Raw genomic sequence first — 72089 nt, 5'->3', positions numbered from 1 at the left:
TTACATTTATCGTTTGCAAGCCCTTGTCGCGTGCTGCGGTATGCAGACAAAGTACAAGCAGACCACTAGAACACAGAATAAGAATCTACGTTGATGCAATCGGCCAGTATGAAGAGCTACATTTCAACTTTTAGTTATCGATTAATAAATTATTGGCCGGTTTGGTGCCTTGGACATGACCGAGGACCTTAAGATTTTGCATGAATCGAGGACTGGCAGCCACGTAACACGAGAAATTGTGTAAAGTGTTAATATGTAGTAAAAACCTAAGAAAATCTCCCATTTCCGTCATTTGCTATCGAATCGACATAACGCCAGATCGTCACATTGGTCGCTTTTCTCTCCGAAACGTTTACATTTATCGTCTGCAAGCCCTTGTCGCGTGCTGTGGTATGCGGAGACAGTACAAGCAGCACACTAGAACACAGAATAAGAATCTACGATGATGCAATCGGCCAGTAAGAAGAGCTACATTTCAAGTTTTAGTTATCGATTAATAAATTATTGGCCGGTTTGGTGCCTTCGACATGACCGAGGACCTTAAGATTTTGCATGAATCGAGGACTGGCAGCCACGTAACACGAGAAAATGTGAAAAGTGTTAATACGTAGTAAATACCTAAGAAAATCTCCCGTTTCCGTCATTTACTATCGAATCGACATAACGCCAGATCGTCACATTGGTCGCTTTTCTCTCTGAAACGGTTACATTTATCGTCTGCAAGCCCTTGTCGCGTGCTGCGGTATGCAGAGTCACTACAAGCGGCACAGTAGAACACTGAAGAAGCATCTAAGTTTATGCAATCGCTCAGTAAGTAGAGCTGCAGTTCAAGTTTTAGTTATCGATTAATGACTTATTGGTCGGTTTGGTGCCTTGGACATGATCGAGGACCTTAAGATTTTGCATAAATCGAGAAATGGCAGCCACGAAACACGAGAAAATGTGAAAGGTGTTAATATGTAGTAAAAACCTGAGAAAATCTCCCGTTTCCGTCATTTACTATCGAATCGACATCACGCCAGATTGTCACATTGGTCGCTTTTCTCTCTGAAACGGTTACATTTATCGTCTGCAAGCCCTTGTCGCGTGCTGCGGTATGCAGACACAGTACAAGCAGCACACTAGAACACAGAATAAGAATCTACGTTGAAGCAATCGGCCAGTAAGAAGAGCTACATTTCAACTTTTAGTTATCGATTAATAAATTATTGGCCGGTTTGGTGCCTTGGACATGACCGAGGACCTTAAGATTTTGCATGAATCGAGGACTGGCAGCCACGTAACACGAGAAATTGTGTAAAGTGTTAATATGTAGTAAAAACCTAAGAAAATCTCCCGTTTCCGTCATTTACTATCGAATCGACATAACGCCCGATCGTCACATTGGTCGCTTTTCTCCCTGAAACGGTTACATTTATCGTCTGCAAGCCCTTGTCGCGTGCTGCGGTATGCAGACACAGTATAAGCAGCACACTAGAACACAGAATAAGAATCTACGTTGATGCAATCGGCCAGTAAGAAGAGCTACATTTCAACTTTTAGTCATCGATTAATAAATTATTGGCCGGTTTGGTGTCTTGGACCAGACCGAGGACCTTAAGATTTTGCATGAATCTACGACTGGCAGCCACGTAACACGAAAAATTGTGTAAAGTGTTAATATGTAGTAAAAACCTAACTAAATCTCCCGTTTCCGTAATTTACTATCGAATCGACATAACGCCAGATCGTCACATTGGTCGCATTTCTCTCTGAAACGGTTACATTTATCGTCTGGAAGCCCTTGTCGCGTGCTGCGGTATGCAGACACAGTACAAGCAGCACACTAGAACACAGAATAAGAATCTACGATGATGCAATCGGCCAGTAAGAAGAGCTACATTTCTACTTTGAGTTATCGATTAATAAATTATTGGCCGGTTTGGTGCCTTGGACATGACCGAGGACCTTAGGATTTTTTATGAATCGAGAACTGGCAGCCACGTAACACGAGAAATTGTGTAAAGTGTTAATATGTAGTAAAAACCTAAGAAAATCTCCCGTTTCCGTCATTTACTATCGAATCGACATAACGCCAGATCGTCACATTAGTCGCTCTTCTCTCTGACACGGTTACATTTATCGTTTGCAAGCCCTTGTCGCGTGCTGCGGTATGCAGTCAAAGTACAAGCAGACCACTAGAACACAGAATAAGAATCTACGTTGATGCAATCGGCCAGTATGAAGAGCTACATTTCAACTTTTAGTTATCGATTAATAAATTATTGGCCGGTTTGGTGCCTTGGACATGACCGAGGACCTTAAGATTTTGCATGAATCGAGGACTGGCAGCCACATAACACGAAAAATTGTGTAGAGTGTTAATATGAAGTAAAAACATAACAAAATCTCCCGTTTCCGTCATTTACTATCGAATCGACATAACGCCAGATCGTCACATTGGTCGCTTTTCTCTCTGACACGGTTACATTTATCGTTTGCAAGCCCTTGTCGCGTGCTGCGGTATGCAGACACAGTACAAGCAGCACACTAGAACACAGAATAAGAATCTACGATGATGCAATCGGCCAGTAAGAAGAGCTACATTTCAACTTTGAGTTATCGATTAATAAATTATTGGCCGGTTTGGTGCCTTGGACATGACCGAGGACCTTAAGATTTTGCATGAATCGAGGACTGGCAGCCACGTAACACGAGAAATTGTGTAAAGTGTTAATATGTAGTAAAAACCTAAGAAAATCTCCCATTTCCGTCATTTGCTATCGAATCGACATAACGCCAGATCGTCACATTGGTCGCTTTTCTCTCCGAAACGTTTACATTTATCGTCTGCAAGCCCTTGTCGCGTGCTGTGGTATGCGGAGACAGTACAAGCAGCACACTAGAACACAGAATAAGAATCTACGATGATGCAATCGGCCAGTAAGAAGAGCTACATTTCAAGTTTTAGTTATCGATTAATAAATTATTGGCCGGTTTGGTGCCTTCGACATGACCGAGGACCTTAAGATTTTGCATGAATCGAGGACTGGCAGCCACGTAACACGAGAAAATGTGAAAAGTGTTAATACGTAGTAAATACCTAAGAAAATCTCCCGTTTCCGTCATTTACTATCGAATCGACATAACGCCAGATCGTCACATTGGTCGCTTTTCTCTCTGAAACGGTTACATTTATCGTCTGCAAGCCCTTGTCGCGTGCTGCGGTATGCAGAGTCACTACAAGCGGCACAGTAGAACACTGAAGAAGCATCTAAGTTTATGCAATCGCTCAGTAAGTAGAGCTGCAGTTCAAGTTTTAGTTATCGATTAATGACTTATTGGTCGGTTTGGTGCCTTGGACATGATCGAGGACCTTAAGATTTTGCATAAATCGAGAAATGGCAGCCACGAAACACGAGAAAATGTGAAAGGTGTTAATATGTAGTAAAAACCTGAGAAAATCTCCCGTTTCCGTCATTTACTATCGAATCGACATCACGCCAGATTGTCACATTGGTCGCTTTTCTCTCTGAAACGGTTACATTTATCGTCTGCAAGCCCTTGTCGCGTGCTGCGGTATGCAGACACAGTACAAGCAGCACACTAGAACACAGAATAAGAATCTACGTTGAAGCAATCGGCCAGTAAGAAGAGCTACATTTCAACTTTTAGTTATCGATTAATAAATTATTGGCCGGTTTGGTGCCTTGGACATGACCGAGGACCTTAAGATTTTGCATGAATCGAGGACTGGCAGCCACGTAACACGAGAAATTGTGTAAAGTGTTAATATGTAGTAAAAACCTAAGAAAATCTCCCGTTTCCGTCATTTACTATCGAATCGACATAACGCCCGATCGTCACATTGGTCGCTTTTCTCCCTGAAACGGTTACATTTATCGTCTGCAAGCCCTTGTCGCGTGCTGCGGTATGCAGACACAGTATAAGCAGCACACTAGAACACAGAATAAGAATCTACGTTGATGCAATCGGCCAGTAAGAAGAGCTACATTTCAACTTTTAGTCATCGATTAATAAATTATTGGCCGGTTTGGTGTCTTGGACCAGACCGAGGACCTTAAGATTTTGCATGAATCTACGACTGGCAGCCACGTAACACGAAAAATTGTGTAAAGTGTTAATATGTAGTAAAAACCTAACTAAATCTCCCGTTTCCGTAATTTACTATCGAATCGACAGAACGCCAGATCGTCACATTGGTCGCTTTTCTCTCTGAAACGGTTACATTTATCGTCTGGAAGCCCTTGTCGCGTGCTGCGGTATGCAGACACAGTACAAGCAGCACACTAGAACACAGAATAAGAATCTACGATGATGCAATCGGCCAGTAAGAAGAGCTACATTTCTACTTTGAGTTATCGATTAATAAATTATTGGTCGGTTTGGTGCCTTGGACATGACCGAGGACCTTAAGATTTTGCATGAATCGAGGACTGGCAGCCACGTAACACGAAATATTGTGTAAAGTGTTATTATGTAGTAAAAACCTAAGAAAATCTCCCGTTTCCGTTATTTACTATCGAATCGACATAACGCCAGATCGTCACATTGGTCGCTTTTCTCTCTGAAACGGTTACATTTATCGTCTGCAAGCCCTTGTCGCGTGCTGCGGTATGCAGACACAGTACACGCAGCACACTAGAACACAGAATAAGAATCTACGATGATGCAATCGGCCAGTAAGAAGAGCTACATTTCAAGTTTTAATCATCGATTAATAAATTATTGGCCGGTTTGGTGCCTTGGACCAGACCGGGGACCTTAAGATTTTGCATGAATCGAGGACTGGCAGCCACGTAACACGAGAAATTGTGTAAAGTGTTAATATGTAGTAAAAACCTAACTAAATCTCCCGTTTCCGTCATTTACTATCGAATCGACATAACGCCAGAACGTCACATTGGTCGCTTTTCTCTCTGAAACGGTCACATTTATCGTCTGCAAGCCCTTGTCGCGTGCTGCCGTATGCAGACACAGTACAAGCAGCACACTAGAACACAGAATAAGATTCTACGTTGATGCAATCGGCCAGTAAGAAGAGCTACATTTCAACTTTTTGTTATCGAATAATAAATTATTGGCCGGATTGGTGCCTTGGACATTACCGAGGACCTTAAGATTTTGCATGAACCGAGGTCTGGCAGCCACGTAACACGAGAAATTGTGTAAAGTGTTAATATGTAGTAAAAACGTAAGAAAATCTCCCGTTTCCGTCATTTACAATCGAATCGACATAACGCCAGATTGTCACATTGGTCGCTTTTCTCTCTGAAACGGTTACATTTATCGTCTGCAAGCCCTTGTCGCGTGCTGCGGTATGCAGACACAGTACAAGCAGCACACTAGAACACAGAATAAGAATCTACGTTGATGCAATCGGCCAGTATGAAGAGCTACATTTCAACATTTAGTTATCGATTAATAAATTATTGGCCGGTTTGGTGCCTTGGACATGACCGAGGACCTTAAGATTTTGCATGAATCGAGGACTGGCAGCCACGTAACACGAAATATTGTGTAAAGTGTTAATGTGTAGTAAAAACCTAAGAAAATCTCCCGTTTCCGTCATTTACTATCGAATCGACATAACGCCAGATCGTCACATTGGTCGCTTTTCTCTCTGAAACGGTTACATTTATCGTCTGCAAGCCCTTGTCGCGTGCTGCGGTATGCAGAGTCACTACAAGTGGCACAGTAGAACACTGAAGAAGCATCTAAGTTTATGCAATCGCCCAGTAAGTAGAGCTGCAGTTCAAGTTTTAGTTATCTATTAATGACTTATTGGTCGGTTTGGTGCCTTGGACATGATCGAGGACCTTAAGATTTTGCATAAATCGAGAAATGGCAGCCACGAAACACGAGAAAATGTGAAAGGTGTTAATATGTAGTAAAAACGAAAGAAAATCTCCCCTTTCCGTCATTTACTATCGAATCGACATAACGCCAGACCGTCACATTGGTCGCTTTTTCCTCTGAAACGGTTACATTTATCGTCTGCAAGCCCTTGTCGCGTGCTGCGGTATGCAGACACAGTACAAGCAGCACACTAGAACACAGAATGAGAATCTACGTTGATGCAATCGGCCAGTAAGTAGAGCTACATTTCAACTTTTAGTTATCGATTAATGAATTATTGGCCGGTTTGGTGCCTTGGACCAGACCGAGGACCTTAAGATTTTGCATGAATCGAGGACTGGCAGCCACGTAACACGAGAAATTGTGTAAAGTGTTAATATGTAGTAAAAAGCTAACTAAATCTCCCGTTTCCGTCATTTACTATCGAATCGACATAACGCCAGATCGTCACATTGGTCGCTTTTCTCTCTGAAACGGTTACATTTATAGTCTGCAAGCCCTTGTCGCGTGCTGCGGTATGCAGACACAGTACAAGCAGCACACTAGAACACAGAATAAGAATCTACGTTGATGCAATCGGCCAGTAAGAAGAGCTACATTTCAACTTTTACTTATCGATTAATAAATTATTGGCTGGTTTGGTGTCTTGGACATGACCGAGGACCTTAAGATTTTGCATGAATCGAGGACTGGCTGCCACGTAACACGAGAATTTGTGTAAAGTGTTAATATGTAGTAAAAACCTAAGAAAATCTCCCGTTTCCGTCATTTACTATCGAATCGACATAACGCCAGATCGTCACATTGGTCGCTTTTCTCTCCGAAACGTTTACATTTAACGTCTGCAAGCCCTTGTCGCGTGCTGCGGTATGCAGAGTCACTACAAGCGGCACAATAGAACACTGAAGAAGCATCTAAGTTTATGCAATCGCCCAGTAAGTAGAGCTGCAGTTCAAGTTTTAGTTATCGATTAATGACTTATTGGTCGGTTAGGTGCCTTGGACATGAACGAGGACCTTAAGATTTTGCATAAATCGAGAAATGGCAGCCACGAAACACGAGAAAATGTGAAAGGTGTTAATATGTAGTAGAAACCTGAGAAAATCTCCCGTTTCCGTCATTTACTACCGAATCGACATAACGCCAGATCGTCACATTGGTCGCTTTTCTCTCTGAAACGGTTACATTTATCGTCTGCAAGCCCTTGTCGCGTGCTGCGGTATGCAGACACAGTACAAGCAGCACACTAGAACACAGAATAAGAATCTACGTTGATGCAATCGGCCAGTAAGATGAGCTACATTTCAACTTTTAGTTATCGAATAAAAAATTATTGGCCGGATTGGTGCCTTGGACATTACCGAAGACCTTAAGATTTTGCGTGAACCGAGGTCTGGCAGCCACGTAACACGAGAAATTGTGTAAAATGTTAATATGTAGTAAAAACGTAAGAAAATCTCCCGTTTCCGTCATTTACTATCGAATCGACATAACGCCAGATTGTCACATTGGTCGCTTTTCTCTCTGAAACGGTTACATTTATCGTCTGCAAGCCCTTGTCACGTGCTGCGGTATGCAGACACAGTACAAGCAGCACACTAGAACACAGAATAAGAATCTACGTTGATGCAATTGGCCAGTAAGAAGAGCTACATTTCAACTTTTAGTTATCGATTAATAAATTATTGGCCGGTTTGGTGCCTTCGACATGACCGAGGACCTTAAGATTTTGCATGAATCGAGGACTTGCTGCCACGTAACACGAGAAATTGTGTAAAGTGTTAATATGTAGTAAAAACCGAAATAAATCTCCCGTTTCCGTCATTTACTATCGAATCGACATAACGCCAGATCGTCACATTGGTCGCTTTTCTCTCCGAAACGTTTACATTTATCGTCTGCAAGCCCTTGTCGCGTGCTGCGGTATGCAGAGTCACTACAAGCGGCACAGTAGAACACTGAAGAAGCATCTAAGTTTATGCAATCGCCCAGTAAGTAGAGCTGCAGTTCAAGTTTTAGTTATCGATTAATGACTTATTGGTCGGTTTGGTGCCTTGGACATGAACGAGGACCTTAAGATTTTGCATAAATCGAGAAATGGCAGCCACGAAACACGAGAAAATGTGAAAAGTGTTAATATGTAGTAAAAACCTGAGAAAATCTCCCGTTTCCGTCATTTACTATCGAATCGACATAACGCCAGATCGTCACATTGGTCGCTTTTCTCTCCGAAACGTTTACATTTATCGTCTGCAAGCCCTTGTCGCGTGCTGCGGTATGCAGAGTCACTACAAGCGGCACAGTAGAACACTGAAGAAGCATCTAAGTTTATGCAATCGCCCAGTAAGTAGAGCTGCAGTTCAAGTTTTAGTTATCGATTAATGACTTATTGGGCGGTTTGGTGCCTTGGACATGAACGAGGACCTTAAGATTTTGCATAAATCGAGAAATGGCAGCCACGAAACACGAGAAAATGTGAAAGGTGTTAATATGTAGTAAAAACCTGAGAAAATCTCCCGTTTCCGTCATTTACTATCGAATCGACATAACGCCAGATCGTCACATTGGTCGCTTTTCTCTCTGAAACGGTTACATTTATCGTCTGCAAGCCCTTGTCGCGTGCTGCGGTATGCAGACACAGTACAAGCAGCACACTAGAACACAGAATAAGAATCTACGTTGATGCAATCGGCCAGTAAGAAGAGCTACATTTCACCTTTTAGTCATCGATTAATAAATTATTGGCCGGTTTGGTGCCTTGGACCAGACCGAGGACCTTAAGATTTTGCATGAATCGAGGACTGGCAGCCACGTAACACGAGAAATTGTGTAAAGTGTTAATATGCAGTAAAAACCTATCTAAATCTCCCGTTTCCGTCATTTACTATCGTATCGACATAACGCCAGAACGTCACATTGGTCGCTTTTCTCTCTGAAACGGTTACATTTGTCGTCTGCAAGCCCTTGTCGCGTGCTGCGGTATGGAGACACAGTACAAGCAGCACACTAGAACACAGAATAAGAATCTACGTTGATGCAATCGGCCAGTAGGGAGAGCTACATTTCAACTTTTAGTCATCGATTAATAAATTATTGGCCGGTTTGGTGCCTTGGAACAGACCGAAGACCTTAAGATTTTGCATGAATCGAGGACTGGCAGCCACGTAACACGAGAAATTGTGTAAAGTGTTAATATGTAGTAAAAACCTAACTAAATCTCCCGTTTCCGTCATTTACTATCGAATCGACATAACGCCAGATCGTCACATTGGTCGCTTTTCTCTCTGAAACGGTTACATTTATCGTCTGCAAGCCCTTGTCGCGTGCTGCGGTATGCAGACACAGTACAAGCAGCACACTAGAACACAGAATAAGAATCCACGTTGATGCAATCGGCCAGTAAGATGAGCTACATTTCAACTTTTAGTTATCGAATAAAAAATTATTGGACGGATTGGTGCCTTGGACATTACCGAAGACCTTATGATTTTGCGTGAACCGAGGTCTGGCAGCCACGTAACACGAGAAATTGTGTAAAGTGTTAATATGTAGTAAAAACGTAAGAAAATCTCCCGTTTCCGTCATTTACTATCGAATCGACATAACGCCAGATTGTCACATTGGTCGCTTTTCTCTCTGAACGGTTACATTTATCGTCTGCAAGCCCTTGTCTCGTGCTGCGGTATGCAGACACAGTACAAGCAGCACACTAGAACACAGAATAAGAATCTACGTTGATGCAATCGGCCAGTAAGAAGAGCTACATTTCAACTTTTAGTCATCGATTTATAAATTATTGGCCGGTTTGGTGCCATGGAACAGACCGAGGACCTTAAGATTTTGCATGAATCGAGGACTGGCAGCCACGTAACACGAAAAATTGTGTAAAGTGTTAATATGTAGTAAAAACATAAGAAAATCTCCCGTTTCCGTCATTTACTATCGAATCGACATAACGCCAGATCGTCACATTGGTCGCTTTTCTCCCTGAAACGGTTACATTTATCGTCTGCAAGCCCTTGTCGCGTGCTGCGGTATGCAGACACAGTACAAGCAGCACACTAGAACACAGAATAAGAATCTACGTTGATGCAATCGGCCAGTAAGAAGAGCTACATTTCAACTTTTAGTCATCGATTAATAAATTATTGGCCGGTTTGGTGCCTTGGAACAGACCGAGGACCTTGAGATTTTGCATGAATCGAGGACTGGCAGCCACGTAACACGAGAAATTGTGTAAAGTGTTAATATGTAGTAAAATCCTAACTAAATCTCCCGTTTCCGTCATTTACTATCGAATCGACATAACGCCAGATCGTCACATTGGTCGCTTTTCTCTCTGAAACGGTTACATTTATCGTCTGCAAGCCCTTGTCGCGTGCTGCGGTATGCAGACACAGTACAAGCAGCACACTAGAACACAGAATAAGAATCTACGTTGATGCAATCGGCCAGTAAGAAGAGCTACATTTCAACTTTTAGTTAACGATTAATAAATTATTGGCCGGTTTGGTGCCTTGGACATGACCGAGGACCTTAAGATTTTGCATGAATCGAGGACTGGCAGCCACGTAACACGAGAAATTGTGTAAAGTGTTAATATGTAGTAAAAACGAAAGAAAATCTCCCGTTTCCGTCATTTACTATCGAATCGACATCACGCCAGATTGTCACATTGGTCGCTTTTCTCTCTGAAACGGTTACATTTATCGTCTGCAAGCCCTTGTCGCGTGCTGCGGTATGCAGACACAGTACAAGCAGCACACTAGAACTCAGAATAAGAATCTACGTTGATGCAATCGGCCAGTAAGAAGAGCTACATTTCAACTTTTAGGTATCGATTAATAAATTATTGGGCGGTTTGGTGCCTTGGACATGACCGAGGACCTTAAGATTTTGCATGAATCGAGGACTGGCAGCCACGTAACACGAGAAATTGTTTAAAGTGTTAATATGTAGTAAAAACCTAAGAAAATCTCCCGTTTCCGTCATTTACTATCGAATCGACATAACGCCAGATCGTCACATTGGTGGCTTTTCTCTCCGAAACGTTTACATTTATCGTCTGCAAGCCCTTGTCGCGTGCTGTGGTATGCGGAGACAGTACAAGCAGCACACTAGAACACAGACGAAGCATCTACGTTGATGCATGCGCAAAGTAAGAACAGCTACATTTCAAGTTTTAGTTATCGATTAATAAATTATTGGCCGGTTTGGTGCCTTGGACATGACCGAGGACCTTAAGATTTTGCATAAATCGAGAAATGGCATCCACGAAACACGAGAAAATGTGAAAGGTGTTAATATGTAGTAAAAACCTGAGAAAATCTCCTCATTCCGTCATTTACTATCGAATCGACATAACGCCAGATCGTCACATTGGTCGCTTTTCTCTCTGAAACGGTTACATTTATCGTCTGCAAGCCCTTGTCGCGTGCTGCGGTATGCAGACACAGTACAAGCAGCACACTAGAACACAGAATAAGAATCTACGATCATGCAATCGGCCAGTAAGAAGAGCTACATTTCTACTTTGAATTATCGATTAATAAATTATTGGCCGGTTTGGTGCCTTGGACAACACCGAGGACCTTAAGATTTTTCATGAATCGAGGACTGGCAGCCACGTAACACGAAATATTGTGTAAAGTGTTAATATGTAGTAAAAACCTAAGAAAATCTCCCGTTTCCGTCATTAACTATCGAATCGACATAACGCCAGATCGACACATTGGTCGCTTTTCTCCCTGAAACGGTTACATTTATCGTCTGCAAGCCCTTGTCGCGTGCTGCGGTATGCAGACACAGTACAAGCAGCACACTAGAACACAGAATAAGAATCTACGTTGATACAATCGGCCAGTAAGAAGAGCTACATTTCAAGTTTTAGTCATCGATTAATAAAGTATTGGCCGGTTTGGTGCCTTGGACCAGACCGAGGACCTTAAGATTTTGCATGAATCGAGGACTGGCAGCCACGTAACACGAGAAATTGTGTAAAGTGTTAATATGTAGTAAAAAGCTAACTAAATCTCCCGTTTCCGTCATTTACTATCGAATCGACATTAACGCCAGAACGTCACATTGGTCGCTTTTCTCTCTGAAACGGTTACATTTATCGTCTGCAAGCCCTTGTCGCGTGCTGCGGTATGCAGACACAGTACAAGCAGCACACTAGAACACAGAATAAGAATCTACGTTGATGCAATCGGCCAGTAAGAAGAGCTACATTTCAACTTTTTGTTATCGAATAATAAATTATTGGCCGGATTGGTGCCTTGGACATTACCGAGGACCTTAAGATTTTGCATGAACCGAGGTCTGGCAGCCACGTAACACGAGAAATTGTGTAAAGTGTTAATATGTAGTAAAAACGTAAGAAAATCTCCCGTTTCCGTCATTTACTATCGAATCGACATAACGCCAGATCGTCACATTGGTCGCTTTTCTCCCTGAAACGGTTACATTTATCGTCTGCAAGCCCTTGTCGCGTGCTGCGGTATGCAGACACAGTACAAGCAGCACACTAGAACACAGAATAAGAATCTACGTTGATGCAATCGGCCAGTAAGAAGAGCTACATTTCAACTTTTAGTCATCGATTAATAAATTATTGGCCGGTTTGGTGCCTTGGAACAGACCGAGGACCTTGAGATTTTGCATGAATCGAGGACTGGCAGCCACGTAACACGAGAAATTGTGTAAAGTGTAAATATGTAGTAAAAACCTGAGAAAATCTCCCGTTTCCGTCATTTACTATCGAATCGACATAACGCCAGATCGTCACATTGGTCGCTTTTCTCTCTGAAACGGTTACATTTATCGTCTGCAAGCCCTTGTCGCGTGCTGCGGTATGCAGACACAGTACAAGCAGCACACTAGAACACAGAATAAGAATCTACGTTGATGCAATCGGCCAGTAAGATAAGCTACATTTCAACTTTTAGTTATCGAATAATAAATTATTGGCCGGATTGGTGCCTTGGACATGACCGAGGACCTTAAGATTTTGCATGAACCGAGGTCTGGCAGCCACGTAACTCGAGAAATTGTGTAAAGTGTTAATATGTAGTAAAAACCTAAGAAAATCTCCCGTTTCCGTCATTTACTATCGAATCGACATAACGCCAGATTGTCACATTGGTCGCTTTTCTCTCTGAAACGGCTACATTTATCGTCTGCAAGCCCTTGTCGCGTGCTGCGGTATGCAGACACAGTACAAGCAGCACACTAGAACACAGAATAAGAATCTACGATGATGCAATCGGCCAGTAAGAAGAGCTACATTTCTACTTTGAGTTATCGATTAATAAATTATTGGCCGGTTTGGTGCCTTGGACATGACCGAGGACCTTAAGATTTTGCATGAATCGAGGACTGGCAGCCACGTAACACGAAATATTGTGTAAAGTGTTAATATGTAGTAAAAACCTAAGAAAATCTCCCGTTTCCCTCATTAACTATCGAATCGACATAACGCCAGATCGACACATTGGTCGCTTTTCTCCCTGAAACTGTTACATTTATCGTCTGCAAGCCCTTGTCGCGTGCTGCGGTATGCAGACACAGTACAAGCAGCACACTAGAACACAGAATAAGAATCTACGTCGATACAATCGGCCAGTAAGAAGAGCTACATTTCAAGTTTTAGTCATCGATTAATAAAGTATTGGCCGGTTTGGTGCCTTGTACCAGACCGAGGACCTTAAGATTTTGCATGAATCGAGGACTGGCAGCCACGTAACACGAGAAATTGTGTAAAGTGTTAATATGTAGTAAAAACCTAACTAAACCTCCCGTTTCTGTCATTTACTATCGAATCGACATAACGCCAGAACGTCACATTGGTCGCTTTTCTCTCTGAAACGGTTACATTTATCGTCTGCAAGCCCTTGTCGCGTGCTGCGGTATGCAGACACAGTACAAGCAGCACACTAGAACACAGAATAAGAATCTACGTTGATGCAATCGGCCAGTAAGAAGAGCTACATTTCAACTTTTTGTTATCGAATAATAAATTATTGGCCGGATTGGTGCCTTGGACATTACCGAGGACCTTAAGATTTTGCATGAACCGAGGTCTGGCAGCCACGTAACACGAGAAATTGTGTAAAGTGTTAATATGTAGTAAAAACGTAAGAAAATCTCCCGTTTCCGTCTTTTACAATGGAATCGACATATCGCCAGATTGTTTCATTGGTCGCTTTTATCTCTGAAACGGTTACATTTGGTTACATTTATCGTCTGCAAGCCCTTGTCGCGTGCTGCGGTATGCAGACACAGTACAAGCAGCACACTAGAACACAGAATAAGAATCTACGTTGATGCAATCGGCCAGTATGAAGAGCTACATTTCAACTTTTAGTTATCGATTAATAAATTATTGGCCGGTTTGGTGCCTTGGACATGACCGAGGACCTTAAGATTTTGCATGAATCGAGGACTGGCAGCCACGTAACACGAAAAATTGTGTAAAGTGTTAACATGTAGTAAAAACATAAGAAAATCTCCCGTTTCCGTCATTTACTATCGAATCGACATAACGCCAGATCGTCACATTGGTCGCTTTTCTCCCTGAAACGGTTACATTTATCGTCTGCAAGCCCTTGTCGCGTGCTGCGGTATGCAGACACAGTACAAGCAGCACACTAGAACACAGAATAAGAATCCACGTTGATGCAATCGGCCAGTAAGAAGAGCTACATTTCAACTTTTAGTCATCGATTAATAACTAATTGGCCGGTTTGGTGTCTTGGAACAGACCGAAGACCTTGAGATTTTGCATGAATCGAGGACTGGCAGCCACGTAACACGAGAAATTGTGTAAAGTGTTAATATGTAGTAAAAACCTGAGAAAATCTCCCGTTTCCGTCATTTACTATCGAATCGACATAACGCCAGATCGTCACATTGGTCGCTTTTCTCTCTGAAACGGTTACATTTATCGTCTGCAAGCCCTTGTCGCGTGCTGCGGTATGCAGACACAGTACAAGCAGCACACTAGAACACAGAATAAGAATCTACGTTGATGCAATCGGCCAGTAAGATGAGCTACATTTCAACTTTTAGTTATCGAATAATAAAGTATTGGCCGGATTGGTGCCTTGGACATTACCGAGGACCTTAAGATTTTGCATGAACCGAGGTCTGGCAGCCACGTAACTCGAGAAATTGTGTAAAGTGTTAATATGTAGTAAAAACCTAAGAAAATCTCCCGTTTCCGTCATTTACTATCGAATCGACATAACGCCAGATCGTCACATTGGTCGCTTTTCTCTCTGAAACGGTTACATTTATCGTCTGCAAGCCCTTGTCGCGTGCTGCGGTATGCAGAGTCACTACAAGCGGCACAGTAGAACACTGAAGAAGCATCTAAGTTTATGCAATCGCCCAGTAAGTAGAGCTGCAGTTCAAGTTTTAGTTATCGATTAATGACTTATTGGTCGGTTTGGTGCCTTGGACATGATCGAGGACCTTAAGATTTTGCATAAATCGAGAAATGGCAGCCACGAAACACGAGAAAATGTGAAAGGTGTTAATATGTAGTAAAAACCTGAGAAAATCTCCCCTTTCCGTCATTTACTATCGAATCGACATAACGCCAGATCGTCACATTGGTCGCTTTTCTCTCTGAAACGGTTACATTTATCGTCTGCAAGCCCTTGTCGCGTGCTGCGGTATGCAGACACAGTACAAGCAGCACACTAGAACACAGAATAAGAATCTACGATGATGCAATCGGCCAGTAAGAAGAGCTACATTTCTACTTTGAGTTATCGATTAATAAATTATTGGCCGGTTTGGTGCCTTGGCCATGACCGAGGACCTTACGATTTTGCATGAATCGAGGACTGGCAGCCACGTAACACGAAATATTGTGTAAAGTGTTAATATGTAGTAAAAACCTAAGAAAATCTCCCGTTTCCGTCATATACTATCGAATCGACATAACGCCAGATCGACACGTTGGTCGCTTTTCTCCCTGAAACGGTTACATTAATCGTCTGCAAGCCCTTGTCGCGTGCTGCGGTATGCAGACACAGTACAAGCAGCACACTAGAACACAGAATAAGAATCTACGTTGATACAATCGGCCAGTAAGAATAGCTACATTTCAAGTTTTAGTCATCGATTAATAAATTATTGGCCGGTTTGGTGCCTTGGACCAGACCGAGGACCTTAAGATTTTGCATGAATCGAGGACTGGCAGCCACGTAACACGAGAAATTGTGTAAAGTGTTAATATGTAGTAAAAACCTAACTAAATCTCCCGTTTCCGTCATTTACTATCGAATCGACATAACGCCAGAACGTCACATTGGTCGCTTTTCTCTCTGAAACGGATACATTTATCGTCTGCAAGCCCTTTTCGCGTGCTGCGGTATGCAGACACAGTACAAGCAGCACACTAGAACACAGAATAAGATTCTACGTTGATGCAATCGGCCAGTAAGAAGAGCTACATTTCAACTTTTTGTTATCGAATAATAAATTATTGGCCTGATTGGTGCCTTGGACATTACCGAGGACCTTAAGAATTTGCATGAACCGAGGTCTGGCAGCCACGTAACACGAGAAATTGTGTAAAGTGTTAATATGTAGTAAAAACGTAAGAAAATCTCCCGTTTCCGTCATTTACAATCGAATCGACATAACGCCAGATTGTCACATTGGTCGCTTTTCTCTCTGAAACGGTTACATTTATCGTCTGCAAGCCCTTGTCGCGTGCTGCGGTATGCAGACACAGTACAAGCAGCACACTAGAACACAGAATAAGAATCTACGTTGATGCAATCGGCCAGTATGAAGAGCTACATTTCAACTTTTAGTTATCGATTAATAAATTATTGGCCGGTTTGGTGCGTTGGACATGACCGAGGACCTTAAGATTTTGCATGAATCGAGGACTGGCAGCCACGTAACACGAAAAATTGTGTAAAGTGTTAATATGTAGTAAAAACATAAGAAAATCTCCCGTTTCCGTCATTTACTATCGAATCGACATAACGCCAGATCGTCACATTGATCGCTTTTCTCCCTGAAACGGTTACAATTATCGTCTGCATGCTTTTGTCGCGTGCTGCGGTATGCAGACACAGTACAAGCAGCACACTAGAACACAGAATAAGAATCTACGTTGATGCAATCGGCCAGTAAGAAGAGCTACATTTCAACTTTTTGTTATCGATTAATAAATTATTGGCCGGTTTGCTGCTTTGGACATGACCGAGGACCTTAAGATTTTGCATGAATCGAGGACTGGCTGCCACGTAACACGAGAAATTGTGTAAAGTGTTAATATGTAGTAAAAACCTAAGAAAATCTCCCGTTTCCGTCATTTACTATCGAATCGACATAACGCCAGATCGTCACATTGGTCGCTTTTCTCTCCGGAACGTTTATATTTATCGTCTGCAAGCCCTTGTCGCGTGCTGCGGTATGCAGAGTCACTACAAGCGGCACAGTAGAACACTGAAGAAGCATCTAAGTTTATGCAATCGCCCAGTAAGTAGAGCTGCAGTTCAAGTTTTAGTTATCGATTAATGACTTATTGGTCGGCTTGGTGCCTTGGACATGAACGAGGACCTTAAGATTTTGCATAAATCGAGAAATGGCAGCCACGAAACACGAGAAAATGTGAAAGGTGTTAATATGTAGTAAAAACCTGAGAAAATCTCCCGTTTCCGTCATTTACTATCGAATCGACATAACGCCAGATCGTCACATTGGTCGCTTTTCTCTCTGAAACGGTTACATTTATCGTCTGCAAGCCCTTGTCGCGTGCTGCGGTATGCAGACACAGTACAAGCAGCACACTAGAACACAGAATAAGAATCTACGATGATGCAATCGGCCAGTAAGAAGAGCTACATTTCTACTTTGAGTTATCGATTAATAAATTATTGGCCGGTTTGGTGCCTTGGACATGACCGAGGACCTTAAGATTTTGCATGAATCGAGGACTGGCAGCCACGTAACACGAAATATTGTGTAAAGTGTTAATATGTAGTAAAAACCTAAGAAAATCTCCCGTTTCCCTCATTAACTATCGAATCGACATAACGCCAGATCGACACATTGGTCGCTTTTCTCCCTGAAACGGTTACATTTATCGTCTGCAAGCCCTTGTCGCGTGCTGCGGTATGCAGACACAGCACAAGCAGCACACTAGAACACAGAATAAGAATCTACGTTGATGCAATCGGCCAGTAAGATGAGCTACATTTCAACTTTTAGTTATCGAATAAAAAATTATTGGCCGGATTGGTGCCTTGGACATTACCGAAGACCTTAAGATTTTGCATGAACCGAGGTCTGGCAGCCACGTAACACGGGAAATTGTGTAAAGTGTTAATATGTAGTAAAAACGTAAAAAAATCTCCCGTTTCCGTCATTTACTAACGAATCGACATAACGCCAGATTGTCACATTGGTCGCTTTTCTCTCTGAAACGGTTACATTTATCGTCTGCAAGCCCTTGTCGCGTGCTGCGGTATGCAGACACAGTACAAGCAGCACACTAGAACACAGAATAAGAATCTACGTTGATGCAATCGGCCAGTAAGAAGAGCTACATTTCAAGTTTTAGTCATCGATTAATAAATTATTGGCCGGTTTGGTGCCTTGGACATGATCGAGGACCTTAAGATTTTGCATGAATCGAGGACTGGCTGCCACGTAACACGAGAAATTGTGTAAAGTGTTAATAAGTAGTAAAAACCTAAGAAAATCTCCCGTTTCCGTCATTTACTATCTAATCGACATAACGCCAGATCGTCACATTGGTCGCTTTTCTCTCCGAAACGTTTACATTTATCGTCTGCAAGCCCTTGTCGCGTGCTGCGGTATGCAGACACAGTACAAGCAGCACACTAGAACACAGAATAAGAATCTACGATGATGCAATCGGCCAGTAAGAAAAGCTACATTTCTACTTTGAGTTATCGATTAATAAATTATTGGCCGGTTTGGAGCCTTGGACATGACCGAGGACCTTAAGATTTTGCATGAATCGAGGACTGGCAGCCACGTAACACGAGAAATTGTGTAAAGTGTTAATATGTAGTAAAAACCTAAGAAAATCTCCCGTTTCCCTCATTAACTATCGAATCGACATAACGCCAGATCGACACATTGGTCGCTTTTCTCCCTGAAACGGTTACATTTATCGTCTGCAAGCCCTTGTCGCGTGCTGCGGTATGCAGACACAGTACAAGCAGCACACTAGAACACAGAATAAGAATCTACGTTGATACAATCGGCCAGTAAGAAGAGCTACATTTCAAGTTTTAGTCATCGATTAATAAAGTATTGGCCGGTTTGGTGCCTTGGACCAGACCGAGGACCTTAAGATTTTGCATGAATCGAGGACTGGCAGCCACGTAACACGAGAAATTGTGTAAAGTGTTAATATGTAGTAAAAACCTAAGAAAATCTCCCGTTTCCGTCATTTACTATCGAATCGACATAACGCCAGATCGTCACATTGGTCGCTTTTCTCCCTGAAACGGTTACATTTATCGTCTGCAAGCCCTTGTCGCGTGCTGCGGTATGCAGACACAGTACAAGCAGCACACTAGAACACAGAATAAGAATCTACGTTGATGCAATCGGCCAGTAAGAAGAGCTACATTTCAACTTTTTGTTATCGAATAATAAATTATTGGCCGGATTGGTGCCTTGGACATTACCGAGGACGTAAGATTTTGCATGAACCGAGGTCTGGCAGCCACGTAACACGAGAAATTGTGTAAAGTGTTAATATGTAGTAAAAACGTAAGAAAATCTCCCGTTTCCGTATTTACTATCGAATCGACATAACGCCAGATCGTCACATTGGTCGCTTTTCTCTCCGAAACGTTTACATTTATCGTCTGCAAGCCCTTGTCGCGTGCTGCGGTATGCAGAGTCACTACAAGCGGCACAGTAGAATACTGAAGAAGCATCTAAGTTTATGCAATCGCCTAGTAAGTAGAGCTGCAGTTCAAGTTTTAGTTATCGATTAATGACTTATTGGTCGGTTTGGTGCCTTGGACATGATCGAGGACCTTAAGATTTTGCATAAATCGAGAAATGGCAGCCACGAAACACGAGAAAATGTGAAAGGTGTTAATATGTAGTAAAAACCTGAGAAAATCTCTCGTTTCCGTCATTTACAATCGAATCGACATAACGCCAGATTGTCACATTGGTCGCTTTTCTCCCTGAAACGGTTACACTTATCGTCTGCAAGCCCTTGTCGCGTGCTGCGGTATGCAGACACAGTACAAGCAGCACACTAGAACACAGAATAAGATTCTACGTTGATGCAATCGGCCAGTAAGAAGAGCTACATTTCAACTTTTTGTTATCGAATAATAAATTATTGGCCTGATTGGTGCCTTGGACATTACCGAGGACCTTAAGAATTTGCATGAACCGAGGTCTGGCAGCCACGTAACACGAGAAATTGTGTAAAGTGTTAATATGTAGTAAAAACGTAAGAAAATCTCCCGTTTCCGTCATTTACAATCGAATCGACATAACGCCAGATTGTCACATTGGTCGCTTTTCTCTCTGAAACGGTTACATTTATCGTCTGCAAGCCCTTGTCGCGTGCTGCGGTATGCAGACACAGTACAAGCAGCACACTAGAACACAGAATAAGAATCTACGATGATGCAATCGGCCAGTAAGAATAGCTACATTTCTACTTTGAGTTATCGATTAATAAATTATTGGCCGGTTTGGTGCCTTGGACATGACCGAGGACCTTAAGATTGTGCATGAATCGAGGACTGGCAGCCACGTAACACGAAATATTGTGTAAAGTGTTAATATGTAGTAAAAACCTAAGAAAATCTCCCATTTCCGTCATTTACTATCGAATCGACATAACGCCAGATCGTCACATTGGTCGCTTTTCTCTCTGAAACGGTTACATTTATCGTCTGCAAGCCCTTGTCGCGTGCTGCGGTATGCAGACACAGTACAAGCAGCACACTAGAACACAGAATAAGAATCTACGTTGATGCAATCGGCCAGTAAGAAGAGCTACATTTCAACTTTTAGTTATCGATTAATAAATTATTGGCCGGTTGGTGCTTTGGACATGACCGAGGACCTTAAGATTTTGCATGAATCGAGGACTGGCTGCCACGTAACACGAGAAATTGTGTAAAGTGTTAATATGTAGTAAAAACCTAAGAAAATCTCCCGTTTCCGTCATTTACTATGGAATCGACATAACGCCAGATCGCACATTGGTCGCTTTTCTCTCCGGAACGTTTACATTTATCGTCTGCAAGCCCTTGTCGCGTGCTGCGGTATGCAGAGTCACTACAAGCGGCACAGTAGAACACTGAAGAAGCATCTAAGTTTATGCAATCGCCCAGTAAGTAGAGCTGCAGTTCAAGTTTTAGTTATCGATTAATGACTTATTGGTCGGTTTGGTGCCTTGGACATGAACGAGGACCTTAAGATTTTGCATAAAGCGAGAAATGGCAGCCACGAAACACGAGAAAATGTGAAAGGTGTTAATATGTAGTAAAAACCTGAGAAAATCTCCCGTTTCCGTCATTTACTATCGAATCGACATAACGCCAGATCGTCACATTGGTCGCTTTTCTCTCTGAAACGGTTACATTTATCGTCTGCAAGCCCTTGTCGCGTGCTGCGGTATGCAGACACAGTACAAGCAGCACACTAGAACACAGAATAAGAATCTACGTTGATGCAATCGGCCAGTAAGATGAGCTACATTTCAACTTTTAGTTAACGAATAAAAAATTATTGGCCGGATTGGTGCCTTGGACATTACCGAAGACCTTAAGATTTTGCATGAACCGAGGTCTGGCAGCCACGTAACACGGGAAATTGTGTAAAGTGTTAATATGTAGTAAAAACGTAAAAAAATCTCCCGTTTCCGTCATTTACTATCGAATCGACATAACGCCAGATTGTCACATTGGTCGCTTTTCTCTCTGAAACGGTTACATTTATCGTCTGCAAGCCCTTGTCGCGTGCTGCGGTATGCAGACACAGTACAAGCAGCACACTAGAACACAGAATAAGAATCTACGTTGATGCAATCGGCCAGTAAGAAGAGCTACATTTCAAGTTTTAGTTATCGATTAATAAATTATTGGCCGGTTTGGTGCCTTGGACATGATCGAGGACCTTAAGATTTTGCATGAATCGAGGACTGGCTGCCACGTAACACGAGAAATTGTGTAAAGTGTTAATAAGTAGTAAAAACCTAAGAAAATCTCCCGTTTCCGTCATTTACTATCTAATCGACATAACGCCAGATCGTCACATTGGTCGCTTTTCTCTCCGAAACGTTTACATTTATCGTCTGCAAGCCCTTGTCGCGTGCTGCGGTATGCAGACACAGTACAAGCAGCACACTAGAGCACAGAATAAGAATCTACGATGATGCAATCGGCCAGTAAGAAGAGCTACATTTCTACTTTGAGTTATCGATTAATAAATTATTGGCCGGTTTGGTGCCTTGGACATGACCGAGGACCTTAAGATTTTGCATGAATCGAGGACTGGCAGCCACGTAACACGAAATATTGTGTAAAGTGTTAATATGTAGTAAAAACCTAAGAAAATCTCCCGTTTCCCTCATTAACTATCGAATCGACATAACGCCAGATCGACACATTGGTCGCTTTTCTCCCTGAAACGGTTACATTTATCGTCTGCAAGCCCTTGTCGCGTGCTGCGGTATGCAGACACAGTACAAGCAGCACACTAGAACACAGAATAAGAATCTACGTTGATACAATCGGCCAGTAAGAAGAGCTACATTTCAAGTTTTAGTCATCGATTAATAAAGTATTGGCCGGTTTGGTGCCTTGGACCAGACCGAGGACCTTAAGATTTTGCAAGAATCGAGGACTGGCAGCCACGTAACACGAGAAATTGTGTAAAGTGTTAATATGTAGTAAAAACCTAAGAAAATCTCCCGTTTCCGTCATTTACTATCGAATCGACATAACGCCAGATCGTCACATTGGTCGCTTTTCTCCCTGAAACGGTTACATTTATCGTCTGCAAGCCCTTGTCGCGTGCTGCGGTATGCAGACACAGTACAAGCAGCACACTAGAGCACAGAATAAGAATCTACGTTGATGCAATCGGCCAGTAAGAAGAGCTACATTTCAACTTTTAGTCATCGATTTATAAATTATTGGCCGGTTTGGTGCCTTGGAACAGACCGAGGACCTTAAGATTTTGCATGAACCGAGGTCTGGCAGCCACGTAACACGAGAAATTGTGTATAGTGTTAATATGTAGTATAAACGTAAGAAAATCTCCCGTTTCCGTCATTTACTATCGAATCGACATAACGCCAGATTGTCACATTGGTCGCTTTTCTCTCTGAAACGGTTACATTTATCGTCTGCAAGCCCTTGTCGCGTGCTGCGGTATGCAGACATAGTACAAGCAGCACACTAGAACACAGAATAAGAATCTACGTTGATGCAATCGGCCAGTATGAGGAGCTACATTTCAACTTTTAGTTATCGATTAATAAATTATTGGCCGGTTTGGTGCCTTGGACATTACCGAGGACGTAAGATTTTGCATGAACCGAGGTCTGGCAGCCACGTAACACGAGAAATTGTGTAAAGTGTTAATATGTAGTAAAAACGTAAGAAAATCTCCCGTTTCCGTATTTACTATCGAATCGACATAACGCCAGATCGTCACATTGGTCGCTTTTCTCTCCGAAACGTTTACATTTATCGTCTGCAAGCCCTTGTCGCGTGCTGCGGTATGCAGAGTCACTACAAGCGGCACAGTAGAATACTGAAGAAGCATCTAAGTTTATGCAATCGCCTAGTAAGTAGAGCTGCAGTTCAAGTTTTAGTTATCGATTAATGACTTATTGGTCGGTTTGGTGCCTTGGACATGATCGAGGACCTTAAGATTTTGCATAAATCGAGAAATGGCAGCCACGAAACACGAGAAAATGTGAAAGGTGTTAATATGTAGTAAAAACCTGAGAAAATCTCTCGTTTCCGTCATTTACAATCGAATCGACATAACGCCAGATTGTCACATTGGTCGCTTTTCTCCCTGCAACGGTTACACTTATCGTCTGCAAGCCCTTGTCGCGTGCTGCGGTATGCAGACACAGTACAAGCAGCACACTAGAGCACAGAATAAGAATCTACGTTGATGCAATCGGCCAGTAAGAAGAGCTACATTTCAACTTTTTGTTATCGAATAATAAATTATTGGCCGGATTGGTGCCTTGGACATTACCGAGGACCTTAAGATTTTGCATGAATCGAGGACTGGCAGCCACGTAACACGAGAAATTGTGTAAAGTGTTAATATGTAGTAAAAACCTAAGAAAATCTCCCGTTTCCGTCATTTACTATCGAATCGACATAACGCCAGATCGTCACATTGGTCGCTTTTCTCTCCGAAACGTTTACATTTATCGTCTGCAAGCCCTTGTCGCGTGCTGCGGTATGCAGAGTCACTACAAGCGGCACAGTAGAATACTGAAGAAGCATCTAAGTTTATGCAATCGCCTAGTAAGTAGAGCTGCAGTTCAAGTTTTAGTTATCGATTAATGACTTATTGGTCGGTTTGGTGCCTTGGACATGATCAAGGACCTTAAGATTTTGCATGAATCGAGGACTGGCAGCCACGTAACACGAGAAATTGTGTAAAGTGTTAATATGTAGTAAAAACCTAAGAAAATCTCCCGTTTCCGTCATTTACTATCGAATCGACATAACGCCAGATCGTCACAGTGGTCGCTTTTCTCCCTGAAACGGTTACATTTATCGTCTGCAAGCCCTTGTCGCGTGCTGCGGTATGCAGACACAGTACAAGCAGCACACTAGAACACAGAATAAGAATCTACGTTGATGCAATCGGCCAGTAAGAAGAGCTACATTTCAACTGTTTGTTATCGAATAATAAATTATTGGCCGGATTGGTGCCTTGGACATTACCGAGGACCTTAAGATTTTGCATGAATCGAGGACTGGCAGCCACGTAACACGAGAAATTGTGTAAAGTGTTTATATGTAGTAAAAACCTAAGAAAATCTCCCGTTTCCGTCATTTACTATCGAATCGACATAACGCCAGATCGTCACATTGGTCGCTTTTCTCCCTGAAACGGTTACATTTATCGTCTGCAAGCCCTTGTCGCGTGCTGCGGTATGCAGACACAGTACAAGCAGCACACTAGAGCACAGAATAAGAATCTACGTTGATGCAATCAGCCAGTAAGAAGAGCTACATTTCAACTTTTAGTCATCGATTAATAAATTATTGGCCGGTTTGGTGCCTTGGAACAGACCGAGGACCTTAAGATTTTGCATGAACCGAGGTCTGGCAGCCACGTAACACGAGAAATTGTTTATAGTGTTAATATGTAGTAAGAACGTAAGAAAATCTCCCGTTTCCGTCATTTACTATCGAATCGACATAACGCCAGATTGTCACATTGGTCGCTTTTCTCTCTGAAACGGTTACATTTATCGTCTGCAAGCCCTTGTCGTGTGCTGCGGTATGCAGACACAGTACAAGCAGCACACTAGAACACAGAATAAGAATCTACGTTGATGCAATCGGCCAGTATGAAGAGCTACATTTCAACTTTTAGTTATCGATTAATAAATTATTGGCCGGTTTGGTGCCTTGGACATTACCGAGGACGTAAGATTTTGCATGAACCGAGGTCTGGCAGCCACGTAACACGAGAAATTGTGTAAAGTGTTAATATGTAGTAAAAACGTAAGAAAATCTCCCGTTTCCGTATTTACTATCGAATCGACATAACGCCAGATCGTCACATTGGTCGCTTTTCTCTCCGAAACGTTTACATTTATCGTCTGCAAGCCCTTGTCGCGTGCTGCGGTATGCAGAGTCACTACAAGCGGCACAGTAGAATACTGAAGAAGCATCTAAGTTTATGCAATCGCCTAGTAAGTAGAGCTGCAGTTCAAGTTTTAGTTATCGATTAATGACTTATTGGTCGGTTTGCTGCCTTGGACATGATCGAGGACCTTAAGATTTTGCATAAATCGAGAAATGGCAGCCACGAAACACGAGAAAATGTGAAAGGTGTTAATATGTAGTAAAAACCTGAGAAAATCTCTCGTTTCCGTCATTTACAATCGAATCGACATAACGCCAGATTGTCACATTGGTCGCTTTTCTCCCTGAAACGGTTACATTTATCGTCTGCAAGCCCTTGTCGCGTGCTGCGGTATGCAGACACAGTACAAGCAGCACACTAGAACACAGAATAAGAATCTACGTTGATGCAATCGGCCAGTAAGAAGAGCTATATTTCAACTTTTTGTTATCGAATAATAAATTATTGGCCGGATTGGTGCCTTGGACATTACCGAGGACCTTAAGATTTTGCATGAATCGAGGACTGGCAGCCACGTAACACGAGAAATTGTGTAAAGTGTTAATATGTAGTAAAAACCTAAAAAAATCTCCCGTTTCCGTCATTTACTATCGAATCGACATAACGCCAGATCGTCACATTGGTCGCTTTTCTCTCCGAAACGTTTACATTTATCGTCTGCAAGCCCTTGTCGCGTGCTGCGGTATGCAGAGTCACTACAAGCGGCACAGTAGAATACTGAAGAAGCATCTAAGTTTATGCAATCGCCTAGTAAGTAGAGCTGCAGTTCAAGTTTTAGTTATCGATTAATGACTTATTGGTCGGTTTGGTACCTTGGACATGATCGAGGACCTTAAGATTTTGCATAAATCGAGAAATGGCAGCCACGAAACACGAGAAAATGTGAAAGGTGTTAATATGTAGTAAAAACCTGAGAAAATCTCTCGTTTCCGTCATTTACAATCGAATCGACATAACGCCAGATTGTCACATTGGTCGCTTTTCTCCCTGAAACGGTTACATTTATCGTCTGCAAGCCCTTGTCGCGTGCTGCGGTATGCAGACACAGTACAAGCAGCACACTAGAGCACAGAATAAGAATCTACGTTGATGCAATCGGCCAGTAAGAAGAGCTACATTTCAACTTTTTGTTATCGAATAATAAATTATTGGCCGGATTGGTGCCTTGGACATTACCGAGGACCTTAAGATTTTGCATGAATCGAGGACTGGCAGCCACGTAACACGAGAAATTGTGTAAAGTGTTAATATGTAGTAAAAACCTAAGAAAATCTCCCGTTTCCGTCATTTACTATCGAATCGACATAACGCCAGATCGTCACATTGGTCGCTTTTCTCCCTGAAACGGTTACATTTATCGTCTGCAAGCCCTTGTCGCGTGCTGCGGTATGCAGACACAGTACAAGCAGCACACTAGAACACAGAATAAGAATCTACGTTGATGCAATCGGCCAGTAAGAAGAGCTACATTTCAACTTTTTGTTATCGAATAATAAATTATTGGCCGGATTGGTGCCTTGGACATTACCGAGGACCTTAAGATTTTGCATGAATCGAGGACTGGCAGCCAGGTAACACGAGAAATTGTGTAAAGTGTTAATATGTAGTAAAAACCTAAGAAAATCTCCCGTTTCCGTCATTTACTATCGAATCGACATAACGCCAGATCGTCACATTGGTCGCTTTTCTCCCTGAAACGGTTACATTTATCGTCTGCAAGCCCTTGTCGCGTGCTGCGGTATGCAGACACAGTACAAGCAGCACACTAGAGCACAGAATAAGAATCTACGTTGATGCAATCGGCCAGTAAGAAGAGCTACATTTCAACTTTTAGTCATCGATTAATAAATTATTGGCCGGTTTGGTGCCTTGGAACAGACCGAGGACCTTAAGATTTTGCATGAACCGAGGTCTGGCAGCCACGTAACACGAGAAATTGTTTATAGTGTTAATATGTAGTAAAAACGTAAGAAAATCTCCCGTTTCCGTCATTTACTATCGAATCGACATAACGCCAGATTGTCACATTGGTCGCTTTTCTCTCTGAAACGGTTACATTTATCGTCTGCAAGCCCTTGTCGCGTGCTGCGGTATGCAGACACAGTACAAGCAGCACACTAGAACACAGAATAAGAATCTACGTTGATGCAATCGGCCAGTATGAAGAGCTACATTTCAACTTTTAGTTATCGATTAATAAATTATTGGCCGGTTTGGTGCCTTGGACATTACCGAGGACGTAAGATTTTGCATGAACCGAGGTCTGGCAGCCACGTATCACGAGAAATTGTGTAAAGTGTTAATATGTAGTAAAAACGTAAGAAAATCTCCCGTTTCCGTATTTACTATCGAATCGACATAACGCCAGATCGTCACATTGGTCGCTTTTCTCTCCGAAACGTTTACATTTATCGTCTGCAAGCCCTTGTCGCGTGCTGCGGTATGCAGAGTCGCTACAAGCGGCACAGTAGAATACTGAAGAAGCATCTAAGTTTATGCAATCGCCTAGTAAGTAGAGCTGCAGTTCAAGTTTTAGTTATCGATTAATGACTTATTGGTCGGTTTGGTGCCTTGGAGATGATCGAGGACCTTAAGATTTTGCATAAATCGAGAAATGGCAGCCACGAAACACGAGAAAATGTGAAAGGTGTTAATATGTAGTAAAAACCTGAGAAAATCTCTCGTTTCCGTCATTTACAATCGAATCGACATAACGCCAGATTGTCACATTGGTCGCTTTTCTCCCTGAAACGGTTACATTTATCGTCTGCAAGCCCTTGTCGCGTGCTGCGGTATGCAGACACAGTACAAGCAGCACACTAGAACACAGAATAAGAATCTACGTTGATGCAATCGGCCAGTAAGAAGAGCTACATTTCAACTTTTTGTTATCGAATAATAAATTATTGGCCGGATTGGTGCCTTGGACATTACCGAGGACCTTAAGATTTTGCATGAATCGAGGACTGGCAGCCACGTAACACGAGAAATTGTGTAAAGTGTTAATATGTAGTAAAAACCTAAGAAAATCTCCCGTTTCCGTCATTTACTATCGAATCGACATAACGCCAGATCGTCACATTGGTCGCTTTTCTCCCTGAAACGGTTACATTTATCGTCTGCAAGCCCTTGTCGCGTGCTGCGGTATGCAGACACAGTACAAGCAGCACACTAGAGCACAGAATAAGAATCTACGTTGATGCAATCGGCCAGTAAGAAGAGCTACATTTCAACTTTTAGTCATCGATTAATAAATTATTGGCCGGTTTGGTGCCTTGGAACAGACCGAGGACCTTAAGATTTTGCATGAACCGAGGTCTGGCAGCCACGTAACACGAGAAATTGTGTATAGAGTTAATATGTAGTAAAAACGTAAGAAAATCTCCCGTTTCCGTCATTTACTATCGAATCGACATAACGCCAGATTGTCACATTGGTCGCTTTTCTCTCTGAAACGGTTACATTTATCGTCTGCAAGCCCTTGTCGCGTGCTGCGGTATGCAGACACAGTACAAGCAGCACACTAGAACACAGAATAAGAATCTACGTTGATGCAATCGGCCAGTATGAGGAGCTACATTTCAACTTTTAGTTATCGATTAATAAATTATTGGCCGGTTTGGTGCCTTGGACATTACCGAGGACGTAAGATTTTGCATGAACCGAGGTCTGGCAGCCACGTAACACGAGAAATTGTGTAAAGTGTTAATATGTAGTAAAAACGTAAGAAAATCTCCCGTTTCCGTATTTACTATCGAATCGACATAACGCCAGATCGTCACATTGGTCGGTTTTCTCTCCGAAACGTTTACATTTATCGTCTGCAAGCCCTTGTCGCGTGCTGCGGTATGCAGAGTCACTACAAGCGGCACAGTAGAATACTGAAGAAGCATCTAAGTTTATGCAATCGCCTAGTAAGTAGAGCTGCAGTTCAAGTTTTAGTTATCGATTAATGACTTATTGGTCGGTTTGGTGCCTTGGAGATGATCGAGGACCTTAAGATTTTGCATAAATCGAGAAATGGCAGCCACGAAACACGAGAAAATGTGAAAGGTGTTAATATGTAGTAAAAACCTGAGAAAATCTCTCGTTTCCGTCATTTACAATCGAATCGACATAACGCCAGATTGTCACATTGGTCGCTTTTCTCCCTGAAACGGTTACATTTATCGTCTGCAAGCCCTTGTCGCGTGCTGCGGTATGCAGACACAGTACAAGCAGCACACTAGAACACAGAATAAGAATCTACGTTGATGCAATCGGCCAGTAAGAAGAGCTACATTTCAACTTTTTGTTATCGAATAATAAATTATTGGCCGGATTGGTGCCTTGGACATTACCGAGGACCTTAAGATTTTGCATGAATCGAGGACTGGCAGCCACGTAACACGAGAAATTGTGTAAAGTGTTAATATGTAGTAAAAACCTAAGAAAATCTCCCGTTTCCGTCATTTACTATCGAATCGACATAACGCCAGATCGTCACATTGGTCGCTTTTCTCCCTGAAACGGTTACATTTATCGTCTGCAAGCCCTTGTCGCGTGCTGCGGTATGCAGACACAGTACAAGCAGCACACTAGAGCACAGAATAAGAATCTACGTTGATGCAATCGGCCAGTAAGAAGAGCTACATTTCAACTTTTAGTCATCGATTAATAAATTATTGGCCGGTTTGGTGCCTTGGAACAGACCGAGGACCTTAAGATTTTGCATGAACCGAGGTCTGGCAGCCACGTAACACGAGAAATTGTGTATAGTGTTAATATGTAGTAAAAACGTAAGAAAATCTCCCGTTTCCGTCATTTACTATCGAATCGACATAACGCCAGATTGTCACATTGGTCGCTTTTCTCTCTGAAACGGTTACATTTATCGTCTGCAAGCCCTTGTCGCGTGCTGCGGTATGCAGACACAGTACAAGCAGCACACTAGAACACAGAATAAGAATCTACGTTGATGCAATCGGCCAGTATGAGGAGCTACATTTCAACTTTTAGTTATCGATTAATAAATTATTGGCCGGTTTGGTGCCTTGGACATTACCGAGGACGTAAGATTTTGCATGAACCGAGGTCTGGCAGCCACGTAACACGAGAAATTGTGTAAAGTGTTAATATGTAGTAAAAACGTAAGAAAATCTCCTGTTTCCGTATTTACTATCGAATCGACATAACGCCAGATCGTCACATTGGTCGGTTTTCTCTCCGAAACGTTTACATTTATCGTCTGCAAGCCCTTGTCGCGTGCTGCGGTATGCAGAGTCACTACAAGCGGCACAGTAGAATACTGAAGAAGCATCTAAGTTTATGCAATCGCCTAGTAAGTAGAGCTGCAGTTCAAGTTTTAGTTATCGATTAATGACTTATTGGTCGGTTTGGTGCCTTGGACATGATCGAGGACCTTAAGATTTTGCATAAATCGAGAAATGGCAGCCACGAAACACGAAATATTGTGTAAAGTGTTAATATGTATTAAAAACCTAAGAAAATCTCCCGTTTCCCTCATTAACTATCGAATCGACATAACGCCAGATCGACACATTGGTCGCTTTTCTCCCTGAAACGGTTACATTTATCGTCTGCAAGCCCTTGTCGCGTGCTGCGGTATGCAGACACAGTACAAGCAGCACACTAGAACACAGAATAAGAATCTACGTTGATGCAATCGGCCAGTATGAAGAGCTACATTTCAACATTTAGTTATCGATTAATAAATTATTGGCCGGTTTGGTGCCTTGGACATTACCGAGGACGTAAGATTTTGCATGAACCGAGGTCTGGCAGCCACGTAACACGAGAAATTGTGTAAAGTGTTAATATGTAGTAAAAACGTAAGAAAATCTCCCGTTTCCGTATTTACTATCGAATCGACATAACGCCAGATCGTCACATTGGTCGCTTTTCTCTCCGAAACGTTTACATTTATCGTCTGCAAGCCCTTGTCGCGTGCTGCGGTATGCAGAGTCACTACAAGCGGCACAGTAGAATACTGAAGAAGCATCTAAGTTTATGCAATCGCCTAGTAAGTAGAGCTGCAGTTCAAGTTTTAGTTATCGATTAATGACTTATTGGTCGGTTTGGTGCCTTGGACATGATCGAGGACCTTAAGATTTTGCATAAATCGAGAAATGGCAGCCACGAAACACGAAATATTGTGTAAAGTGTTAATATGTAGTAAAAACCTAAGAAAATCTCCCGTTTCCCTCATTAACTGTCGAGTCGACATAACGCCAGATCGACACATTGGTCGCTTTTCTCCCTGAAACGGTTACATTTATCGTCTGCAAGCCCTTGTCGCGTGCTGCGGTATGCAGACACAGTACAAGCAGCACACTAGAACACAGAATAAGAATCTACGTTGATGCAATCGGCCAGTATGAAGAGCTACATTTCAACATTTAGTTATCGATTAATAAATTATTGGCCGGTTTGGTGCCTTGGACATTACCGAGGACGTAAGATTTTGCATGAACCGAGGTCTGGCAGCCACGTAACACGAGAAATTGTGTAAAGTGTTAATATGTAGTAAAAACGTAAGAAAATCTCCCGTTACCGTATTTACTATCGAATCGACATAACGCCAGATCGACACATTGGTCGCTTTTCTCCCTGAAACGGTTACATTTATCGTCTGCAAGCCCTTGTCGCGTGCTGCGGTATGCAGACACAGTACAAGCAGCACACTAGAGCACAGAATAAGAATCTACGTTGATGCAATCGGCCAGTAAGAAGAGCTACATTTCAACTTTTTGTTATCGAATAATAAATTATTGGCCGGATTGGTGCCTTGGACATTACCGAGGACCTTAAGATTTTGCATGAATCGAGGACTGGCAGCCACGTAACACGAGAAATTGTGTAAAGTGTTAATATGTAGTAAAAACCTAAGAAAATCTCCCGTTTCCGTCATTTACTATCGAATCGACATAACGCCAGATCGTCACATTGGTCGCTTTTCTCAATGAAACGGTTATATTTATCGTCTGCAAGCCCTTGTCGCGTGCTGCGGTATGCAGACACAGTACAAGCAGCACACTAGAACACAGAATAAGAATCTACGTTGATGCAATCGGCCAGTAAGAAGAGCTACATTTCAACTGTTTGTTATCGAATAATAAATTATTGGCCGGATTGGTGCCTTGGACATTACCGAGGACCTTAAGATTTTGCATGAATCGAGGACTGGCAGCCACGTAACACGAGAAATTGTGTAAAGTGTTAATATGTAGTAAAAACCTAAGAAAATCTCCCGTTTCCGTCATTTACTATCGAATCGACATAACGCCAGATCGTCACATTGGTCGCTTTTCTCCCTGAAACGGTTACATTTATCGTCTGCAAGCCCTTGTCGCGTGCTGCGGTATGCAGACACAGTACAAGCAGCACACTAGAGCACAGAATAAGAATCTACGTTGATGCAATCGGCCAGTAAGAAGAGCTACATTTCAACTTTTAGTCATCGATTAATAAATTATTGGCCGGTTTGGTGCCTTGGAACAGACCGAGGACCTTAAGATTTTGCATGAACCGAGGTCTGGCAGCCACGTAACACGAGAAATTGTTTATAGTGTTAATATGTAGTAAAAACGTAAGAAAATCTCCCGTTTCCGTCATTTACTATCGAATCGACATAACGCCAGATTGTCACATTGGTCGCTTTTCTCTCTGAAACGGTTACATTTATCGTCTGCAAGCCCTTGTCGCGTGCTGCGGTATGCAGACACAGTACAAGCAGCACACTAGAACACAGAATAAGAATCTACGTTGATGCAATCGGCCAGTATGAAGAGCTACATTTCAACTTTTAGTTATCGATTAATAAATTATTGGCCGGTTTGGTGCCTTGGACATTACCGAGGACGTAAGATTTTGCATGAACCGAGGTCTGGCAGCCACGTAACACGAGAAATTGTGTAAAGTGTTAATATGTAGTAAAAACGTAAGAAAATCTCCCGTTTCCGTATTTACTATCGAATCGACATAACGCCAGATCGTCACATTGGTCGGTTTTCTCTCCGAAACGTTTACATTTATCGTCTGCAAGCCCTTGTCGCGTGCTGCGGTATGCAGAGTCACTACAAGCGGCACAGTAGAATACTGAAGAAGCATCTAAGTTTATGCAATCACCTAGTAAGTAGAGCTGCAGTTCAAGTTTTAGTTATCGATTAATGACTTATTGGTCGGTTTGGTGCCTTGGACATGATCGAGGACCTTAAGATTTTGCATAAATCGAGAAATGGCAGCCACGAAACACGAAATATTGTGTATGGTGTTAATATGTAGTAAAAACCTAAGAAAATCTCCCGTTTCCCTCATTAACTATCGAATCGACATAACGCCTGATCGACACATTGGTCGCTTTTCCCCCTGAAACGGTTACATTTATCGTCTGCAAGCCCTTGTCGCGTGCTGCGGTATGCAGACACAGTACAAGCAGCACACTAGAACACAGAATAAGAATCTACGTTGATGCAATCGGCCAGTATGAAGAGCTACATTTCAACATTTAGTTATCGATTAATAAATTATTGGCCGGTTTGGTGCCTTGGACATTACCGAGGACGTAAGATTTTGCATGAACCGAGGTCTGGCAGCCACGTAACACGAGAAATTGTGTAAAGTGTTAATATGTAGTAAAAACGTAAGAAAATCTCCCGTTTCCGTATTTACTATCGAATCGACATAACGCCAGATCGTCACATTGGTCGCTTTTCTCTCCGAAACGTTTACATTTATCGTCTGCAAGCCCTTGTCGCGTGCTGCGGTATGCAGAGTCACTACAAGCGGCACAGTAGAATACTGAAGAAGCATCTAAGTTTATGCAATCGCCTAGTAAGTAGAGCTGCAGTTCAATTTTAGTTATCGATTAATGACTTATTGGTCGGTTTGGTGCCTTGGACATGATCGAGGACCTTAAGATTTTGCATAAATCGAGAAATGGCAGCCACGAAACACGAAATATTGTGTAAAGTGTTAATATGTAGTAAAAACCTAAGAAAATCTCCCGTTTCCCTCATTAACTATCGAGTCGACATAACGCCAGATCGACACATTGGTCGCTTTTCTCCCTGAAACGGTTACATTTATCGTCTGCAAGCCCTTGTCGCGTGCTGCGGTATGCAGACACAGTACAAGCAGCACACTAGAACACAGAATAAGAATCTACGTTGATGCAATCGGCCAGTATGAAGAGCTACATTTCAACATTTAGTTATCGATTAATAAATTATTGGCCGGTTTGGTGCCTTGGACATTACCGAGGACGTAAGATTTTGCATGAACCGAGGTCTGGCAGCCACGTAACACGAGAAATTGTGTAAAGTGTTAATATGTAGTAAAAACGTAAGAAAATCTCCCGTTTCCGTATTTACTATCGAATCGACATAACGCCAGATCGACACATTGGTCGCTTTTCTCCCTGAAACGGTTACATTTATCGTCTGCAAGCCCTTGTCGCGTGCTGCGGTATGCAGACACAGTACAAGCAGCACACTAGAGCACAGAATAAGAATCTACGTTGATGCAATCGGCCAGTAAGAAGAGCTACATTTCAACTTTTTGTTATCGAATAATAAATTATTGGCCGGATTGGTGCCTTGGACATTACCGAGGACCTTAAGATTTTGCATGAATCGAGGACTGGCAGCCACGTAACACGAGAAATTGTGTAAAGTGTTAATATGTAGTAAAAACCTAAGAAAATCTCCCGTTTCCGTCATTTACTATCGAATCGACATAACGCCAGATCGTCACATTGGTCGCTTTTCTCAATGAAACGGTTACATTTATCGTCTGCAAGCCCTTGTCGCGTGCTGCGGTATGCAGACACAGTACAAGCAGCACACTAGAACACAGAATAAGAATCTACGTTGATGCAATCGGCCAGTAAGAAGAGCTACATTTCAACTGTTTGTTATCGAATAATAAATTATTGGCCGGATTGGTGCCTTGGACATTACCGAGGACCTTAAGATTTTGCATGAATCGAGGACTGGCAGCCACGTAACACGAGAAATTGTGTAAAGTGTTAATATGTAGTAAAAACCTAAGAAAATCTCCCGTTTCCGTCATTTACTATCGAATCGACATAACGCCAGATCGTCACATTGGTCGCTTTTCTCCCTGAAACGGTTACATTTATCGTCTGCAAGCCCTTGTCGCGTGCTGCGGTATGCAGACACAGTACAAGCAGCACACTAGAGCACAGAATAAGAATCTACGTTGATGCAATCGGCCAGTAAGAAGAGCTACATTTCAACTTTTAGTCATCGATTAATAAATTATTGGCCGGTTTGGTGCCTTGGAACAGACCGAGGACCTTAAGATTTTGCATGAACCGAGGTCTGGCAGCCACGTAACACGAGAAATTGTTTATAGTGTTAATATGTAGTAAAAACGTAAGAAAATATCCCGTTTCCGTCATTTATTATCGAATCGACATAACGCCAGATTGTCACATTGGTCGCTTTTCTCTCTGAAACGGTTACATTTATCGTCTGCAAGCCCTTGTCGCGTGCTGCGGTATGCAGACACAGTACAAGCAGCACACTAGAACACAGAATAAGAATCTACGTTGATGCAATCGGCCAGTATGAAGAGCTACATTTCAACTTTTAGTTATCGATTAATAAATTATTGGCCGGTTTGGTGCCTTGGACATTACCGAGGACGTAAGATTTTGCATGAACCGAGGTCTGGCAGCCACGTAACACGAGAAATTGTGTAAAGTGTTAATATGTAGTAAAAACGTAAGAAAATCTCCCGTTTCCGTATTTACTATCGAATCGACATAACGCCAGATCGTCACATTGGTCGCTTTTCTCTCCGAAACGTTTACATTTATCGTCTGCAAGCCCTTGTCGCGTGCTGCGGTATGCAGAGTCACTACAAGCGGCACAGTAGAATACTGAAGAAGCATCTAAGTTTATGCAATCGCCTAGTAAGTAGAGCTGCAGTTCAAGTTTTAGTTATCGATTAATGACTTATTGGTCGGTTTGGTGCCTTGGACATGATCGAGGACCTTAAGATTTTGCATAAATCGAGAAATGGCAGCCACGAAACACGAGAAAATGTGAAAGGTGTTAATATGTAGTAAAAACCTGAGAAAATCTCTCGTTTCCGTCATTTACAATCGAATCGACATAACGCCAGATTGTCACATTCGTCGCTTTTCTCCCTGAAACGGTTACACTTATCGTCTGCAAGCCCTTGTCGCGTGCTGCGGTATGCAGACACAGTACAAGCAGCACACTAGAGCACAGAATAAGAATCTACGTTGATGCAATCGGCCAGTAAGAAGAGCTACATTTCAACTTTTTGTTATCGAATAATAAATTATTGGCCGGATTGGTGCCTTGGACATTACCGAGGACCTTAAGATTTTGCATGAATCGAGGACTGGCAGCCACGTAACACGAGAAATTGTGTAAAGTGTTAATATGTAGTAAAAACCTAAGAAAATCTCCCGTTTCCGTCATTTACTATCGAATCGACATAACGCCAGATCGTCACATTGGTCGCTTTTCTCTCCGAAACGTTTACATTTATCGTCTGCAAGCCCTTGTCGCGTGCTGCGGTATGCAGAGTCACTACAAGCGGCACAGTAGAATACTGAAGAAGCATCTAAGTTTATGCAATCGCCTAGTAAGTAGAGCTGCAGTTCAAGTTTTAGTTATCGATTAATGACTTATTGGTCGGTTTGGTGCCTTGGACATGATCGAGGACCTTAAGATTTTGCATAAATCGAGAAATGGCAGCCACGAAACACGAGAAAATGTGAAAGGTGTTAATATGTAGTAAAAACCTGAGAAAATCTCTCGTTTCCGTCATTTACAATCGAATCGACATAACGCCAGATTGTCACATTGGTCGCTTTTCTCCCTGAAACGGTTACATTTATCGTCTGCAAGCCCTTGTCGCGTGCTGCGGTATGCAGACACAGTACAAGCAGCACACTAGAGCACAGAATAAGAATCTACGTTGATGCAATCGGCCAGTAAGAAGAGCTACATTTCAACTTTTTGTTATCGAATAATAAATTATTGGCCGGTTTGGTGCCTTGGAACAGACCGAGGACCTTAAGATTTTGCATGAACCGAGGTCTGGCAGCCACGTAACACGAGAAATTGTTTATAGTGTTAATATGTAGTAAAAACGTAAGAAAATCTCCCGTTTCCGTCATTTACTATCGAATCGACATAACGCCAGATTGTCACATTGGTCGCTTTTCTCTCTGAAACGGTTACATTTATCGTCTGCAAGCCCTTGTCGCGTGCTGCGGTATGCAGACACAGTACAAGCAGCACACTAGAACACAGAATAAGAATCTACGTTGATGCAATCGGCCAGTATGAAGAGCTACATTTCAACTTTTAGTTATCGATTAATAAATTATTGGCCGGTTTGGTGCCTTGGACATTACCGAGGACGTAAGATTTTGCATGAACCGAGGTCTGGCAGCCACGTAACACGAGAAATTGTGTAAAGTGTTAATATGTAGTAAAAACGTAAGAAAATCTCCCGTTTCCGTATTTACTATCGAATCGACATAACGCCAGATCGTCACATTGGTCGCTTTTCTCTCCGAAACGTTTACATTTATCGTCTGCAAGCCCTTGTCGCGTGCTGCGGTATGCAGAGTCACTACAAGCGGCACAGTAGAATACTGCAGAAGCATCTAAGTTTATGCAATCGCCTAGTAAGTAGAGCTGCAGTTCAAGTTTTAGTTATCGATTAATGACTTATTGGTCGGTTTGGTGCCTTGGACATGATCGAGGACCTTAAGATTTTGCATAAATCGAGAAATGGCAGCCACGAAACACGAGAAAATGTGAAAGGTGTTAATATGTAGTAAAAACCTGAGAAAATCTCTCGTTTCCGTCATTTACAATCGAATCGACATAACGCCAGATTGTCACATTCGTCGCTTTTCTCCCTGAAACGGTTACACTTATCGTCTGCAAGCCCTTGTCGCGTGCTGCGGTATGCAGACACAGTACAAGCAGCACACTAGAGCACAGAATAAGAATCTACGTTGATGCAATCGGCCAGTAAGAAGAGCTACATTTCAACTTTTTGTTATCGAATAATAAATTATTGGCCGGATTGGTGCCTTGGACATTACCGAGGACCTTAAGATTTTGCATGAATCGAGGACTGGCAGCCACGTAACACGAGAAATTGTGTAAAGTGTTAATATGTAGTAAAAACCTAAGAAAATCTCCCGTTTCCTTCATTTACTATCGAATCGACATAACGCCAGATCGTCACATTGGTCGCTTTTCTCTCCGAAACGTTTACATTTATCGTCTGCAAGCCCTTGTCGCGTGCTGCGGTATGCAGAGTCACTACAAGCGGCACAGTAGAATACTGAAGAAGCATCTAAGTTTATGCAATCGCCTAGTAAGTAGAGCTGCAGTTCAAGTTTTAGTTATCGATTAATGACTTATTGGTCGGTTTGGTGCCTTGGACATGATCGAGGACCTTAAGATTTTGCATAAATCGAGAAATGGCAGCCACGAAACACGAGAAAATGTGAAAGGTGTTAATATGTAGTAAAAACCTGAGAAAATCTCTCGTTTCCGTCATTTACAATCGAATCGACATAACGCCAGATTGTCACATTGGTCGCTTTTCTCCCTGAAACGGTTACATTTATCGTCTGCAAGCCCTTGTCGCGTGCTGCGGTATGCAGACACAGTACAAGCAGCACACTAGAGCACAGAATAAGAATCTACGTTGATGCAATCGGCCAGTAAGAAGAGCTACATTTCAACTTTTTGTTATCGAATAATAAATTATTGGCCGGATTGGTGCCTTGGACATTACCGAGGACCTTAAGATTTTGCATGAATCGAGGACTGGCAGCCACGTAACACGAGAAATTGTGTAAAGTGTTAGTATGTAGTAAAAACCTAAGAAAATCTCCCGTTTCCGTCATTTACTATCGAATCGACATAACGCCAGATCGTCACATTGGTCGCTTTTCTCCCTGAAACGGTTACATTTATCGTCTGCAAGCCCTTGTCGCGTGCTGCGGTATGCAGACACAGTACAAGCAGCACACTAGAACACAGAATAAGAATCTACGTTGATGCAATCGGCCAGTAAGAAGAGCTACATTTCAACTTTTTGTTATCGAATAATAAATTATTGGCCGGATTGGTGCCTTGGACATTACCGAGGACCTTAAGATTTTGCATGAATCGAGGACTGGCAGCCACGTAACACGAGAAATTGTGTAAAGTGTTAATATGTAGTAAAAACCTAAGAAAATCTCCCGTTTCCGTCATTTACTATCGAATCGACATAACGCCAGATCGTCACATTGGTCGCCTTTCTCCCTGAAACGGTTACATTTATCGTCTGCAAGCCCTTGTCGCGTGCTGCGGTATGCAGACACAGTACAAGCAGCACACTAGAGCACAGAATAAGAATCTACGTTGATGCAATCGGCCAGTAAGAAGAGCTACATTTCAACTTTTAGTCATCGATTAATAAATTATTGGCCGGTTTGGTGCCTTGGAACAGACCGAGGACCTTAAGATTTTGCATGAACCGAGGTCTGGCAGCCACGTAACACGAGAAATTGTTTATAGTGTTAATATGTAGTAAAAACGTAAGAAAATCTCCCGTTTCCGTCATTTACTATCGAATCGACATAACGCCAGATTGTCACATTGGTCGCTTTTCCCTCTGAAACGGTTACATTTATCGTCTGCAAGCCCTTGTCGCGTGCTGCGGTATGCAGACACAGTACAAGCAGCACACTAGAACACAGAATAAGAATCTACGTTGATGCAATCGGCCAGTATGAAGAGCTACATTTCAACTTTTAGTTATCGATTAATAAATTATTGGCCGGTTTGGTGCCTTGGACATTACCGAGGACGTAAGATTTTGCATGAACCGAGGTCTGGCAGCCACGTAACACGAGAAATTGTGTAAAGTGTTAATATGTAGTAAAAACGTAAGAAAATCTCCCGTTTCCGTATTTACTATCGAATCGACATAACGCCAGATCGTCACATTGGTCGCTTTTCTCTCCGAAACGTTTACATTTATCGTCTGCAAGCCCTTGTCGCGTGCTGCGGTATGCAGAGTCACTACAAGCGGCACAGTAGAATACTGAAGAAGCATCTAAGTTTATGCAATCGCCTAGTAAGTAGAGCTGCAGTTCAAGTTTTAGTTATCGATTAATGACTTATTGGTCGGTTTGGTGCCTTGGAGATGATCGAGGACCTTAAGATTTTGCATAAATCGAGAAATGGCAGCCACGAAACACGAGAAAATGTGAAAGGTGTTAATATGTAGTAAAAACCTGAGAAAATCTCTCGTTTCCGTCATTTACAATCGAATCGACATAACGCCAGATTGTCACATTGGTCGCTTTTCTCCCTGAAACGGTTACATTTATCGTCTGCAAGCCCTTGTCGCGTCTGCGGTATGCAGACACAGTACAAGCAGCACACTAGAACACAGAATAAGAATCCACGTTGATGCAATCGGCCAGTAAGAAGAGCGACATTTCAACTTTTTGTTATCGAATAATAAATTATTGGCCGGATTGGTGCCTTGGACATTACCGAGGACCTTAAGATTTTGCATGAATCGAGGACTGGCAGCCACGTAACACGAGAAATTGTGTAAAGTGTTAATATGTAGTAAAAACCTAAGAAAATCTCCCGTTTCCGTCATTTACTATCGAATCGACATAACGCCTGATCGTCACATTGGTCGCTTTTCTCCCTGAAACGGTTACATTTATCGTCTGCAAGCCCTTGTCGCGTGCTGCGGTATGCAGACACAGTACAAGCAGCACACTAGAGCACAGAATAAGAATCTACGTTGATGCAATCGGCCAGTAAGAAGAGGTACATTTCAACTTTTAGTCATCGATTAATAAATTATTGGCCGGTTTGGTGCCTTGGAACAGACCGAGGACCTTAAGATTTTGCATGAACCGAGGTCTGGCAGCCACGTAACACGAGAAATTGTTTATAGTGTTAATATGTAGTAAAAACGTAAGAAAATCTCCCGTTTCCGTCATTTACTATCGAATCGACATAACGCCAGATTGTCACATTGGTCGCTTTTCTCTCTGACGCGGTTACATTTATCGTCTGCAAGCCCTTGTCGCGTGCTGCGGTATGCAGACACAGTACAAGCAGCACACTAGAACACAGAATAAGAATCTACGTTGATGCAATCGGCCAGTATGAGGAGCTACATTTCAACTTTTAGTTATCGATTAATAAATTATTGGCCGGTTTGGTGCCTTGGACATTACCGAGGACGTAAGATTTTGCATGAACCGAGGTCTGGCAGCCACGTAACACGAGAAATTGTGTAAAGTGTTAATATGTAGTAAAAACGTAAGAAAATCTCCCGTTTCCGTATTTACTATCGAATCGACATAACGCCAGATCGTCACATTGGTCGGTATTCTCTCCGAAACGTTTACATTTATCGTCTGCAAGCCCTTGTCGCGTGCTGCGGTATGCAGAGTCACTACAAGCGGCACAGTAGAATACTGAAGAAGCATCTAAGTTTATGCAATCGCCTAGTAAGTAGAGCTGCAGTTCAAGTTTTAGTTATCGATTAATGACTTATTGGTCGGTTTGGTGCTTTGGACATGATCGAGGACCTTAAGATTTTGCATAAATCGAGAAATGGCAGCCACGAAACACGAAATATTGTGTAAAGTGTTAATATGTAGTAAAAACCTAAGAAAATCTCCCGTTTCCCTCATTAACTATCGAATCGACATAACGCCAGATCGACACATTGGTCGCTTTTCTCCCTGAAACGGTTACATTTATCGTCTGCAAGCCCTTGTCGCGTGCTGCGGTATGCAGACACAGTACAAGCAGCACACTAGAACACAGAATAAGAATCTACGTTGATGCAATCGGCCAGTATGAAGAGCTACATTTCAACATTTAGTTATCGATTAATAAATTATTGGCCGGTTTGGTGCCTTGGACATTACCGAGGACGTAAGATTTTGCATGAACCGAGGTCTGGCAGCCACGTAACACGAGAAATTGTGTAAAGTGTTAATATGTAGTAAAAACGTAAGAAAATCTCCCGTTTCCGTATTTACTATCGAATCGACATAACGCCAGATCGTCACATTGGTCGCTTTTCTCTCCGAAACGTTTACATTTATCGTCTGCAAGCCCTTGTCGCGTGCTGCGGTATGCAGAGTCACTACAAGCGGCACAGTAGAATACTGAAGAAGCATCTAAGTTTATGCAATCGCCTAGTAAGTAGAGCTGCAGTTCAAGTTTTAGTTATCGATTAATGACTTATTGGTCGGTTTGGTGCCTTGGACATGATCGAGGACCTTAAGATTTTGCATAAATCGAGAAATGGCAGCCACGAAACACGAGAAAATGTGAAAGGTGTTAATATGTAGTAAAAACCTGAGAAAATCTCTCGTTTCCGTCATTTACAATCGAATCGACATAACGCCAGATTGTCACATTGGTCGCTTTTCTCCCTGAAACGGTTACACTTATCGTCTGCAAGCCCTTGTCGCGTGCTGCGGTATGCAGACACAGTACAAGCAGCACACTAGAGCACAGAATAAGAATCTACGTTGATGCAATCGGCCAGTAAGAAGAGCTACATTTCAACTTTTTGTTATCGAATAATAAATTATTGGCCGGATTGGTGCCTTGGACATTACCGAGGACCTTAAGATTTTGCATGAATCGAGGACTGGCAGCCACGTAACACGAGAAATTGTGTAAAGTGTTAATATGTAGTAAAAACCTAAGAAAATCTCCCGTTTACGTCATTTACTATCGAATCGACATAACGCCAGATCGTCACATTGGTCGCTTTTCTCCCTGAAACGGTTACATTTATCTTCTGCAAGCCCTTGTCGCGTGCTGCGGTATGCAGACACAGTACAAGCAGCACACTAGAGCACAGAATAAGAATCAACGTTGATGCAATCGGCCAGTAAGAAGAGCTACATTTCAACTTTTAGTCATCGATTAATAAATTATTGGCCGGTTTGGTGCCTTGGAACAGACCGAGGACCTTAAGATTTTGCATGAACCGAGGTCTGGCAGCCACGTAACACGAGAAATTGTTTATAGTGTTAATATGTAGTAAGAACGTAAGAAAATCTCCCGTTTCCGTCATTTACTATCGAATCGACATAACGCCAGATTGTCACATTGGTCGCTTTTCTCTCTGAAACGGTTACATTTATCGTCTGCAAGCCCTTGTCGTGTGCTGCGGTATGCAGACACAGTACAAGCAGCACACTAGAACACAGAATAAGAATCTACGTTGATGCAATCGGCCAGTATGAAGAGCTACATTTCAACTTTTAGTTATCGATTAATAAATTATTGGCCGGTTTGGTGCCTTGGACATTACCGAGGACGTAAGATTTTGCATGAACCGAGGTCTGGCAGCCACGTAACACGAGAAATTGTGTAAAGTGTTAATATGTAGTAAAAACGTAAGAAAATCTCCCGTTTCCGTATTTACTATCGAATCGACATAACGCCAGATCGTCACATTGGTCGCTTTTCTCTCCGAAACGTTTACATTTATCGTCTGCAAGCCCTTGTCGCGTGCTGCGGTATGCAGAGTCACTACAAGCGGCACAGTAGAATACTGAAGAAGCATCTAAGTTTATGCAATCGCCTAGTAAGTAGAGCTGCAGTTCAAGTTTTAGTTATCGATTAATGACTTATTGGTCGGTTTGGTGCCTTGGACATGATCGAGGACCTTAAGATTTTGCATAAATCGAGAAATGGCAGCCACGAAACACGAGAAAATGTGAAAGGTGTTAATATGTAGTAAAAACCTGAGAAAATCTCTCGTTTCCGTCATTTACAATCGAATCGACATAACGCCAGATTGTCACATTGGTCGCTTTTCTCCCTGAAACGGTTACATTTATCATCTGCAAGCCCTTGTCGCGTGCTGCGGTATGCAGACACAGTACAAGCAGCACACTAGAACACAGAATAAGAATCTACGTTGATGCAATCGGCCAGTAAGAAGAGCTACATTTCAACTTTTTGTTATCGAATAATAAATTATTGGCCGGATTGGTGCCTTGGACATTACCGAGGACCTTAAGATTTTGCATGAATCGAGGACTGGCAGCCACGTAACACGAGAAATTGTGTAAAGTGTTAATATGTAGTAAAAACCTAAGAAAATCTCCCGTTTCCGTCATTTACTATCGAATCGACATAACGCCAGATCGTCACATTGGTCGCTTTTCTCCCTGAAACGGTTACATTTATCGTCTGCAAGCCCTTGTCGCGTGCTGCGGTATGCAGACACAGTACAAGCAGCACACTAGAGCACAGAATAAGAATCTACGTTGATGCAGTCGGCCAGTAAGAAGAGCTACATTTCAACTTTTAGTCATCGATTAATAAATTATTGGCCGGTTTGGTGCCTTGGAACAGACCGAGGACCTTAAGATTTTGCATGAACCGAGGTCTGGCAGCCACGTAACACGAGAAATTGTGTATAGTGTTAATATGTAGTAAAAACGTAAGAAAATCTCCCGTTTCCGTCATTTACTATCGAATCGACATAACGCCAGATTGTCACATTGGTCGCTTTTCTCTCTGAAACGGTTACATTTATCGTCTGCAAGCCCTTGTCGCGTGCTGCGGTATGCAGACACAGTACAAGCAGCATACTAGAACACAGAATAAGAATCTACGTTGATGCAATCGGCCAGTAAGAAGAGCTACATTTCAACTTTTAGTCATCGATTAATAAATTATTGGCCGGTTTGGTGCCTTGGAACAGACCGAGGACCTTAAGATTTTGCATGAACCGAGGATTGGCAGCCACGTAACACGAGAAATTGTGTAAAGTTTTAATATGTAATAAAAACCTAAGAAAATCTTCCGTTTCCGTCATTTACTATCGTATCGACATAACGCCAGATCGTCACATTGGTCGCTTTTCTCTCCGAAACGATTACATTTATCGTCTGCAAGCCCTTGTCGCGTGCTGCGGTATGCAGACACAGTACAAGCAGCACACTAGAACACAGAATAAGAATCTACATTGATGCAATCGGCCAGTAAGAAGAGCTATATTTCAACTTTTAGCTATCGAATAATAAATTATTGGCCGGATTGGTGCCTTGGACATTACCGAGGACCTTAAGATTTTGCATGAACGAGGTCTGGCAGCCACGTAACACGAGAAATTGTGTAAAGTGTTAATATGTAGTAAAAACCTAAGAAAATCTCCCGTTTCCGTCATTTACTATCGAATCGACATAATGCCAGATCGTCACATTGGTCGCTTTTCTCTCCGAAACGTTTACATTTAATGTCTGCAAGCCCTTGTCGCTTGCTGTGGCATGCGGAGACAGTACAAGCAGCACACTAGAACACAGAAGAAGCATCTACGTTGATGCATGCGGAAAGTAAGAAGATCTACATTTTAAGTTTTAGTTATCGATTAATAAATTATTGGCCGGCTTGGTGCCTTGGACATGACCGAGGCCCTTAAGATTTTGCATGAATCGAGGACTGGCAGCCACGTAACACGAGAAATTGTGTAAAGTGTTAATATGTAATAAAAACCTAAGAAAATCTTCCGTTTCCGTCATTTACTATCGTATCGACATAACGCCAGATCGTCACATTGGTCGCTTTTCTCTCCGAAACGATTACATTTATCGTCTGCAAGCCCTTGTCGCGTGCTGCGGTATGCAGACACAGTACAAGCAGCACACTAGAACACAGAATAGGAATCTACATTGATGCAATCGGCCAGTAAGAAGAGCTATATTTCAACTTTTAGTTATCGAATAATAAATTATTGGCCGGATTGGTGCCTTGGACATTACCGAGGATCTTAAGATTTTGCATGAACGAGGTCTGGCAGCCACGTAACACGAGAAATTGTGTAAAGTGTTCATATGTAGTAAAAACCTAAGAAAATCTCCCGTTTCCGTCATTTACTATCGAATCGACATAATGCCAGATCGTCACATTGGTCGCTTTTCTCTCCGAAACGTTTACATTTAATGTCTGCAAGCACTTGTCGCTTGCTGTGGCATGCGGAGACAGTACAAGCAGCACACTAGAACACAGAAGAAGCATCTACGTTGATGCATGCGGAAAGTAAGAAGATCTACATTTTAAGTTTTAGTTATCGATTAATAAATTATTGGCCGGTTTGGTGCCTTGGACATGACCGAGGCCCTTAAGATTTTGCATTAATCGAGGACTGGCAGCCACGTAACACGAGAAAATGTCAAAAGTGTTAATTCGTAGTAAAAACCTAAGAAAATCTCCAGTTTCCGTCATTTACTATCGAATCGACATAACGCCAGATCGTCACATTGGTCGCTTTTCTCTCTGAAACGGTTACATTTCTCGTCTGCAAGCCCTTGTCGCGTGCTGCGGTATGCAGACACAGTACAAGCAGCACACTAGAACACAGAATAAGAATCTACGTTGATGCAATCGGGCAAAAAGAAGAGCTACACTTCAAATTTTAGTTATCGAAAATTGAATTATGGGCCGGTTTAATGCCTTTGACATGACAGAGGACCTTAAGATTTTGCATGAACCGAGGACTGGCAGCCACGTAACACGAGATAATGTGAAAAGTGTTAATATGTAGTAAAAATATAAGATAATCCCCTGTTTCCGTTATTTGCTATCGAATCGACATAACTCCAGATAGTCAAATTGGTTGCTTTCCTCTCTGAAACGGTTACATTTATCGTCTGCAAGCCCTTGTCGCGTGATGCGGTATGCAGACACAGTACAAACAGCACACTAGAACACAGAATAAGAATCTACGTTGATGCAATCGGCCAGTAAGAAGAGCTACATTTCAAGTTTTAGTTATCGATTAATGAATTATTGGGCGGTTCGGTGCCTTGGACCACACCGAGGACCTTAAGATTTCGCATGAACCGAGGAGTGGCAGCCAGGTAACACGAGAAATTGTGTAAAGTGTTGATATGTAGTAAAAACCCAAGAAAAACTCCCGTTTCCGTCATTTACTATCGAATCGACATAACGCCAGATCGACACATTGGTCGCTTTTCTCCCTGAAAAGGTTACATTTATCGTCTGCAAGCCCTTGTCGCGTGCTGCGGTATGCAGAGTCACTACAAGCGGCACAGTAGAACACTGAAGAAGCATCTAAGTTTATGCAATCGCCCAGTAAGGAGAGCTGCAGTTCAAGTTTTAGCTATCGATTAATGACTTATTGGCCGGTTTGGTGCCTGGGACATGATCGAGGACCTTAAGATTTTGCATAAATCGAGAAATGGCAGCCACGTAACACGAGAAAATGTGAAAGGTGTTAATATGTAGTAAAATCCTGAGAAAATCTCCCGTTTCCGTCATTTACTATCGAATCGAAATAACGCCAGATCGTCACATTGGTCGCTTTTCTCTCCGAAACGTTTACATTTATCGTCTGCAAGCCCTTGTCGCGTGCTGCGTTTGCAGACACAGTATAAGCAACACACTAGAACACATAATAAGAATCTACGTTGATCCAATCGGCCAGTAAGAAGAGCTACATTTCAACTTTTAGTTATCGATTAATAAATTATTGGCCGGTTTGGTGCCTTGGACATGACCGAGGACCTTAAGATTTTGCATGAATCGAGGACTGGCAGCCACGTAACACGAGAAAATGTGAAAAGTGTTAATACGTAGTAAAAACCTAAGAAAATCTCTCGTTTCCGTCATTTGCTATCGAATCGACATAACACCAGATCGTCACATTGGTCGCTTTTCTCTCTGAAACGGTTACATTTATCGTCTGCAAGCCCTTGTCGCGTGCTGCGGTATGCAGACACAGTACAAGCAGCACACTAGAACACAGAATAAGAATCTACGTTGATGCAATCGGCCAAAAAGAAGAGCTACACTTCAAGTTTTAGTTATCGAAAATTGAATTATTGGCCGGTTTAATTCCTTTGACATGACCAAGGATCTTAAGATTTTGCATGAATCGAGGACTGGCTGCCACGTAACACGAGAAATTGTGTAAAGTGTTAATATGTAGTAAAAACGTAAGAAAATCTAGCGTTTCCGTCATTTACTATCGAATCGACATAGCGCCAGATCGTCACATTGGTCGCTTTTCTCTCCGAAACGTTTACATTTATCGTCTGCAAGCCGTTGTTGCGTGCTGCGGTATGCAGACACAGTACAAGCAGCACACTAGAACACAGAATAAGAATCTACGTTGATGCAATCGGCCAGTAAGAAGAGTTACATTTCAACTTTTAGTTATCGATTAATAAATTATTGGCCGGTTTGGGCCTTGGACATAACCGAGGACCTTAAGATTTTGCATGAATCGAGGACTGGCAGCCACGTAACACGAGAAATTGTGTAAAGTGTTAATATGTAGTGAAAACCTAAGAAAATCTCCCGTTTCCGTCATTTACTATCGAATCGACATAACGCCAGATCGTCACATTGGTCGCTTTTCTCTCTGAAACGGTTACATTTATCGTCTGCAAGCGATTGTCGCGTGCTGCAGTATGCAGAGTCACTACAAACGGCACAGTAGAACACTGAAGAAGCATCTAAGTTTATGCAATCGCCCAGTAAGTAGAGCTGCAGTTCAAGTTTTAATTATCGATTAATAAATTATTTGCCGGTTTGGTGCCTTGGACCAGACCGAGGACCTTAAGATTTTGCATGAACCGAGGACTGGCAGCCACGTAACACGAGAAATTGTGTAAAGTGTTAATATGTAGTAGGAACTTGAGAAAATCTCCCGTTTCCGTCATTTACTATCGAATCGACATAACGCCAGATCGTCACATAGGTCGCTTTTCTTTCCGAAACATTTACATTTATCGTCTGCAAGCCCTTGTCGCGTGCTGCGGTACGGGGAGACAGTACAAGCAGCACACTAGAACACAGATGAAGCATCTACGTTGATGCATGCGGAAAGTAAGGAGAGCTACATTTGCAGTTATAGTTATGGATTAATGAATTATTTGCCGGTTTGGTGCCTTGGACCAGACCGAGGACCTTAACATTTTGCATGAACCGAGGACTGGCAGCCACGTAACACGACAAAATGGGAAAAGTGTTAATAGTAAAAACCTAAGAAAATCTCCCGTTTCCGTCATTTACTATCGAATCGACATAACACCAGATCGTCACATTGGTCGCTTTTCTCTCTGAAACGGTTACATTTATCGTCTGCAAGCCCTTGTCGCGTGCTGCGGTATGCAGAGTCACTACAAGCGGCACAGTAGAACACTGAAGAAGCATCTAAGTTTATGCAATCGCCCAGTAAGTAGAGCTGCAGTTCAAGTTTTAGTTATCGATTAATGACTTATTGGTCGGTTTGGTGCCTTGGAAATAATCGAGGACCTCAAGATTTTGCATAGATCGAGAAATGGCAGCCACGAAACACGAGAAAATGTGAAATGTGTTAATATGTAGTAAAAACCTGAGAAAATCTCCCGTTTCCGTCATTTACTATCGAATCGACATAACGCCAGATCGTCACATTGGTCGCTTTTCTCTCTGAAACGGTTACATTTATCGTTTGCAAGCCCTTGTCGCGTGCTGCGGTATGCAGACACAGTACAAGCAGCACACTAGAACACAGAATAAGAATCTACGTTCATGCAATCGGCCAGTATGAAGAGCTACATTTCAACTTTTAGTTATCGATTAATAAATTATTGGCCGGTTTGGTGTCTTGGACATGACCGAGGACCTTAAGATTTTGCATGAATCGAGGACTGGCAGCCACGTAACACGAGAAAGTGTGTAAAGTGTTAATATGTAGTAAAAACCTAAGATAATCTCCCGTTTCCGTCATTTACTATCGAATCGACATAACGCCAGATCGTCACATTGGTCGCATTTCTCTCTGAAACGGTTACATTTATCGTCTGCAAGCCCTTGTCGCGTGCTGCGGTATGCAGACACAGTACAAGCAGCACACTAGAACACAGAATAAGAATCTACGTTGACGCAATCGGCCAGTAAGAAAAGCTACATTTCAACTTTTAGTCATCGATTAATAAATTATTGGCCGGTTTTGTGCCTTGGACCAGACCGAGGACCTTAAGATTTTGCATGAAGCGAGGACTGGCAGCCACGTAACACGAGAAATTGTGTAAAGTGTTAATATGTAGTAAAAACCTAACTAAATCTCCCGTTTCCGTCATTTACTATCGAATCGACATAACGCCAGATCGTCACATTGGTCGCTTTTCTCTCTGAAACTGTTACATTTATCGTCTGCAAGCCCTTGTCGCGTGCTGCGGTATGCAGACACAGTACAAGCAGCACACTAGAACACAGAATAAGAATCTACGTTGATGTAATCGGCCAGTAAGTATAGCTACATTTCAACTTTTAGTTATCGAATAATAAATTATTGGCCGGATTGGTGCCTTGGACATGACCGAGGACCTTAAGATTTTGCATGAACCGAGGACTGGCAGCCACGTAACACGAGAAATTGTGTAAAGTGTTAATATGTAGTAAAAACTTAGGAAAATCTCCCGTTTCCGTCATTTACTATCGAATCGACATAACGCCAGATCGTCACATTGGTCGCTTTTCTCTCTGAAACGGTTACATTTATCGTCTGCAAGCCCTTGTCGCGTGCTGCGGTATGCAGACACAGTACAAGCAGCACACTAGAACACAGAATAAGTATCTACGTTGATGCAATCGGCCAGTAAGAAGAGCTACATTTCAAGTTTTAGTTATCGATTAATAAATTATTGGCCGGTTTGGTGCCTTGGACATGACCGAGGACCTTAAGATTTTGCATGAATCGAAGACTGGCAGCCACGTAACACGAGAAATTGTGTAAAGTGTTAATATGTAGTAGAAACCTAAGAAAATCTCCCGTTTCCGTCATTTACTATCGAATCGACATAACGCCAGATCGTCACATTGGTCGCTTTTCTCTCTGAAACGGTTACATTTATCGTCTGCAAGCCCTTGTCGCGTGCTGCGGTATGCAGACACAGTACAAGCAGCACACTAGAACACAGAATAAGAATCTACGTTGATGCAATCGGCCAAAAAGAAGAGCTACACTTCAAATTTTAGTTATCGAAAATTGAATTATGGGCCGGTTTAATGCCTTTGACATGACAGAGGACCTTAAGATTTTGCATGAACCGAGGACTGGCAGCGACGTAACTCGAGATAATGTGGAAAGTGTTAATATGTAGTAAAAATATAAGATAATCTCCTGTTTCCGTTATTTGCTATCGAATCGACATAACTCCAGATATTTAAATTGGTTGCTTTCCTCTCTGAAACGGTTACATTTATCGTCTGCAAGCCCTTGTCGCGTGATGCGGTATGCAGACACAGTACAAGCAGCACACTAGAACACAGAATAAGAATCTACGTTGATGCAATCGGCCAGTAAGGAGAGCTACATTTCAAGTTTTAGTTATCGATTAATATATTATTGGGCGGTTCGGTGCCTTGGACCACACCGAGGACCTTAAGATTTTGCATGAACCGAGGAGTGGCAGCCAGGTAACACGAGAAATTGTGTAAAGTGTTAATATGTAGTAAAAACCCAAGAAAATCTCCCGTTTCCGTCATTTACTATCGAATCGACATAACGCCAGATCGTCACATTGGTCGCTTTTCTCTCTGAAAAGTTTACATTTATCGTCTGCAATCCCTTGTCGCGTGCTGCGGTATGCAGAGTCACTACAAGCGGCACAGTAGAACACTGAAGAAGCATCTAAGTTTATGCAATCGCCCAGTAAGGAGAGCTGCAGTTCAAGTTTTAGCTATCGATTAATGACTTATTGGCCGGTTTGGTGCCTGGGACATGATCGAGGACCTTAAGATTTTGCATAAATCGAGAAATGGCAGCCACGTAACACGAGAAAATGTGAAAGGTGTTAATATGTAGTAAAATCCTGAGAAAATCTCCCGTTTCCGTCATTTACTATCGAATCGACATAACACCAGATCGTCACATTGGTCGCTTTTCTCTCTGAAACGGTTACATTTATCGTCTGCAAGCCCTTGTCGCGTGCTGCGGTATGCAGAGTCACTACAAGCAGCACACTAGAACACAGAATAAGAATCAACGATGGTGCAATCGGCCAGTAAGAAGAGCTACATTATAACTCTGAGCTATCGATTAATAAATTATTGGCCGGTTTGGTGCCTTGTACATGACCGAGGACCTGAAGATTTTGTATGAATCGAGAACTGGCAGCCACGTAACACGAGAAATTGTGTAAAGTGTTAATATGTAGTAAAAACCTAACTAAATCTCCCGTTTCCGTCATTTACTAATGAATCGACATAACGCCAGATCGTCACATTGGTCGCTTTTCTCTCTGAGACGGTTACATTTATCGTCTGCAAGCCCTTGTCGCGTGCTGCGGTATGCAGACACAGTACAAGCAGCACACTAGAACACAGAATAAGAATCTACGTTGATGCAATCGGCCAAAAAGAAGAGCTACACTTCAAATTTTAGTTATCGAAAATTGAATTATTCGCCGGTTTAATGCCTTTGACATGACAGAGGACCTTAAGATTTTGCATGAACCGAGGACTGGCAGCCACGTAACTCGCGATAATGTGGAAAGTGTTAATATGTAGTAAAAATATAAGATAATCTCCTGTTTCCGTTATTTGCTATCGAATCGATATAACTCCAGATAGTCAAATTGGTTGCTTTCCTCTCTGAAACGGTTACATTTATCGTCTGCAAGCCCTTGTCGCGTGATGCGGTATGCAGACACAGTACAAACAGCACACTAGAACACAGAATAAGAATCTACGTTGATGCAATCGGCCAGTAAGGAGAGCTACATTTCAAGTTTTAGTTATCGATTAATATATTATTGGGCGGTTCGGTGCCTTGGTCCACCCCGAGGACCTTAAGATTTTGCATGAACCGAGGAGTGGCAGCCTGGTAACACGAGAAATTGTGTAAAGTGTTAATATGTAGTAAAAACCCAAGAAAAACTCCCGTTTCCGTCATTTACTATCGAATCGACATAACGCCAGATCGTCACATTGGTCGCTTTTCTCTCTGAAAAGGTTACATTTATCGTCTGCAATCCCTTGTCGCGTGCTGCGGTATGCAGAGTCACTACAAGCGGCACAGTAGAACACTGAAGAAGCATCTAAGTTTATGCAATCGCCCAGTAAGGAGAGCTGCAGTTCAAGTTTTAGCTATCGATTAATGACTTATTGGCCGGTTTGGTGCCTGGGACATGATCGAGGACCTTAAGATTTTGCATAAATCGAGAAATGGCAGCCACGTAACACAAGAAAATGTGAAAGGTGTTAATATGTAGTAAAATCCTGAGAAAATCTCCCGTTTCCGTCATTTACTATCGAATCGACATAACGCCAGATCGTCACATTGGTCGCTTTTCTCTCCGAAACGTTTACATTTATCGTCTGCAAGCCCTTGTCGCGTGCTGCGTTTGCAGACACAGTATAAGCAACACACTAGAACACAGAATAAGAATCTACGTTGATCCAATCGGCCAGTAAGAAGAGCTACATTTCAACTTTTAGTTATCGATTAATAAATTATTGGCCGGTTTGGTGCCTTGGACATGACCGAGGACCTTAAGATTTTGCATGAATCGAGGACTGGCAGCCACGTAACACGAGAAAATGTGAAAAGTGTTAATACGTAGTAAAAACCTAAGAAAATCTCTCGTTTCCGTCATTTGCTATCGAATCGACATAACACCAGATCGTCACATTGGTCGCTTTTCTCTCTGAAACGGTTACATTTATCGTCTGCAGGCCCTTGTCGCGTGCTGCGGTATGCAGACACAGTACAAGCAGCACACTAGAACACAGAATAAGAATCTACGGTTATGCAATCGGCCAAAAAGAAGAGCTACACTTCAAGTTTTAGTTATCGAAAATTGAATTATTGGCCGGTTTAATGCCTTTGACATGACCGAGGATCTTAAGATTTTGCATGAATCGAGGACTGGCTGCCACGTAACACGCGAAATTGTGTAAAGTGTTAATATGTAGTAAAAACGTAAGAAAATCTAGCGTTTCCGTCATTTACTATCGAATCGACATAACGCCAGATCGTCACATTGGTCGCTTTTCTCTCCGAAACGTTTACACTTATCGTCTGCAAGCCCTTGTTGCGTGCTGCGGTATGCAGACACAGTACAAGCAGCACACTAGAACACAGAATAAGAATCTACGTTGATGCAATCGGCCAGTAAGAAGAGTTACATTTCAACTTTTAGTTTTCGATTAATAAATTATTGGCCGGTTTGGGCCTTGGACATAACCGAGGACCTTAAGATTTTGCATGAATCGAGGACTGGCAGCCACGTAACACGAGAAATTGTGTAAAGTGTTAATATGTAGTAAAAACCTAAGAAAATCTCCCGTTTCCGTCATTAACTATCGAATCGACATAACGCCAGATCGTCACATTGGTCGCTTTTCTCTCTGAAACGGTTACATTTATCGTCTGCAAGCCCTTGTCGCGTGCTGCGGTATGCAGACACAATACAAGCAGCACACTAGAACACAGAATAAGAATCTACGTTGACGCAATCGGCCAGTAAGAAAAGCTACATTTCAACTTTTAGTCATCGATTAATAAATTATTGGCCGGTTTGGTGCCTTGGACCAGACCGAGGACCTTAAGATTTTGCATGAATCGAGGACTGGCAGCCACGTAACACGAGAAATTGTGTAAAGTGTTAATATGTAGTAAAAACCTAACTAAATCTCCCGTTTCCGTCATTTACTATCGAATTGACATAACGCCAGATCGTCACATTGGTCGCTTTTCTCTCTGAAACGGTTACATTTATCGTCTGCAAGCCCTTGTCGCGTGCTGCGGTATGCAGACACAGTACAAGCAGCACACTAGAACACAGAATAAGAATCTACGTTGATGCAATCGGCCAGTAAGTATAGCTACATTTCAACTTTTAGTTATCGAATAATAAATTATTGGCCGGATTGGTGCCTTGGACATGACCGAGGACCTTAAGATTTTGCATGAACCGAGGACTGGCAGCCACGTAACACGAGAAATTGTGTAAAGTGTTAATATGTAGTAAAAACCTAAGAAAATCTCCCGTTTCCTTCATTTACTATCGAATCGACATAACGCCAGATCGTCACATTGGTCGCTTTTCTCTCTGAAACGGTTACATTTATCGTCTGCAAGCCCTTGTCGCGTGATGCGGTATGCAGATACAGTACAAGCAGCACACTAGAACACAGAATAAGAATCTACGTTGATGCAATCGGCCAGTAAGAAGTGCTACATTTCAAGTTTTAGTTATCGTATAATGAATTATTGGGCGGTTTGGTGCCTTGGACCAGACCGAGGACCTTAAGATTTTGCATGAACCGAGGACTGGCAGCCAGGTAACACGAGAAATTGTGTAAAGTGTTAATATGTAGTAAAAACCTAAGAAAATCTCCCGTTTCCGTCATTTACTATCGAATCGACATAACGCCAGATCGTCACATTGGTCGCTTTTCTCTCTGAAACGGTTACATTTATCGTCTGCAAGCCCTTGTCGCGTGATGCGGTATGCAGACACAGAACAAGCAGCACACTAGAACACAGAATAAGAATCGTCGTTGATGCAATCGGCCAGTAAGAAGAGCTACATTTCAAGTTTTAGTTATCGATTAATGAATTGTTGGGCGGTTTGGTGCCTTGGACCAGACCGAGGACCTTAAGATTTTGCATGAACCGACTACTGGCAGCCAGGTAACACGAGAAATTGTGTAAAGTGTTAATATGTAGTAAAAACCTAAGAAAATCTCCCGTTTCCTTCATTTACTATCGAATCGACATAACGCCAGATCGTCACATTGGTCGCTTTTCTCTCTGAAACGGTTACATTTATCGTCTGCAAGCCCTTGTCGCGTGATGCGGTATGCAGACACAGTACAAGCAGCACACTAGAACACAGAATAAGAATCTACGTTGATGCAATCAGCCAGTAAGAAGAGCTACATTTCAAGTTTTAGTTATCGATTAATGAATTATAGGGCTGTTTGGTGCCTTGGACCAGACCGAGGACCTTAACATATTGCATGAACCGAGGACTGGCAGCCAGGTAACACGAGAAATTGTGTAAAGTGTTAATATGTTGTAAAAACCTAAGAAAATCTCCCGTTTCCGTCATTTACTATCGAATCGACATAACGCCAGATCGTCACATTGGTCGCTTTTCTCTCTGAAACGGTTACATTTATCGTCTGCAAGCCCTTGTCGCGTGATGCGGTATGCAGACACAGTACAAGCAGCACACTAGAACACAGAATAAGAATCTACGTTGATGCAATCGGCCAGTAAGAAGAGCTACATTTCAAGTTTTAGTTATCGATTAATGAATTATTGGGCGGTTTGGTGCCTTGGACCAGACCGAGGACCTTAAGATTTTGCATGAACCGAGGACTGGCAGCCAGGTAACACGAGAAATTGTGTAAAGTGTTAATATGTAGTAAAAACCTAAGAAAATCTCCCGTTTCCGTCATTTACTATCGAATCGACATAACGCAAGATCGTCACATTGGTCGCTTTTCTCTCTGAAACGGTTAAATTAATCGTCTGCAAGCCCTTGTCGCGTTATGCGGTATGCAGACACAGTACAAGCAGCACACTAGAACACCGAATAAGAATCTACGCTGATGCAATCGGCCAGTAAGAAGAGCTACATTTCAAATTTTAGTTATCGATTAATAAATTATTGCCGGTTTGGTGCCTTGGACATGACCGAGGACCTTAAGATTTTGCATGAATCGAGGACTGGCAGCTACGTAACACGAGAAATTGTGTAAAGTGTTAATATGTAGTAAAAACCTAAGAAAATCTCCCGTTTCCGTCATTAACTATCGAATCGACATAACGCCAGATCGTCACATTGGTCGCTTTTCTCTCTGAAACGGTTACATTTATCGTCTGCAAGCCCTTGTCGCGTGCTGCGGTATGCAGACACAGTACAAGCAGCACACTAGAACACAGAATAAGAATCTACGTTGATGCAATCGGCCAAAAAGAAGAGCTACACATCAAATTTTAGTTATCGAAAATTGAATTATTGGCCGGTTTAATGCCTTTGACATGACCGAGGACCTTAAGGTTTTGCATGAACCGAGGACTGGCAGCCACGTAACACGAGAAAATGTGGAATGTGTTAATATGTAGTAAAAATATAAGATAATCTCCTGTTTCCGTTATTTACTATCGAATCGACATAACGCCAGATCGTCACAGTGGTCTCTTTTCTCTCTGAAACGGTTACATTTATCGTCTGCAAGCCCTTGTCGCGTGATGCGGTATGCAGAGTCACTACAAGCGGCATAGTAGAACACTGAAGAAGCATCTAAGTTTATGCAATCGGCCAGTAAGAAGAGCTACATTTCAAGTATTAGTTATCGATTAATGAATTATTGGGCGGTTTGGTGCCTTGGACCAGACCGAGGACCTTAAGATTTTGCATGAACCGAGGACTGGCAGCCAGGTAACACGAGAAATTGTGTAAAGTGTTAATATGTAGTAAAAACCTAAGAAAATCTCCCGTTTCCGTCATTTACTATCGAATCGACATAACGCCAGATCGTCACATTGGTCGCTTTTCTCTCTGAAACGGTTACATTTGTCGTCTGCAAGCCCTTGTCGCGTGATGCGGTATGCAGAGTCACTACAAGCGGCATAGTAGAACACTGAAGAAGCATCTGAGTTTATGCAATCGCCCAGTAAGAAGAGCTACATTTCAAGTTTTAGTTATCGATTAATGAATTATTGGGCGGTTTGGTGCCTTGGACCAGACCGAGGACTTAAGATTTTGCATGAACCGAGGACTGGCAGCCACGTAACACGAGAAATTGTGTAAAGGTTTAATATGTAGTAAAAACCTAAGAAAATCTCCCGTTTCCGTCATTTACTATCGAATCGACATAACGCCATATCGTCACAGTGGTCTCTTTTCTCTCTGAAACGGTTACATTTATCGTCTGCAAGCCCTTGTCGCGTGATGCGGTATGCAGAGTCACTACAAGCGGCATAGTAGAACACTGAAGAAGCATCTAAGTTTATGCAATCGCCCAGTAAGAAGAGCTACATTTCAAGTTTTAGTTATCGATTAATGAATTATTGGGCGGTTTGGTGCCTTGGAACAGACCGAGGACCTTAAGATTTTGCATGAACCGAGGACTGGCAGCCAGGTAACACGAGAAATTGTGTAAAGTGTTAATATGTAGTAAAAACCTAAGAAAATCTCCCGTTTCCGTCATTTACTATCGAATCGACATAACGCCAGATCGTCACAGTGGTCGCTTTTCTCTCTGAAACGGTTACATTTATCGTCTGCAAGCCCTTGTCGCGTGATGCGGTATGCAGACACAGTACAAGCAGCACACTAGAACACAGAATAAGAATCTACGTTGATGCAATCGGCCAGTAAGAAGAGCTACATTTCAAGTTTTAGTTATCGATTAATGAATTATTGGGCGGTTTGGTGCCTTGGACCAGACCGAGGACCTTAAGATTTTGCATGAACCGAGGACTGGCAGCCAGGTAACACGAGAAATTGTGTAAAGTGTTAATATGTAGTAAAAACCTAAGAAAATCTCCCGTTTCCGTCATTTACTATCGAATCGACATAACGCCAGATCGTCACAGTGGTCTCTTTTCTCTCTGAAACGGTTACATTTATCGTCTGCAAGCCCTTGTCGCGTGATGCAGTATGCAGAGTCACTACAAGCGGCATAGTAGAACACTGAAGAAGCATCTAAGTTTATGCAATCGCCCAGTAAGAAGAGCTGCAGTTCAAGTTTTAGTTATCGATTAATGAATTATTGGGCGGTTTGGTGCCTTGGACCAGACCGAGGACCTTAAGATTTTGCATGAACCGAGGACTGGCAGCCAGGTAACACGATAAATTGTGTAAAGTGTTAAAATGTAGTAAAAACCTAAGAAAATCTCCCGTTTCCGTCATTTAATATCGAATCGACATTACGCCAGATCATCACATTGGTCGCTTTTCTCTCTGAAACGGTTACATTTATCGTCTGCAATCCCTTGTCGCGTGATGCGGTATGCAGACACAGTACAAGCAGCACACTAGAACACAGAATAAGAATCTACGTTGATGCAATCGGCCAGTAAGAAGAGCTACATTTCAAGTTTTAGTTATCGATTAATGAATTATTGGGCGGTTTGGTGCCTTGGACCAAACCGAGGACCTTAAGATTTTGCATGAACCGAGGACTGGCAGCCAGGTAACACGAGAAATTGTGTAAAGTGTTAATATGTAGTAAAAACCTAAGAAAATCTCCCGTTTCCGTCATTTACTATCGAATCGACATAACGCCAGATCGTCACATTGGTCGCTTTTCTCTCTGAAACGGTTACATTTATCGTCTGCAAGCCCTTGTCGCGTGATGCGGTATGCAGAGTCACTACAAGCGGCATAGTAGAACACTGAAGAAGCATCTAAGTTTATGCAATCGGCCAGTAAGAAGAGCTACATTTCAAGTTTTAGTTATCGATTAATGAATTATTGAGCGTATTGGTGCCTTGGACCAGACCGAGGACCTTAAGATTTTGCATGAACCGAGGACTGGCAGCCAGGTAACACGAGAAATTGTGTAAAGTGTTAATATGTAGTAAAAACCTAAGAAAATCTCCCGTTTCCGTCATTTACTATCGAATCGACATAACGCCAGATCGTCACATTGGTCGCTTTTCTCTCTGAAACGGTTACATTTATCGTCTGCAAGCCCTTGTCGCGTGCTGCGGTATGCAGACACAGTACAAGCAGCACATTAGAACACAGAATAAGGATCTACGTTGATGCAATCGGCCAAAAAGAAGAGCTACACTTCAAATTTTAGTTAACGAAAATTGAATTATTGGCCGGTTTAATGCCTTTGACATGACCGAGGACCTTAAGATTTTGCATGAACCGAGGACTGGCAGCCACGTAACACGAGAAAATGTGTAAAGTGTTAATATGTAGTAAAAATATAAGATAATCTCCTGTTTCCGTTATTTACTATCGAATCGACATAACTCCAGATAGTCAAATTGGTTGCTTTTCTCTCTGAAACGGTTACATTTATCGTCTGCAAGCCCTTGTCGCGTGATGCGGTATGCAGACACAGTACAAGCAGCACACTAGAACACAGAATAAGAATCTACGTTGATGCAATCGGCCAGTAAGAAGTGCTACATTTCAAGTTTTAGTTATCGATTAATGAATTATTGGGCGGTTTGGTGCCTTGGACCAGACCGAGGACCTTAAGATTTTGCATGAACCGAGGACTGGCAGCCAGGTAACACGAGAAATTGTGTAAAGTGTTAATATGTAGTAAATACCTAAGAAAATCTCCCGTTTCCGTCATTTACTATCGAATCGACATAACGCCAGATCGTCACATTGGTCGCTTTTCTCTCTGAAACGGTTACATTTATCGTCTGCAAGCCCTTGTCGCGTGATGCGGTATGCAGACACAGAACAAGCAGCACACTAGAACACAGAATAAGAATCGTCGTTGATGCAATCGGCCAGTAAGAAGAGCTACATTTCAAGTTTTAGTTATCGATTAATGAATTGTTGGGCGGTTTGGTGCCTTGGACCAGACCGAGGACCTTAAGATTTTGCATGAACCGACTACTGGCAGCCAGGTAACACGAGAAATTGTGTAAAGTGTTAATATGTAGTAAAAACCTAAGAAAATCTCCCGTTTCCTTCATTTACTATCGAATCGACATAACGCCAGATCGTCACATTGGTCGCTTTTCTCTCTGAAACGGTTACATTTATCGTCTGCAAGCCCTTGTCGCGTGATGCGGTATGCAGACACAGTACAAGCAGCACACTAGAACACAGAATAAGAATCTACGTTGATGCAATCAGCCAGTAAGAAGAGCTACATTTCAAGTTTTAGTTATCGATTAATGAATTATAGGGCTGTTTGGTGCCTTGGACCAGACCGAGGACCTTAACATATTGCATGAACCGAGGACTGGCAGCCAGGTAACACGAGAAATTGTGTAAAGTGTTAATATGTTGTAAAAACCTAAGAAAATCTCCCGTTTCCGTCATTTACTATCGAATCGACATAACGCCAGATCGTCACATTGGTCGCTTTTCTCTCTGAAACGGTTACATTTATCGTCTGCAAGCCCTTGTCGCGTGATGCGGTATGCAGACACAGTACAAGCAGCACACTAGAACACAGAATAAGAATCTACGTTGATGCAATCGGCCAGTAAGAAGAGCTACATTTCAAGTTTTAGTTATCGATTAATGAATTATTGGGCGGTTTGGTGCCTTGGACCAGACCGAGGACCTTAAGATTTTGCATGAACCGAGGACTGGCAGCCAGGTAACACGAGAAATTGTGTAAAGTGTTAATATGTAGTAAAAACCTAAGAAAATCTCCCGTTTCCGTCATTTACTATCGAATCGACATAACGCAAGATCGTCACATTGGTCGCTTTTCTCTCTGAAACGGTTAAATTAATCGTCTGCAAGCCCTTGTCGCGTTATGCGGTATGCAGACACAGTACAAGCAGCACACTAGAACACCGAATAAGAATCTACGCTGATGCAATCGGCCAGTAAGAAGAGCTACATTTCAACTTTTAGTTATCGATTAATAAATTATTGCCGGTTTGGTGCCTTGGACATGACCGATGACCTTAAGATTTTGCATGAATCGAGGACTGGCAGCTACGTAACACGAGAAATTGTGTAAAGTGTTAATATGTAGTAAAAACCTAAGAAAATCTCCCGTTTCCGTCATTTACTATCGAATCGACATAACGCCAGATCGTCACATTGGTCGCTTTTCTCTCTGAAACGGTTACATTTATCGTCTGCAAGCCCTTGTCGCGTGCTGCGGTATGCAGACACAGTACAAGCAGCACACTAGAACACAGAATAAGAATCTACGTTGATGCAATCGGCCAAAAAGAAGAGCTACACTTCAAATTTTAGTTATCGAAAATTGAATTATTGGCCGGTTTAATGCCTTTGACATGACCGAGGACCTTAAGGTTTTGCATGAACCGAGGACTGGCAGCCACGTAACACGAGAAAATGTGGAATGTGTTAATATGTAGTAAAAATATAAGATAATCTCCTGTTTCCGATATTTACTATCGAATCGACATAACGCCAGATCGTCACAGTGGTCTCTTTTCTCTCTGAAACGGTTACATTTATCGTCTGCAAGCCCTTGTCGCGTGATGCGGTATGCAGAGTCACTACAAGCGGCATAGTAGAACACTGAAGAAGCATCTAAGTTTATGCAATCGCCCAGTAAGAAGAGCTGCAGTTCAAGTTTTAGTTATCGATTAATGAATTATTGGGCGGTTTGGTGCCTTGGACCAGACCGGGGACCTTAAGAATTTGCATGAACCGAGGACTGGCAGCCAGGTAACACGAGAAATTGTGTAAAGTGTTAATATGTAGTAAAAACCTAAGAAAATCTCCCGTTTCCGTCATTTACTATCGAATCGACATTACGCCAGATCATCACATTGGTCGCTTTTCTCTCTGAAACGGTTACATTTATCGTCTGCAAGCCCTTGTCGCGTGATGCGGTATGCAGAGTCACTACAAGCGGCATAGTAGAACACTGAAGAAGCATCTAAGTTTATGCAATCGGCCAGTAAGAAGAGCTACATTTCAAGTATTAGTTATCGATTAATGAATTATTGGGCGGTTTGGTGCCTTGGACCAGACCGAGGACCTTAAGATTTTGCATGAACCGAGGACTGGCAGCCAGGTAACACGAGAAATTGTGTAAAGTGTTAATATGTAGTAAAAACCTAAGAAAATCTCCCGTTTCCGTCATTTACTATCGAATCGACATAACGCCAGATCGTCACATTGGTCGCTTTTCTCTCTGAAACGGTTACATTTGTCGTCTGCAAGCCCTTGTCGCGTGATGCGGTATGCAGAGTCACTACAAGCGGCATAGTAGAACACTGAAGAAGCATCTAAGTTTATGCAATCGCCCAGTAAGAAGAGCTACATTTCAAGTTTTAGTTATCGATTAATGAATTATTGGGCGGTTTGGTGCCTTGGACCAGACCGAGGACTTAAGATTTTGCATGAACCGAGGACTGGCAGCCACGTAACACGAGAAATTGTGTAAAGGTTTAATATGTAGTAAAAACCTAAGAAAATCTCCCGTTTCCGTCATTTACTATCGAATCGACATAACGCCAGATCGTCACAGTGGTCTCTTTTCTCTCTGAAACGGTTACATTTATCGTCTGCAAGCCCTTGTCGCGTGATGCGGTATGCAGAGTCACTACAAGCGGCATAGTAGAACACTGAAGAAGCATCTAAGTTTATGCAATCGCCCAGTAAGAAGAGCTACATTTCAAGTTTTAGTTATCGATTAATGAATTATTGGGCGGTTTGGTGCCTTGGAACAGACCGAGGACCTTAAGATTTTGCATGAACGGAGGACTGGCAGCCAGGTAACACGAGAAATTGTGTAAAGTGTTAATATGTAGTAAAAACCTAAGAAAATCTCCCGTTTCCGTCATTTACTATCGAATCGACATAACGCCAGATCGTCACAGTGGTCGCTTTTCTCTCTGAAACGGTTACATTTATCGTCTGCATGCCCTTGTCGCGTGATGCGGTATGCAGACACAGTACAAGCAGCACACTAGAACACAGAATAAGAATCTACGTTGATGCAATCGGCCAGTAAGAAGAGCTACATTTCAAGTTTTAGTTATCGATTAATGAATTATTGGGCGGTTTGGTGCCTTGGACCAGACCGAGGACCTTAAGATTTTGCATGAACCGAGGACTGGCAGCCAGGTAACACGAGAAATTGTGTAAAGTGTTAATATGTAGTAAAAACATAAGAAAATCTCCCGTTTCCGTCATTTACTATCGAATCGACATAACGCCAGATCGTCACAGTGGTCTCTTTTCTCTCTGAAACGGTTACATTTATCGTCTGCAAGCCCTTGTCGCGTGATGCAGTATGCAGAGTCACTACAAGCGGCATAGTAGAACACTGAAGAAGCATCTAAGTTTATGCAATCGCCCAGTAAGAAGAGCTGCAGTTCAAGTTTTAGTTATCGATTAATGAATTATTGGGCGGTTTGGTGCCTTGGACCAGACCGAGGACCTTAAGATTTTGCATGAACCGAGGACTGGCAGCCAGGTAACACGAGAAATTGTGTAAAGTGTTAAAATGTAGTAAAAACCTAAGAAAATCTCCCGTTTCCGTCAATTAATATCGAATCGACATTACGCCAGATCATCACATTGGTCGCTTTTCTCTCTGAAACGGTTACATTTATCGTCTGCAATCCCTTGTCGCGTGATGCGGTATGCAGACACAGTACAAGCAGCACACTAGAACACAGAATAAGAATCTACGTTGATGCAATCGGCCAGTAAGAAGAGCTACATTTCAAGTTTTAGTTATCGATTAATGAATTATTGGGCGGTTTGGTGCCTTGGACCAAACCGAGGACCTTAAGATTTTGCATGAACCGAGGACTGGCAGCCAGGTAACACGAGAAATTGTGTAAAGTGTTAATATGTAGTAAAAACCTAAGAAAATCTCCCGTTTCCGTCATTTACTATCGAATCGACATAACGCCTGATCGTCACATTGGTCGCTTTTCTCTCTGAAACGGTTACATTTATCGTCTGCAAGCCCTTGTCGCGTGATGCGGTATGCAGACACAGTACAAGCAGCACACTAGAATACAGAATAAGAATCTACGTTGATGCAATCCGCCAGTAAGAAGAGCTACATTTCAAGTTTTAGTTATCGATTTATGAATTATTGGGCGGTTTGGTGCCTTGGACCCAACCGAGGACCTTAAGATTTTGCATGAACCGAGGACTGGCAGCCAGGTAACACGAGAAATTGTGTAAAGTGTTAATATGTAGTAAAAACCTAAGAAAATCTCCCGTTTCCGTCATTTACTATCGAATCGACATAACGCCAGATCGTCACAGTGGTCGCTTTTCTCTCTGAAACGGTTACATTTATCGTCTGCAAGCCGTTGTCGCGTGATGCGGTATGCAGAGTCACTACAAGCGGCATAGTAGAACACTGAAGAAGCATCTGAGTTTATGCAATCGCGAAGTAAGAAGAGCTACATTTCAAGTTTTAGTTATCGATTAATGAATTATTGGGCGGTTTGGTGCCTTGGACCAGACCGAGGACTTAAGATTTTGCATGAACCGAGGACTGGCAGCCAGGTAACACGAGAAATTGTGTAAAGGTTTAATATGTAGTAAAAACCTAAGAAAATCTCCCGTTTCCGTCATTTACTATCGAATCGACATAACGCCAGATCGTCACATTGGTCGCTTTTGTCTCTGAAACGGTTACATTTATCGTCTGCAAGCCCTTGTCGCGTGATGCGGTATGCAGAGTCACTACAAGCGGCATAGTAGAACACTGAAGAAGCATCTAAGTTTATGCAATCGGCCAGTAAGAAGAGCTACATTTCAAGTTTTAGTTATCGATTTATGAATTATTGGGCGGTTTGGTGCCTTGGACCAGACCGAGGACCTTAAGATTTTGCATGAACCGAGGACTGGCAGCCAGGTAACACGAGAAATTGTGTAAAGTGTTAATATGTAGTAAAAACCTAAGAAAATCTCCCGTTTCCGTCATTTACTATCGAATCGACATAACGCCAGATCGTCACATTGGTCGCTTTTCTCTCTGAAACGGTTACATTTATCGTCTGCAAGCCCTTGTCGCGTGATGCGGTATGCAGAGTCACTACAAGCGGCATAGTAGAACACTGAAGAAGCATCTAAGTTTATGCAATCGGCCAGTAAGAAGAGCTACATTTCAAGTTTTAGTTATCGATTTATGAATTATTGGGCGGTTTGGTGCCTTGGACCAGACCGAAGACCTTAAGAATTTGCATGAACCGAGGACTGGCAGCCAGGTAACACGAGAAATTGTGTAAAGTGTTAATATGTAGTAAAAACCTAAGAAAATCTCCCGTTTCCGTCATTTACTATCGAATCGACATAACGCCAGATCGTCACATTGGTCGCTTTTCTCTCTGAAACGGTTACATTTATCGTCTGCAAGCCCTTGTCGCGTGATGCGGTATGCAGAGTCACTACAAGCGGCGTAGTAGAACACTGAAGAAGCATCTGAGTTTATGCAATCGCCCAGTAAGAAGAGCTACATTTCAAGTTTTAGTTATCGATTAATGAATTATTGTGCGGTTTGGTGCCTTGGAACAGACCGAGGACCTTAAGATTTTGCATGAACCGAGGACTGGCAGCCAGGTAACACGAGAAATTGTGTAAAGTGTTAATATGTAGTAAAAACCTAAGAAAATCTCCCGTTTCCGTCATTTACTATCGAATCGACATAACGCCAGATCGTCACATTGGTCGCTTTTCTCTCTGAAACGGTTACATTTATCGTCTGCAAGCCCTTGTCGCGTGATGCGGTATGCAGACACAGTACAAGCAGCACACTAGAATACAGAATAAGAATCTACGTTGATGCAATCGGCCAGTAAGAAGAGCTACATTTCAAGTTTTAGTTATCGATTTATGAATTATTGGGCGGTTTGGTGCCTTGGACCCAACCGAGGACCTTAAGATTTTGCATGAACCGAGGACTGGCAGCCAGGTAACACGAGAAATTGTGTAAAGTGTTAATATGTAGTAAAAACCTAAGAAAATCTCCCGTTTCCGTCATTTACTATCGAATCGACATAACGCCAGATCGTCACATTGGTCGCTTTTCTCTCTGAAACGGTTACATTTATCGTCTGCAAGCCCTTGTCGCGTGATGCGGTATGCAGACACAGTACAAGCAGCACACTAGAACACAGAATAAGAATCTACGTTGATGCAATCGGCCAGTAAGAAGAGCTACATTTCAAGTTTTAGTTATCGATTAATGAATTATTGGGCGGTTTGGTGCCTTGGACCAGACCGAGGACGTTAAGATTTTGCATGAACCGAGGACTGGCAGCCAGGTAACACGAGAAATTGTGTAAAGTGTTAATATGTAGTAAAAACCTAAGAAAATCTCCCGTTTCCGTCATTTACTATCGAATCGACATAACGCCAGATCGTCACAGTGGTCGCTTTTCTCTCTGAAACGGTTACATTTATCGTCTGCAAGCCCTTGTCGCGTGATGCGGTATGCAGAGTTACTACAAGCGGCATAGTAGAACACTGAAGAAGCATCGAAGTTTATGCAATCGGCCAGTAAGAAGAGCTACATTTCAAGTTTTAGTTATCGATTAATGAATTATTGGGCGGTTTGGTGCCTTGGACCAGACCGAGGACCTTAAGATTTTGCATGAACCGAGGACTGGCAGCCAGGTAACACGAGAAATTGTGTAAAGTGTTAATATGTAGTAAAAACCTAAGAAAATCTCCCGTTTCCGTCATTTACTATCGAATCGACATAACGCCAGATCGTCACAGTGGTCGCTTTTCTCTCTGAAACGGTTACATTTATCGTCTGCAAGCCCTTGTCGCGTGATGCGGTATGCAGAGTCACTACAAGCGGCATAGTAGAACACTGAAGAAGCATCTAAGTTTATGCAATCGGCCAGTAAGAAGAGCTACATTTCAAGTTTTAGTTATCGATTAATGAATTATTGGGCGGTTTGGTGCCTTGGACCAGACCGAGGACCTTAAGATTTTGCATGAACCGAGGACTGGCAGTAAAGTGTTAATATGTTGTAAAAACCTAAGAAAATCTCCCGTTTCCGTCATTTACTATCGAATCGACATAACGCCAGATCGTCACAGTGGTCGCTTTTCTCACAGAAACGGTTACATTTATCGTCTGCAAGCCCTTATCGCGTGATGCGGTATGCAGACACAGTACAAGCAGCACACTAGAACACAGAATAAGAATCTACGTTGATGCAATCGGCCAGTAAGAAGAGCTACATTTCAAGTTTTAGTTATCGATTAATGAATTATTGGGCGGTTTGGTGCCTTGGACCGGACCGAGGACCTTAAGATTTTGCATGAACCGAGGACTGGCAGCCAGGTAACACGAGAAATTGTGTAAAGTGTTAATATGTAGTAAAAACCTAAGAAAATCTCCCGTTTCCGTCATTTACTATCGAATCGACATAACGCCAGAACGTCACAGTGGTCGCTTTTCTCTCTGAAACGGTTACATTTATCGTCTGCAAGCCCTTGTCGCGTGATGCGGTATGCAGAGTCACTACAAGCGGCATAGTAGAACACTGAAGAAGCATCTAAGTTTATGCAATCGCCCAGTAAGAAGAGCTACATTTCAGTTTTTAGTTATCGATTAATGAATTATTGGGCGGTTTGGTGCCTTGGACCAGACCGAGGACCTTAAGATTTTGCATGAACCGACGACTGTCAGCCAGGTAACACGAGAAATTGTGTAAAGTGTTAATATGTAGTAAAAACCTAAGAAAATCTCCCGTTTCCGTCATTTACTATCGAATCGACATAACGCCAGATCGTCACATTGGTCGCTTTTCTCCCTGAAACGGTTACATTTATCGTCTGCAAGCCCTTGTCGCGTGATGCGGTATGCAGACACAGTACAAGCAGCACACTAGAACACAGAATAAGAATCTACGTTGATGCAATCGGCCAGTAAGAAGAGCTACATTTCAAGTTTTAGTTATCGATTAATGAATTATTGGGCGGTTTGGTGCCTTGGACCAGACCGAGGACCTTAAGATTTTGCATGAACCGACGACTGGCAGTGAAGTGTTAATATGTAGTAAAAACCTAAGAAAATCTCCCGTTTTCGTCATTTACTATCGAATCGACATAACGCCAGATCGTCACAGTGGTCGCTTTTCTCACAGAAACGGTTACATTTATCGTCTGCAAGCCCTTATCGCGTGATGCGGTATGCAGACACAGTACAAGCAGCACACTAGAACACAGAATAAGAATCTACGTTGATGCAATCGGCCAGTAAGAAGAGCTACATTTCAAGTTTTAGTTATCGATTAATGAATTATTGGGCGGTTTGGTGCCTTGGACCAGACCGAGGACCTTAAGATTTTGCATGTACCGAGGACTGGCAGCCAGGTAACACGAGAAATTGTGTAAAGTGTTAATATGTAGTAAAAACCTAAGAAAATCTCCCGTTTCCGTCACTTACTATCGAATCGACATAACGCCAGAACGTCACAGTGGTCGCTTTTCTCTCTGAAACGGTTACATTTATCGTCTGCAAGCCCTTGTCGCGTGATGCGGTATGCAGAGTCACTACAAGCGGCATAGTAGAACACTGAAGAAGCATCTAAGTTTATGCAATCGCCCAGTAAGAAGAGCTACATTTCAGTTTTTAGTTATCGATTAATGAATTATTGGGCGGTTTGGTGCCTTGGACCAGACCGAGGACCTTAAGATTTTGCATGAACCGACGACTGGCAGCCAGGTAACACGAGAAATTGTGTAAAGTGTTAATATGTAGTAAAAACCTAAGAAAATCTCCCGTTTCCGTCATTTACTATCGAATCGACATAACGCCAGATCGTCACATTGGTCGCTTTTCTCCCTGAAACGGTTACATTTATCGTCTGCAAGCCCTTGTCGCGTGATGCGGTATGCAGACACAGTACAAGCAGCACACTAGAACACAGAATAAGAATCTACGTTGATGCAATCGGCCAGTAAGAAGAGCTACATTTCAAGTTTTAGTTATCGATTAATGAATTATTGGGCGGTTTGGTGCCTTGGACCAGACCGAGGACCTTAAGATTTTGCATGAACCGAGGACTGGCAGCCAGGTAACACGAGAAATTGTGTAAAGTGTTAATATGTAGTAAAAACCTAAGAAAATCTCCCGTTTCCGTCATTTACTATCGAATCGACATAACGCCAGATCGTCACATTGGTCGCTTTTCTCTCTGAAACGGTTACATTTATCGTCTGCAAGCCCTTGTCGCGTGATGCGGTATGCAGAGTCACTACAAGCGGCATAGTAGAACACTGAAGAAGCATCTGAGTTTATGCAATCGCCCAGTAAGAAGAGCTACATTTCAAGTTTTAGTTATCGATTAATGAATTATTGGGCGGTTTGCTGCCTTGGACCAGACCGAGGACTTAAGATTTTGCATGAACCGAGGACTGGCAGCCACGTAACACGAGAAATTGTGTAAAGGTTTAATATGTAGTAAAAACCTAAGAAAATCTCCCGTTTCCGTCATTTACTATCGAATCGACATAACGCCAGATCGTCACAATGGTCGGTTTTCTCTCTGAAACGGTTACATTTATCGTCTGCAAGCCCTTGTCGCGTGATGCGGTATGCAGAGTCACTACAAGCGGCATAGTAGAACACTGAAGAAGCATCTAAGTTTATGCAATCGCCCAGTAAGAAGAGCTACATTTCAAGTTTTAGTTATCGATTAATGAATTATTGGGCGGTTTGGTGCCTTGGAACAGACCGAGGACCTTAAGATTTTGCATGAACCGAGGACTGGCAGCCAGGTAACACGAGAAATTGTGTAAAGTGTTAATATGTAGTAAAAACCTAAGAAAATCTCCCGTTTCCGTCATTTACTATCGAATCGACATAACGCCAGATCGTCACAGTGGTCGCTTTTCTCTCTGAAACGGTTACATTTATCGTCTGCAAGCCCTTGTCGCGTGATGCGGTATGCAGACACAGTACAAGCAGCACACTAGAACACAGAATAAGGATCTACGTTGATGCAATCGGCCAGTAAGAAGAGCTACATTTCAAGTTTTAGTTATCGATTAATGAATTATTGGGCGGTTTGGTGCCTTGGACCAGACCGAGGACCTTAAGATTTTGCATGAACCGAGGACTGGCAGCCAGGTAACACGAGAAATTGTGTAAAGTGTTAATATGTAGTAAAAACCTAAGAAAATCTCCCGTTTCCGTCATTTACTATCGAATCGACATAACGCCAGATCGTCACAGTGGTCTCTTTTCTCTCTGAAACGGTTACATTTATCGTCTGCAAGCCCTTGTCGCGTGATGCGGTATGCAGAGTCACTACAAGCGGCATAGTAGAACACTGAAGAAGCATCTAAGTTTATGCAATCGCCAAGTAAGAAGAGCTGCAGTTCAAGTTTTAGTTATCGATTAATGAATTATTGGGCGGTTTGGTGCCTTGGACCAGACCGAGGACCTTAAGATTTTGCATGAACCGAGGACTGGCAGCCAGGTAACACGAGAAATTGTGTAAAGTGTTAATATGTAGTAAAAACCTAAGAAAATCTCCCGTTTCCGTCATTTAATATCGAATCGACATTACGCCAGATCATCACATTGGTCGCTTTTCTCTCTGAAACGGTTACATTTATCGTCTGC

This window comes from Schistocerca cancellata, unplaced genomic scaffold (assembly GCF_023864275.1).
Source record: "Schistocerca cancellata isolate TAMUIC-IGC-003103 unplaced genomic scaffold, iqSchCanc2.1 HiC_scaffold_1151, whole genome shotgun sequence".
In the NCBI taxonomy this organism is placed as follows: Eukaryota; Metazoa; Arthropoda; class Insecta; order Orthoptera; family Acrididae; genus Schistocerca; species Schistocerca cancellata.
Note: the sequence above shows the minus strand (reverse complement) of the source record.